The sequence below is a fragment of the Tasmannia lanceolata genome, unplaced genomic scaffold (assembly GCF_043159265.1).
Source record: "Tasmannia lanceolata isolate RefF3 unplaced genomic scaffold, GAP_Taslan_0.1 ptg000023l, whole genome shotgun sequence".
Lineage (NCBI taxonomy): Eukaryota > Viridiplantae > Streptophyta > Magnoliopsida > Canellales > Winteraceae > Tasmannia > Tasmannia lanceolata.
In genome coordinates, this window is record NW_027518700.1 from 2951031 (window position 1) to 3006675 (window position 55645).

General features: G+C 40.0%; 1 protein-coding gene and 1 long non-coding RNA gene across 3 annotated transcripts; one reads left to right on the forward strand and one right to left on the reverse strand.

Moving 5' to 3' along the window:
* Nucleotides 1-13528: 13528 nt before the first annotated feature.
* LOC143856339 (protein RICE SALT SENSITIVE 3-like) lies at nucleotides 13529-15880 on the reverse strand. Of its 2 annotated transcripts, none has more exons than XM_077366534.1 (7): nucleotides 15673-15880; nucleotides 15420-15473; nucleotides 15167-15331; nucleotides 14966-15071; nucleotides 14836-14877; nucleotides 14690-14746; nucleotides 13529-14123 (listed from the first exon to the last, which is right to left on the reverse strand). In XM_077366534.1, the coding sequence occupies exons 1-7, from the start codon at nucleotides 15807-15809 to the stop codon at nucleotides 13656-13658; spliced, it is 1029 nt and encodes a 342-aa protein (XP_077222649.1). In that variant the 5' UTR covers nucleotides 15810-15880; the 3' UTR covers nucleotides 13529-13655. The 2 variants fall into 2 exon arrangements, with proteins under 2 accessions (XP_077222649.1, XP_077222648.1); XM_077366533.1 differs by having other exon boundaries at nucleotides 15420-15476.
* A 4405-nt stretch (nucleotides 15881-20285) lies between these two features.
* On the forward strand, nucleotides 20286-27730 carry LOC143856104 (uncharacterized). The gene is made up of 3 exons (XR_013238104.1): nucleotides 20286-20352; nucleotides 20478-20560; nucleotides 27424-27730. It is a non-coding gene; the product is annotated as an uncharacterized LOC143856104 (long non-coding RNA).
* Nucleotides 27731-55645: the final 27915 nt, after the last annotated feature.

The following is a 55645-nucleotide window of genomic DNA, read 5'->3' on the forward strand; positions in this document are numbered from 1 at the left end:
AAACAACTAAAGACGCCCTCTTGGATGAGATTGCAGACGAAATTCCCCTCGAGATCTGAAAAGGTCAAACGAGAGGAAGAGCGTCTAGCATAGCCACTTGAAGAAGAAATCGAAGTTATCGATAGTGGTATCGAAATCCGAAACTCGGGAAAGATGGATTGGCAAAACGTTATCTCCCGAGGAGCGTGAGGAATTGATAAACCTATTTAGAGGGGTTCAAGGAAGTCTTGTTTGATCCTACAAGGATAAACCAGGTGAATGCTCTGGTGTGATCCAAGACAGGGCTCCACCATCTTTAGACATCAAGTTGAAAGTGAAAATTTTAGAAAGTGAAGCGTCAGACATCCTGTGGAGCTGATGAAATATTGAGAGAAGATTTTCAGAGGGAGTGGAGCACAGTGGTTGAAGTTTTGCCAGAAAACCGCCAGACTCCTCGAAAAAAATAAAAAAAATAAAAAAAAAATCAAAGTCTTTGAACCTTAAGCAAAAGAGCTTGTACATCAAATATATCAGGAGGCCATCATTGGACGTTTGAGCCTTAATAGCCAAAATCCTAACGTTTTAAAAGCCTTTTGAGAACCCTTTGGGCCAACAATTTAAAGCCAATACTTCTTTTCAAACACATTATAAACCCGGGGCATTTATGCGCCCGAACTACGTCGGACCTGATCCCCATCTCTTCAGGGGTACGTAGGCAACTTGATTAATTCAGGTTCGGTCAAACCTTGGGATAAAATCCCTTTCAAAATTTTGAAGCTAAATGCTAAACCATTCTTTGAAAAATCCCACAGCGAACTACGCGGATCTGATCCTCCATTTTTGGGGTACGTAGGTAGTCTGGCAAGACCAGATTCGGTCCAAATCGTTTGAACTTTAAATATCCCACCCCTTTTGAACCCAAGCCCACCTAGAAAGTCCTTCTGGTGAAACAAGCAAAGGTTCAAGGCAAATGAAAGCAAAAACAGAAAAAAGAACGAGAGTCTGAAGACCCACTAGGTTGAAAACCCGAAAGGGCGGCCTAAATGAAATCATGTGCTTGCTAAGTCATTAACCAAAGGGATTGGCTTATGCAAAGTAAGGGTAGCGGTCTGCTGGATTGAAATTTTGAAGAGGCAATCTAGTCAGAGGCGAAGAATTCCCATGAAGAGAAAATTGATGAGATACCGAAGGAGTTCTTCAGTTGTGCAGAATTTTCAAAGTTTGAGTAGTGACTTCTTTTGAAGAGAGAAATCAAGGAGACGGAGAAGCATTCTCAAACAAGGCAGGATCCCAGAATCCGAGTAGTGTCGGCAAGACTTGCTTTGATACTTTTCTAAACTAGGGGCATTAAGACTGAGCAATCCGAAGGGGTTAATAACCATGACGAAAATCCCGATGACGGAAGGAAGTGCCTCTTGACATAGTTTTCGAGATTACTGTAGGAGTGGCTAGCCTTACCATAAAAAAATAACATATTTTATCTAAAAGTGAATCAAAATGTAGTCGAGTCCCTTGAATAATCTATACCTTCTTTGATAGAGTCCTTGGGAGTCTATTCCTCATTCATATTTGTTTTCTTTCAAGGTTAAAAAGTTGTATGGCACTGGAAGGAAGGGGTGTATACCTTCCAAAATGAAAGATCCTGGTTTAGGTATCCTACTCTGACAGACTGAATATGTCAAGTTTCATGCAGTTGGTAGGGGAAAGAGCGAACCTCACATAGTGGTCAATGAGAGGAGAAGTCTTTGAGCTTAGCCATTATCCCATCTTTATTCCAAAGAAAGAACCCATGCAAATCCAAAATTTCTTTATCTATCCTTGTTCTACTTTCCTTGAGACTCTTGTCATGGAAGTACAATACACTAGGGGCATCTTTTATGACTTGCGTCATAAAAGATATCAAGCATACAAAGGCAATCAGTGCCAGTGTTTACAACAAGTTGAAGTAAGAGAGATGCGAGCACGTCTTGAGCCAAATCTTTGAACTCTTCAGATGAGCCCTCTTTCTTAAAAGAGTCAAGTTCTAAAGAAAATCAATTTCCCCAGCGGAATCTAGAATTTGCTCCCACAATCGTCAAACCTTAGCAGAATGCTTTTCACTTGTTAAAGAAGGGTAAACACCTGAAAGCCCCGTCAAGTACTTAAGTCCGATCCTCAGCAAGGAACTCGTACTCCCATTTTTCTTAGCAAGAGACGTTTAATCCCAGAAAAATCAATTCTCCAATCAGTAAGTCTTCTGTGTAGGTCTTATGCATTCTTGGCTCTTCGTGGTCTACCATTCAAGTATACCATGGACCCTTGCTTCCCGAGTGGCTCTTCGTGATCTGCCCTTCAAGTTGTATCATGGACCCACTATCCATACTCATTCTATCCATCTCCAGTGCTTGTCATTATCCTTGTTCATTCTTGGCTCTTCATGGTCTACCGGTCAGGTACACCATGGACCCTTGCTCTATGAGTGGCTCTTTGTTATATATCCTTTAAGGTATATCATGGACCCACTATCCATGATCATTCCATTCATTCCCATTGCTTATCTTTGTTCCTATTGGGCTCTTTGTCGCTCATCGCTGCGGACCCCGGGTTTAATGCTTGGCTCTCCACGGTTTATTGTTGGGAACCCCCGATTCCTTTCCAGCTGGGCTCTTTGTGGTTGATTACCATGGACCTCAGATTTATTGCTAGGCTCTTCATGGTTTATTACCGTGGACCCTCGATTTTTGTCATCTTGGCTCTTCGTGGCATAATGCCACGGACTTTTGATATTCCCTGTGCGGCTTTTCATGGTTATTACTCTGGGCCCTCGATTTCCAGTTTCTTTTCAATTATAAAAAAATAAAAAAAATATAAAATCCTCATTGGAATTTGGAATTCAGATTTGCAATTTTCAAAATATAGGCAGAGTTTTTGGTTTACTTGTTTAAAGGGGCCAGTGCCCGCAAGATTTCATCAAATTTCTTTGAGTTGTACTTTGGGTAAAAGTCATGTTTTCCTAATCGCTTCTAGCTATGCTATGTTTTAACTATTTTTCATCCTCTCTGACCTCTAGGAGGTTATGTTAGGAGTGATCTGACCGTCATTTTCAGAATAAAAAAATTCGAGATATCATCACCCCATCCGGTATCGAAAGTTTGAGTCTCCTCAAACATTCTTTACCCGTTTTGTAATCCGGTAAAGAAAGTTTGAGTCTTCTCAAACATTCTTTACCCGTTTTGAAATCCGGTATTGAAAATTTGAGTCTTCTCAAATATTCTCTACCCGTCTTGTATTTCGGTATTGAAGGTTTGAGTCTTCTCAAACATTCTTTACCCGTTTTGAAATCCGGTATTGAAAATTTGAGTCTTCTCAAATATTCTCTACCCGTCTTGTATTTCGGTATTGAAGGTTTGAGTCTTCTCAAACATTCTTTACCCGTTTTGAAATCCGGTATTGAAAATTTGGGTCTTCTCAAATATTCTCTACCCGTCTTGTATTCCGGTATTGAAAGTTTGAGTCTTCTCAAACATTCGTTACCCGTTTTGAAATCCGGTATTGAAAATTTGGGTCTTCTCAAATATTCTCTACCCGTCTTGTATTCCGGTATTGAAAGTTTGAGTCTTCTCAAACATTCGTTACCCGTTTTGAAATCCGGTATTGAAAATTTGGGTCTTCTCAAATATTCTCTACCCGTCTTGTATTCCGGTATTGAAAGTTTGAGTCTTCTCAAACATTCTTTACCCGTTTTGAAATCCGGTATTGAAAATTTGAGTCTTCTCAAATATTCTCTACCCGTCTTGTATTTCGGTATTGAAGGTTTGAGTCTTCTCAAACATTCTTTACCCGTTTTGAAATCCGGTATTGAAAATTTGAGTCTTCTCAAATATTCTCTACCCGTCTTGTATTTCGGTATTGAAGGTTTGAGTCTTCTCAAACATTCTTTACCCGTTTTGAAATCCGGTATTGAAAATTTGGGTCTTCTCAAATATTCTCTACCCGTCTTGTATTCCGGTATTGAAAGTTTGAGTCTTCTCAAACATTCGTTACCCGTTTTGAAATCCGGTATTGAAAATTTGGGTCTTCTCAAATATTCTCTACCCGTCTTGTATTCCGGTATTGAAAGTTTGAGTCTTCTCAAACATTTTTTACCCGTTTTGAAATCCGGTATTGAAAATTTGAGTCTTCTCAAATATTCTTTACCCGTCTTGTATTCCGGTATTGAAAGTTTGAGTCTTCTCAAACATTCTTTACCCGTTTTGAATGATCTGGCTCTCGATTCCAGGATAAAAACTCGATATATCATCATCCTTCCGGTATTGAAAGTTTGAGTCTTCTCAAACGTTCTCTACCCGTTTTGTATTCCGGTATCGAAAGTTTGAATCTTCTCAAATATTTCTTTACCCGTTTTGAATGATCTGGCTCTCGATTCCAGGATAAAAACTCGATGTATCCGGTATTGAAAATGTGAGTCTTCTCAAATATTCTCTACCCGTCTTGTAATCCGGTATTGAAAGTTTGAGTCTTCTCAAACATTCTCTACCCGTCTTGTATTCCGGTATTGATAATTTGAGTCTTCTCAAATATTTTTTACCCGTTTTAGCACCCGATAATTAGCCAAGTGATTCTTGGTTTAAATTGTCAATCAAAATCTTCATTCTTCAATGCAAGCACCGAGTTAAGAGTCAGTGAGAAGTTATCTCCCCTTTGCTTTTAGTCTTTGAGTTTCATAGTGTTACTTTGATATTTTACCTTTGTGAATACCATTTTAGAATCAAAACCCAAAAAAATTATTTTGTTTTGACAATCGGGTCGGCCAAAATGTGTTGTCTTGTCAGCTTTGCCAATCGTGTGACAAGCACACTCTGCCAAAGAGGGGCATCTGTAGACACCCCATTTTGACCGTGCCCTGCACCTCCATGTTTTGTGCTTAACTTTCCCAAATCAGTGCGTTAGGGTCCCAAATTGCACCCTGAGCTAGCTTAGGGTCCCACCAAGGTCCCTGTGAAATTTCGTCAAGATCCGACCACGTTTGCCTAGCGAACGAGCTAAGTGTAGACACCCCATTTTGACAGGACCCTAAACCCGCGTATTCGAATGAAATCCCGAGGTCAGGCGGAAAATGAATGAATGTGGGGCCCGCTGATATGGGACCCGATTGTGTGGGGCCCGCTTGTGTGGAACCCGCTTGTGTGGGGCCCGCTGATGTGGGATCCGCTCGTGTGGGGCCCGCTCGTGTGGGACCCGCTTGTGTGGGGCCCGCTTGCGTGGGGCCCGCTTGTGTGGGGCCCGCTGTTTTGGGACCCGCTTATGTGGTCAAAGAGAGAATAAGGACAGTCATCATTTTCTTGGTTTTAAAAATGGGCGTAATGAGTAATTTTGGTTTTCGTATGGCATCCGATGCCATTTGAAAATTGTTTTTTATTTTTTTATTTATTTTTTTGCAAAATTTAAGGGAATTTGGGGGGGACAAGAGGGGGACAAAAAATTCTCATTTTCTCCCATCATGATGACTCATGATGGGTCTTCTGATCTCTCTCGCGAAGAAAACCAGGGAGAAGAAACCAAAAAAAAGAAAAAGAAAAGAAGGGAGAACGAGAGAGAGGACAGTGAAAAAAACCAGAGAAAGACCAAGGAAAAGAAAAAAAAGAAAAAAAAGAAAGAGGGAGAGAAAGAGAGAATTGCAGAGGGAGAGAGCTCATCATCTCCGGCAAATCCGCCGGAGATCCAACCTTCATCTCCTCTTCCCTCAACGGCCGCCACCACCGCCTTCTCCGGCAACCTCTACACCTCCAATCCTACGGCTTCCATTTTCTCCGGCCGTGTTCTGATCGTCTTCCCCCATTTTCCTCCGGCCTTTTCTGCAAATCTGAGATTCATTTTTTCCGATCTAAGCTCCGATCTGAGATCCTTCTCTGATACTTCTCCGATCCATCTCCGATTCATTTCCGATCCAAACCTTAGCTCCGATCGTCTTCTCCGATCTTTGTAAAAGAAGGTATTTCCCTTCATAATTCTTCTCATTTTATTTTTATATACTTTCAATGCTTATGCTTAGAACTGGAAATTTAAATCATGTTTTCTCTGGATGTTAGCTTTTCCTGTGTGATTTTTTTATTTTTTTATTTTTTTTTATATACAAAGTTTATGTTTCAGTTGATTGTATTTGAGTAGATTTGAATAGGAATCTGCTTTCGTTGTTTTAATGGATGTTCCTAACAATTTGGTTAAAAAAAAAATAATAATAATAATAAGAGAAAAAAACTACTGTGAAAGGAAGTCTTCGCTGGATTTTCTGAGATTTTGATATTTCTAGTTATGAGGGCCCGTTTGTGTGGGACCCGTTTACGCTGATGTGGGACCCGCTGTGTGTGGGACCCGTTTGTGTGGGACCTGTTTATGTAGGGCCCGCTGATGTGGGACCCGCTGTGTGTGGGACCCGTTTATGTGGGACCCGCTTGCGTGGGGCCCGCTGATGTGGGACCCATTTGTGTGGGGTCCGCTGGTGTGGGACCCGCTCGTGTGGGACCCGCTAATGTGGGGCCCGCTTGTATTCAAAGAGATAAAAAGGACATCATCATTTTCTTTAGATTTTTGCATGATTTTTAAGCATTTAAATGATTTTAATTCATTATTAAATGTGTATGCTTAAAATCACGATCTGCATGAGTGTTTCAAAATCCGTTTCGTCCCAAAATTTAATACGATGTTCTACTTGAATAGAGTAAAATAACTGTCAGATCGGATCGGACATTGGATCAAAGGTTTTCAAAAATTTGAGTGAAGAGTGGTATTTTATTTAAAATAAGGGTGAGTCTTAGCCTTGCTTCCCCCTTTGCAAGGGCAATGATAAGGTTACTTGGAGCCCATTTTTGTGTGTGTTTGGGAGACCCGCCCGGTCTCATTCTCTCGTTAGTCCTCTTTGTGTGCCGTTTGGTTTTGGGGAACACCCTACTCGGCTTGGCTTCATACCCCTACCCTTATGGGTATTGGGTTGCACATTTGTTGCACCCTACGGCTAGGTAGCTGTCCGGCCCGGCTGGGTGTTTCACCTTTGCTAAATATGCACAAGGTCTCTTATTCCTTTTAGACCCGCCCGGTCTCATTCTCTTGTTAAACCTCCTCTTTGTGCGCCGTTTGGTTTTGGGAGAACATCCTACTCGGCTTGGCTTCATACCCCTACCCTTATGGGTATTGGGTTGCACATTTGTTGCACCCTAGGGCTAGGTAGCTGTCCGGCCCGGCTGGGTGTTTTACCTTTGCCAAATATGCACAGGGTCTCTTATTCATTTTTACGTCATTTGTGTCTCGGAGACAAGCCTCGTCTCATATAGAGAGTTTCCCCTTTATGAGGCTTACCTAGCCTCATGTTAGAGTGGCCTCTCCTTTTAGAGTTGAGTCTTTAACTCGGTAGTGTTATTAGAGAGTCTCTGACTCATTTGTTCCCCCCCTTTAGTGTTGTTAGTTCGGAGTTTCTCCTTTAGAGTTGTTGATTACTTCGCTCTTATTGGAGACTAACTCAGTCTTATTAGAGCTTTGCTTGCTTGGGATCTTGGATCGTTTTCTCTCTTTTTGGGACACTATCTTTCTTGTTGTGGTTCGTCTCTTTGAGGCGTTAGTTGCTTATTCGGGGTTTCCCCTTTTGGATTTAGGGCTTTGCCCTAGTTTATGGTTGTTCTTGCGTGTTCCCTTTAAGATTGAAAACATTTAAAGATTCTGAGCATTGGAAAAGCTTTAAAATCCAAAAAAACATTTGAAAACTTTAAAAATATCAAAAAAACATTTGAAAATATAAAAAACCTTAAAAAAAATCTAAAGTGTTGAGTGTTTCTTTTAGAAGCGTAGTTTGAGAGTTCGTTTCGAACTACGTTGGCTTGATCCTCTCTCACGAGGCACGTAGTGCAGCTTGGGATCCATATCCCAAGTCCAGCCAAACTTTTTTGTAAATAAATGTTTTAAACCTTCTTCAAAAACCTTTAAAATCTTGTTTTCAAAAGATCTTCCTCTAGAGTTAGGAGTTTCTCCTAGATAGAGAGTTTTAGAGTTAGGATTTTTCTTTTGATAGGTTGTTTGATTGTTTGTTTGTTGTGTGCTTGTTTTAGAGTTAGGGGTTTGTCCTAGAGTTATAGGAGCGCCTCCGTCCGGTCAGTTGGCGATTCACATCGCCGACCGATGACTAGGTCTTGGATACGTTAGCAATCCTATTGTTTTCCTTAGGGCATACAGCCTAGTTACACGTAGGTTGTAGGAACCACCTGTATTAGCCTAGGGCTAATCTGCATTTAGTTAGGGCATATAGGGTGTCCTAAAATTCACAATTCACTGGAATTTAAATAATCGTACAATAAACTTTAATAACTAGTCCGGTCTTTTAGATCGAGTCTAGGATAGAGGTCTAGGTGTCTTAGGCATCCTAGCTTAGAATAGGCGTGAAGAACTACGTTGCCTTGATTCTCGTGGAGGCGGGGATACGTAGGCTTCTTTGGATGAATACCAGACCATCCGAGGACTCGGGCTAATAATTTAGAGTCTTAGGATTTGTTGTATTGTTATTGTGTGTTTTGATGTGTTTTTCTTATTTTCTAGTACTGATCATATACCTTTTAGCTATAGCTTGCATGTGATTGCACATCAGAACTTAGACACCCATTAGGCATGTCACTCATAACCTAGCTATGCTTAGGTGCCACATCTTTCATTTTATTTTATGTGTGCTTATTATTTTATCCTCAGGAAATGCATGCTTAGGTAGACGAATCCTGAGGATTGTTCCCATTTCACATGATTTTTACCCAAACTTCTTTGGAGTTAATAATAAATGGCATAAGAGACCAGGTGCTTGCACTTGGGCGAATTGGGGGCGCCTAACCCCTTCCCCATTCGTCATCAGGCACGGACCTTTTGTATCTCTGGTTATCCATTGCAAACAGAGCATTTGTTTTGGTTCCATGGCATGTCCATGGATGGCGACTCTGAGTTATTTTTAGGTACATCTTGGTCTCGAGCCCTGGCTCCTGATCAGGATGTATCTCATTCGTTTTGTATCGCCACTCATGCTATGCTGTGAGGGTGGCACCGGTTTCGAGAGTTCCTTGGCAGAGCTCTCCTTCACATTGTGGAGATCTTAGAGGATTGCTGTGGGGACCTCGCGTCCCTCGCCGCACTCGTCCTCTCGGATCGGGGTCCACAGGTAGATCAAGCCGTGGAGGTTCTAGTGATGAATCCGATGTGAATCCCTTCGCCAATACTCGTGAAGAGGCTAGGGTGGGAAGGTTCTATCGTGATTTCGGCACCGTCAAAATTGACTTGCCGGAGTTCCATGGTCGTCTACAACCCGAAGAGTTTCTTGAATGGCTTAGTGCCATTGAGAAGTTCTTTGATTACAAGGAGACACCTGAAAGACAACGTGTGAGGCTTGTGGCTACAAGGCTTCGTGGCTACGCTTCAACATGGTAGGATAAGGTTCAAGAGATGAGAATCCACAAAGGAAAGCGTAAGATCTCTTCTTGGGAGAAAATGAAGTCAAGGCTTAAGGAGAAATTTCTTCCGTTGGATTTTTCCCAAATTATCTTTTCTCAATTCAACAACCTACGCCAAGAATCCAAGAGTGTGTTGGACTACACCGAATAATTCTACAAACTCATGGCTCGTAATGATATTCAAGAGGGTGAAGATCAACTTGTGGCAAGGTATGTTGATGGTTTGTAGTTTTCCATTCGTGATGAGGTGGAAATGCACCGATCATTGAGCGTCAATGATGCTTATCAACTAGCCTTAAAGGTGGAGGCTAAGCTTTCTCGTCATGGTGCTAAAAAGTATGTGGATGTTCGTAGTCTCTATCCTTCTTCTAAAGGTGAATCTTCACATGGTGGAGGAACAAAGTCAAGGTCCGAATATTTCAACAAAAATTCTACAAAATCAGCCCCTACACATCAAGTTGGAAATCAGCCCAATCGTCCCAACAATTCAAATGCTTACTTCAAGTGTGGTCAAGTTGGCCATCGTTTCAAAGATTGTCCAAAGCGGCAAGTAGTGGCCTTCAGTGATGAAGAAAATGATGATAATTTTGTTGATGATTCAAATCAGCCAATATATGATGAGGATCTTATTGACTATTCAAATCAACCCATATATGATGAGGAAGATGGCATACAAAATGAAAAAATCGAACCCAAAGAAGGAGAAAGTTTGGTGATCCAAAGAGCACTTGCTACACCAAAGGTTGAATCCGATGATGATTGGCTTCGTTCCGATATTTTCAAGACTCAATGCGAATCTCATAACAAGGTTTGCTCCATTGTGATCGATGGTGGGAGTTGTGAGAACATCGTATCTCATAAGATGGTGAACAAGCACAAGCTCAAAACCGAACAATATCCAAAGCCGTATCGGATTGCATGCTTCAAGAAAGGATATGAGAGTAACTTTTTTATTTCCAAGAACGAATTTGATCAAGAGACCAATGATAATGGTAAATTCAATGCTCTACTTGTTGTTGAAACTAACGAGGAGTACGAGGAACTTCAACGGCAATTCAATGAATTCATCACCAAAGAAATTGGATCCAATTGCATATTAGGTAAACCGATGGATATTGAAGTGATGGGTGAATGAAAAAATATTACATCGATTTTTTCATCCAATTACATCGATTTTTTCATCCAATTACATCGATCCATTTTTATTCGATCCTACATTGAAGCTCACAGTTGATATTTATATATTCAAACATGTTCAAAATCTAGACAAATTATCACTTCTTCATGGAGATTATGAAGCGAAGTTTGATCTTGGGAAGTTTCAATTAATGATCATTCTTCGATACTTCAAGGTTCGAGGGCGAGTTTTCTTGAACCAAAGAAGTTTAGCAAATTTCAAGATCGTGTGGAAGCCCTTTTTCAAGTGCTTAAGAAAATTGGGGATAATGCATTCAAGGTTGAGCTCCCTCCAAATATCAATACTCACTCAACTTCAATGATAAAGACTTGACAACTTATTATCATGGAGAGCTTGATGAGAACTCGTGGGCGAGTTCTTTCTCACCCGAAAATGATGATGCAGTGCCAACATGGCACCCGTGTCATGCCTAGGTGGTTTTGGTGGAGTTCCAAGGTGCAGTCCCTTATTAATGTTGCTGGCCCGTTTTGAACCTGCTTGTTGAGCTTCTAAATGGAATAATTATGGAAAGTGGTAAACTACAAAGTTGTAGGTCTCTTTGAGATCTTTCCAACAAGTATTTGTGCTTGGAAATTGACTAAGAGGGTAGAAAGTTATGACAGTTTTGGTGGACTGTGTCTGTGGGTTCCCAAAACAGTCAAAGTTAGTGAGTTCCAATGCAATTAATGTTATGTTAGTCCCTAAGCTAGCTAGTGGATGATCTTGAACGAATTTTGCTTTGGTTTTCTTTTATTTAAAGAGTTAGAAACCATCTTTAGAGGGGATTTTGGATGTTGATTAACTTATGTAATTGATGGAATATCAATTGGGTTGAGCATTGCTCCCATTTTCTTCTTCTTCTCTTGTTGTGTTCTTGATTTATATTCTTCTTCTTCTTCCCTCTTAAGCACCCGCATTATTTTACCAATATTTGCTTCATTCTTTTGATATGTTGCTTTATTAATATGCTGACTGGCATTTGCATTGTTTAAAACGTTAGTGCATGTCTGCTCCATATTATTGATTATGTTTTTTCCCCAGAAGATAACAATTTATTTATAGCTGTAATTGTGTTACAACAGTCGGGGGACAAGACATCGCACCAGTGCAATACAAATACAGTAAAAAAAAACCTGCAGTCCTCACATCCTCACCAAAAAACTATAGCTTATTAGTCCCATTGATGGTTTGGCCATGTATATAGTTTACCATGATTCCTTCGATTTATGTGGTCAAGGAACAAAAAATCCAGCTCCATAGCATATTAACTAGCATATTTATTGTATTGAATACTAGGGTATTTAAGTATTGTTTGTGACAAGATCATCAATCCAGTTACTTTCTGGGTGGATGCATAGTTCATAGTTGGATCAACAATTGGACCTTGATGAGCTATTCCCGTAAACTCTCAAAAACATTGTTCATATGCTATCACTTTGATGTTGGCTACCCTGTAGTGTTGGTAAGAAAAATAAAGTTTGAAGTTTGAAAGACGCATTCGTACCTACGAATCTGAACTTCAAAATTTAGGAATAGCTATGAATCTTGGTGCCTTACCTATCCATAAGCACAATGATCTGGTCTTTCATACTATTGCAAAATAACCCAATCAGATCCCATACTTGCATTGTAATTATTTGTAGCATTTGTTTGGTGGGATGATTTACATTGTTTTCCATTTGCAAATTTGGTAATAAAGCTTTGTCATGAATCGAAAGGCAAAATTATGGATCATGGTGTTCTAATATTCATCCGATTGTATGCAGGTGAGTGACTGTGTTAGATACAAGGCAGAACATTCGATCGATAGTATGGAGGGAGTCCTTGCACAAAGAAGTAGCAGTTTTCGATTAGCTCTTTCTAACCCAAAATAATGAAGAGGAATCCGAAGCCAGGGATATAGATAGAAGAGAATATGTCATTGTTATGTCCTAAGAGATATACATATTTTTATGTATAATTTTTGTTTCTAGCCTTTTCATTTTATTTTATTTTTAATTACCATTCAATATGGTGTCATCTTGACTTCTGGATGAATACGTATAAAGTAATGTACAATTTATGAATGTATTGTGCCATTATTATGATGAAATCTTGGATTCCTTTCATCTTGTGTTCTCTTTTACATTGTGTTCTAAAGTACTTGAAGACAAAGGGCCCAGTAGGAGTAAGGGCTCCCATTCTTTTTACCAGATAATAATAGAGAGAGGATTCAACTATTTGAGAAATTAGGGTAAAATACCAAGATAAGTTAGAAGTAAAAGATACTCTTCATGTGTGTAACGTGTTCCATAACCATGGTTTTAAATTTTGACCGAAATCCTAATTTCGGTCAAGACCGAAACTGAAATGATCCGAAACCGAAATGACCGAAATGACCGAAATTTACCAAATTTTGGAAATTTTGGTCAAAATTTCGGCCGAAATTTCATTGAAATGCTGTTTTTAAATTTTTTTTTTTACAGGATTTCGGCAGAAATTTAGGTACAAAAAAATGAAATTTAGTTTCTTATTACTGGATTTTGGCCGAAATTGGGACCGAAACCGAAATTTAAATCCATGGCCATAACACAGCTTAAAATCATTTTGTCATGCACTTAAGAACTTTGCTTGATTTGCATTTGATTGGTAAGAGTATTGAAGCCTTTTATCACATGCAGAAGTATTTAAACAGCTAATCAAAGGCTCAAAGGTCTGAATGATAGCAAGCTGATCGACTATGAACAACGCGCTGCTGTCAAAACATCAAAGAGTGTTCATTACTGGTTTTTTCCCTTCTCTAAGGCATTGCTTCTATTATTTGGTTACCTTTTTGCACCTGTATGAGAAATGTGCTTCCCTTCCCTTTATTGGGTTCGTTTAGATTTATATAGAAGTACTGAAACTGCAAAATAAATCTTAAAGATCAGACTCACTGGAGTAGAAATTATATTCATATAAGATAGACTGAAAGTGTACAAAGAGATCAAGCATTCATAATAAGGAAACACCAAATGAGATTAAAAGTAAGACATGATTTTAGAGATGATTAGGTCCATGTAAGTTGCTCAAAATCCATTGTTGGGTTTTGTTACATTGAGATGATAGGAAGACATAGAACTGCTACTCTCACCACCTACATCCATGTCTCTTCCATGCCCATACTCTTCATTTGTATCCTCCTTTGCTTTCTTCCCCATACCCATTAGCTCCAGTGGCCTCTGAGAGGATAGAAACAATGGTGATTCGTAGTAGCCGGATGAGGATGGTGTGGGTCCAACGGAAGGGAGCTTGGAGAGGAGAGCTTCAAGGCTGGTCATTGATGGAGTTATCGCCAATGGTGGGTTCAAGTGATCATGAAATTCTCTGGGAGGTGCAAAGCCGCCATGGAAAGACCAAGTGTCAGGCGGGTTGTAACTATCCATCTTGAATGGGAATGAGGATGACGATGGGTGAGGTAGAAGGACCCCGGGGATGCTTTCTAGATAGCTGAACTCCTTCCGCAGTAGAACGACATAGCTCAGATCTTCCATCACCTTGAATTGAATGATTGGAACAATAATCAGATTATAAAGAATTTGTAACAATGGTTTAAGACAAATATTACCATAGATAGACAAATATAGAGAGGGAATTGGAGGGTTTTTTAGAGAAAGCAATGGCGAAATCATCTACGTCTTCTCTGGGCCGGTTGGAATAATGGATTCTACTGAAGTAGAGGTTTTGGTGCTCTTCACTTTGGCATGAGCTTATTTAGGTCTCAAATGGAGGGCAAGCTGGAGGTAGAAGGGGATTCTTCAAATGTCATTTCTGGCAAGAGCATCGGTCTATCGGGATTAGTTAAGTTTTTGGATGAGATTAGTTCTATGATTAATGGATAATTTCCTCTCTTTTGTTCATATCATCCCTGGAAATGCCAATGATCTAGCGGATCGACCGCTAAATTCGGGGCATTAAGGGGCATGGTCTGTTCCCATTGATGTGAATCTGTTATCACTTTTATGCACTGAATATAGTTATCTTTCTTCAAAAAAATGAGAGAGAGAGAGAGAGAGAGAGAGAGAGAGAGAGAGAGAGAGAGAGAGAGAGAGAGAGAGAGAACCTTGTTCACAGCTCCTAACTGAACAACACCTTCTCTAACCGCAATTAGAGCAATAGTCTGCATGATTTGAGAGAAAAATTAGAGGAGGCTTGACCGCTTGAGACCTTTTAAAGGGAGAGAGACATAAGAGTGATGTTGGTATGGACCTTTATACCAGACTGGAACTGAGCTTCCCATGTCCTTGGATGCTGAAAATACAGTAGGCAGCCAGATTTTTCAGACATAAAGGGAAATAGAAACCATATACTTGTGTGGGTAAAGAGGAAGCTCACTTACTGAATCTGCAGGATTATTCCATGCAGACAAGAAATTTATTTCATGATCTTGGGGTTCCTTGAATACCCATTTATGACTGTGATCTGCTGCTACTTTGCCAACCAAACTGCCCACAAACCACATAAAAGTTGTTGAAAAAAATCAGTTGAAGACCTTGTGAGTTGTATCTACACTCCCTACGATACTAATATTTTTTCATACCCTTCTCCATAGTTGTAAATTTCATGTGACATCTTGAAGAAGAGCTCAGGTTGAAGGCCTTTGAGGTGCTGAAATTCACAATTGGCGTACTTGCTCGAATCGATCTCGCAGTGCTCGGCCGAAGATGCGGCGAAGTTGCAGAACCCATCTTCCCAGACCAATATCCTAGCATATAACCATTAACATACTTCTTCAAAGCAATAGAGTGGGAGAATGATCAAGTTTTTATAGTAAAAGAGAAATTAATCAATACCAGTTCCTTCTGTTTCCCCTTGACCTTTCATAAGATCCTCCTTGGATATCCCATCTGCTAAAAGAAGACAACATGAGATTAAAATAGAAAGAACACAGTCCCATCTACTAAGCAGGGAAATAATTAAACAGTAGGCATGGAATACATGCAAGCATCTATTCATCACTGCATGGGTTTTAAATTTGTGGGTTCCTTCCCTATAGTGTTTACAAAATGCTGTATAAATATTCTACTTTTACTTGTTTTTCCTCACTTGGGTGGTGGGTAGTTTCTTGGCAATATCCTCCAAAAGACAGCATAAACCCACTGTGAGTTTTCATGAATGCACAAGCTCCTCAAGGTGTGTTGAAGGAGATGAGTAACAGCTAATGGGTTGAGGTGTTCTTCCATGAACGTTTCTGATTAAACCACCCTCTCTCTTTATCCCTCTATGAAAAAAAAACCCACCACTATTGTAAGCCCACCCACAATGAAAACCATATTTATACCCATTTGACTCTCTCTCTCTCTCTCTCCCTCTGCACAGTATTTAATCATGATTTAAATTTTACCAATATGATCTCCTGAGCCCCACCTTTCTTCCCAGTTACCAACGGTCTCTTTTTCAATCCCCCCACCATTCAAAACTGTTCAGCATCCTTTTCTCCCCTTATCCCAATTATTAAATATCAGCAAGACCCACGCCTTACAATTCTACATCAAGTGTAGACCTGGCAAAAGCGACCCGTGCCCGCGGGTTGACCCGACCCACCGCAAATTTGCGGGCAAGGGTCTGAGTTTTAGTGACCCGTCAAAACTAACCCGCGGGTGACCCAACCCGCAAAAACACGGGTCGGGTCGGGTCAACCCGTGGGCACCCGCTTTTTTAAGGGTGGTGATTTTGTTATGCTAATCTAGTTAGATGGCTTTTTTTTCTAATGCCAAGGATGGTGATTTTGTCATGCTAATATATTTTTTAAGGGTTTGATGCCTGAATAGGTTATGGCTAGCACCATAGGTTGATCCCAACCCTCCGATTTGAATGTTAGAGGGTTGATCACTTGATCCTAACCCTCTATAGATCGGAGGGTTAGGATCAACCTATTGAAATGATTTTTGGGGCAACACCTATTTAGCCTATGGGCCATCTAATGGACGGTTCGGATCATCCCACGGTGCCGGCCATACCGCCCTCATCAAAATCCTGTGATAACTTTTCCAAAATAAGCAACTCTTTGAATTTGTGGGTGACCCGCGGGTTGACCCGGCCCACCCGCGGGCCACGCGGGTCACCTAAATTCTGACCCGCAAAAATGCGGGTCATTTCCTCACCAGACCCCGTGTGACCCGCACCCGCATCACCCGCGGGTTGACCCGGCCCGACCCACCCGTTTGCCAGGTCTAATCAACTGTACCTCTTATTCCTAGAGATCCATCTCTACAACCCCTATGTCTTATTTCCTTCACTTATTCTAGACAATAAGGTATTTGTACTCATTTCATTTCAAGAAGAAGGAGACCCATTTGATTATAGCTAAAAAGGGAAATTAAGTCCCAGGAAAAAAAAAACTAGGCTACTGATATTTGCACTACCATGTTTTGATATTGACACAAACCTTGTCTTTTCTTTTTTAATCCCGTTGAGAGATTTTTTGTAACTGTAATAGCTTTTGACAGCTGATTAATTGATAAAAGACAGGCTGAGTATGTGTCATTATCAAAACATGATGGTGCAAATATCAGGCACACACATGCATGCAAGCATGTAGTGTCTTTTGAAAAAGAAATGGTATTGTAAAGAAGAAAAACGAAATATCCTTTTGTACTTTTAACTTGTAGCTGATTGGTGAAACAAGGGTAGAGTGGAAGGAAGATACCATTGGGATTCTGGAAAGGGGCAGTGCCCTCTCTCTCTTATACGATTACATGATGACCAAGGGGAGCTTTCATTACTCTCCTGACAACCCAAAAAAATTGCCAGATCATTTAGTCTTTGACCATTCATCAGTAAAAAGAAGGCAAAAGGGTTTGCCTAGTAAATCAGTGAAACCCCCGTGAAGACAAATTACTTCATATTACCCAGGTTATTGCCTTAGTATCTGCTCATATAGTGACAATGACAGACGTAGCTATCTGAAATAACTTTTCTTCTTTACATAGGTCCTTAAACAGATTGAGAAGGAGAGTCTTGGGGTTTCAATACCAATACAAAGTCTATCACTCTCTCACTTGTACACATATAATAATATTGTGTGCATGAATGTATGACCCCTTGGCAGAGAGGAACAGTAGTTCGGGGACAATCTGATGTGATGATGTAAGCATAGAAGGCAGGGTGTTGGGTTGCTTGGGGTTTGGATTTATTGGGGGTTGTGGAATGGAGAAATTATATGGTTTGTTTATATTCATGCTTTATTAAATGTTTGTAATACTTTGTGAAACAATGGGATGAAATGGGGAGGTGGGTATGGGAGCAAATGATGGCAGAAGAGTTGGGTCAAGATCACAGGTGGACTCCCCCATCCTTTTCCCCCCAAAATAAAGTGGAATCTCTGCTCATCCCATCCTTCCCAAAGTCTCATAACATAATATAAAATTCAATTCGGATGATTTAGTAAAGACCAAGCAAAATTTTTAAAAGCAGTACTGTGAAGAGTTTATGAAATATAAATCATCAGACAAGGAAACATAACACCCAATATTTCGTACTCCATGGGCAGACAAATCCCACCCAACAGTTCTTTAATGGAAAATCTCATTCAGAATATTTGCTATATTTAATGGGCAGGATTGTCTTTGCTTTTCAAAACAGCTTCTATTCAGTTGAAGGGCTTGCTAGAAAAGCTAGTAAATTGGGTTTTTGGGCAAGGTTTACATATTGCCTTTGTTTTTTTTTTTTTAATAAAGTTTTATATTCAGTTAAAAAGGGTTATTAGAGAAGGGAGTAATTTGGGGTTTTGCTGGATGTCAAAGAGCCTAAATTTCAGTTTTGATTGTGTTGAAATGTCCCCCTATCTTTCAGAGGTACAAGATAAGGAAGACATAAAAAAAAGGCCTCACAAGTGTATTGGGTCATTTTACAAAGACAGATGGGCTGTTTGTAATTTTTGGTCATATGGGTCTGTTTTTTTTCCTTGACTATTTGCCTTTTACAAGCAATCTTTTGGTGGTGGGCCAGTCTCTAAAAGAGCTGGATACCATGAATCTAGCCTACCACTAACTAATGTAGGGTAAGACGACAGAGTGAAAATGGAGGTGGTTTAAAGGTACTACTGCAAATGCCCAACAGCACATATTTACATGATTAGATTTCTATGCAATCTGAAAGGAACCCAGAGAGTAAAATTAAAGGAAAATGTGGAAAAGAAGAGAAAAATGATTTTAAGTGTAAGTTGGTCAATGGTTAAAAACACTGCCAATTCCAAGTCCCCCACTGAGAAAAACTCCAAATCATCACGTGAAGGCTTTGCAAGTCACAATCTAAGTGTCCAAAAGCTTATGTACTCTCCAAAGAAAAGATGGTCACAAATTCACCACCTTTCTGCTGTAAAACAGGCCACTTCTATAGAACTAGTTCACTCCCACAGCCCCACCTTGAGCCCTTTTCTCTTCCATGGATGAATCTGATTTTAACAGGAATGACACGGTCAGACTAGTCTGATCGAAAGAACCATAGTGGAGCACACTGATCGGCTCCATAAAGTGGGGCCCTCCTCCCATGAACTCATGTCTTGTTTGGTTATGGGTGTTCTGTTATATGGCCCCTTTTGTCTTATTTTTAAGTTCAGACTAGTCTGACCATATCATTCCCTTAATTTAATTGAGTAAAGGTTGAAAAATGAGGATACCTTATAGTTTAAGATAGAGCCTTTATATATAGATATCATATTTAATAATTCTTTTAGTTAAAGATAATATTTTAATAGTTATTTTAAAGTATCCATGAAAAGATTATGAAATTTAAGCCATTTTTGGCAACCATGATTTGTTTACATGGAATATTTAGCCACTTCTCACCCTCTCGTCACTCATGCCCTCTCTTCCTCTCCTCGCCCTCCTCCCCAGTCCCCAACACTTGATAAACAAATATTCCATGGAAAAAACTTTCATGGCTGCCAAACATGGCCTTGTAGTTATAGAGTAGAGGAGTATATTAGCTATAAATCTCTCTGGGTGTCCAAAAGAAAGAAATTGATCATAATTAGAAACATCAGATTTGCAAGTTTCATTCCTTTAGGTTATTATTATTGCCCGTCAATGGTAGGTATGGTTTATACACTGAATTTTGGTGTAGCATTCACGCTTATGTGCATTTAAGAATGAGAGAAAAATATGTACAAATAATAGCAAACAATTAGATGGTCAGATTGGCTTTATTTGATTAAGTTGGACATGTTTTGACCAAAATTTAATGAGTAATTCTTGATTAGTCAATCGAAGGTTCGAGATCATGGTCGAATCCACCCTGGTTTGTTCTGCTAGTTGCGTCCTACTAACCATGCACATTGCTTGATTATTGGCTAATTATGGAAGGAAAGGAATCCTTAATCAATCTTTTTGGGTTAAGCGCACGTGTAATTTCTTGATTATGGACTAAATCTAGTTTAGAGTCTTAGATTAAGTTTTTGGGTAGCTATCATTGAATGAGGAATGATGAACTTGGGCCTTTCATTATGTGATCTTTACTCTCTGGGTTTGAAAAGGACTTGCATCATAAAGAGATGGAATAGGTATCTAAGCATTGGGTGTGGGGCCGGTACGAAAGAGAGGAAGGCAACGATAGGGATTGTGACATGTGATATATCACAAAGATTCCATTTTTCTTCTCATTTCTCAATGACAAAAGGCCTACTTTTCCCTAAAGTAACTTTCACAAGCCCTATGAAGACCCCAAGGACCAGCAAATCAATCAAGTTCTTGGCCCTCCACCAACAGTCTCTTTCCTAAGACCATGGTGACATATACTCTCTCTCTCTCTCTCTCTCTCTCTCTCTCTCTCTCTCTCTAACTTAGTCACTCTATCCTACAGCCATATTATCTCATGCCAGCACTAATCCTTGGTTTTCAACCTCTTTACAGAAGGGATGGCACATGGAAGCATGGCCTAGTAGCAGAGATATATGCTCTTGTTCTTCAACAAGATTTGGAGGCATTAATGGGGGGTAAGTCCGATCTGTCACATTTTTATACCATGCATTTGATTCATGGATATTTCATTCCCTCCAACAGTTTCATGTACACAGATTATTACACCGATGCAATTCCTATCTAATTAAGGTCGGGAGTAGTAGGTAAAGAAGGCTATCAAGTCCATCTAAATGAATCTTATACAATAGGGTATCACCCTTTTTATAACCCTTCTCACTTGAGTTTGGCATATAGAATATCTTTACCATGCATCCAATTTCTAGGCCACCCGTAGATGCTTCAAATCCTAAAAATCACACCGATCAAGACTAGACATCCTCATCATCATCATCATTATTATTATTATTATTAGTATTATGTGGGATGCTAAACTGAAGGGTGCTCTTGCAAAAACCCAGCCGCAAAAGTGTCCCATTGGATCCACATCATCCAACTGCATTTATCATTCTTTTAATAATAATAATAATAATAATAATAATAATAACTAGGGTCCATCGCAAAAGGCATTTCCCAACTGGTTTATCACAACAACAACAATAATAATAATAATAATAATAATAGGGCAGTGATAAATCAACCCCCAATTGGATAAATCGACTCCCCATGTGTCTATCTCTCTCCTCTTTCTCTCTCTAACCAAGAGGAGAGAGAAAGACACCTGGGAGTCGATTTATCAATTTGGGGAGTCGATTTATCACTCCCCTAATAATAATAATAATAATAATATTAATGGATTTTGCTAACGCCGTTAAGGTGCATTGGAAATGATATTTTCCAATCATTTTACATGTATTTTCAGACTTTACAGATATTTTAAGATCTCTTTATGAAAATGCGTGTAAAATATCATTTCCAATGCACCTTAACACCTTAACGGATGCCCTTAGGGTACGCGTTAGCAAAACCCTTCTTAAAAAGCTATCAAGGTTAATCAGAAAAGTTAGTAATAAAAGTGAGGAGTTCAAGGGAGGAGTGCAGATATCATTCCACCTAGCTAACTTATTTAGAACTTGTTGTAATTAATGCTAAAAATGCCAATACATAGATTTCTGGCAATAATGTTGCTTAGTAGGTAGGCAAGGAACAAATATGCTGAGTGAGAGCAAGTTACGAGGGTGAGTGCCCACAATCTGGCTATCAAACATTGAGACAAGAACCTCACAATGAGTTTGTACCCATTTAGGGGAGCTAGCTTTTATGATTAGGGTTTAGTAATCATTTTCGTACATCACTCAAGTTTTAGTCACTTTGTTTTAGTAGAATGATTAGGTTAGAGACTATACATCTAACAATGGTCTGCAGTCTACATTAGCCCATGTTGGCTGTCCAAGATCCTCAATACATCTGATAATGGTGTGGCAGCTGTTGAAGTATAATTGATTAAGTAACACCAACTTTAGCACCTTAAGCCTTTTGGAGTAATTGGCTGTTTCACATGGTATCAGAGCTATTGGGATGGTTTAACCGGTGCAATTATGACCATGGCACGTTCATGGTGGGAGCCTCCTGTAAATGAATTGGCATAAGCATGATGAAATGTACAAACAGAGATTGGCCAAGCATCATTATAAAACATTTCAGCTTATTCTTGAAACATTAAGCAAAGGTTAAATGAAAGCACAAAATCAATAGAGTAATTATATGAAAAAAAAATAAAAAAATACAAGAGATTTATAGCATGACTATCTGGGTTGATGACGAAGATCTGAGAGATTTCACTATAGACAAAGATTACAAAATACAAGATACCCAAAAGGTACATCTACAACCAAAGATCTCTATAGAGTCCGAAAACTTAATGCAAGTAAACATAAAACGGCCAAATAACACACCACCTCTTTCCCATTGATTTCTCTTCTAATGCACCACCTTCGTGTAATCTCCTCCAGTTATTTGGTTTCATTATTATAATGCTCAGGGCATGTTTGGCAACCACTGCCTCAAAAAAGATTTCCTTGAAAAATGATTTTCCAAGGTTTGACAAGGCCCTTTTGTTGTAAAAGCTATTTAAGGGTAAAAGTTTTCCCGCAAAAAAGATTAGAAAGTTGTACCTGAAATAATTTTACCTAAAAAAGGCTCAGCAAACATTGGAAAAATCATTTTCTGGGGAAAATTAAAGAATTCAGGAACAAATTTTCATGGTTGCCAAACATGCAATTAGTGTGCCACTTTGTTCATGCAATTAGTGTGCCATTTTGTGTATAATTTTCCTCTCACATTTTGTTGGTATGCTTACGTGACTTGTGTACAAAATCACCCTTGCATAAAAATCAACAAATGGGATCAGAGGTCTTGTCAATTTCGCATTTCCTCTTAGGTAAGATGGCAACATGCCCACTTGTAGATGGTGGATCTGTTTTCACACATAATATATTGTAAAAAGATTCGAAGCCTAACAATACAAACTAAAATGGAGGGTCCTAAAAGATGGTGCAGCCTTTGGTGAGGTGAGTGGTCATGCATTTCACAAAGATAGCTTTCACTAGCTACTTGGGAAAGTTCACTAGAATACAAGTGGAGGGGGAGGATATCTACAAATTAAAGTTCTTGTTGAAGTAAACTAAATTTCCGCATATGTCCATAAGTGGGTGCAATACATACAAACTGTTTGGGTTGATACTTTTTGAGTTGGACTGGTTTTTCTTGTAGTTATCAAGATGAAGAGAATTTCCATTGAAGTTGAGGAAATAGGTAAATAGCAAGTTGGGTTTTGTTGGAAGTGCAATTTGAGAGATTGGGAAAGGTCTATTTAGGATGACTGGTAGAAACTTTGATATATGAAAGTGGGACTTACATGAATTAAGAGGGTGGAATCATCTCTACTAGAGTAGAAAAACATCACAAACTTCTATCTAATTGATTTCTTGCTATTCATAAGCACCCATTTGGTGGTTTTTTGAAAGATATTTTGTTTTGAGTTATAAGATCAACTTGTTCTTATCCTACTGGTATTAGTAGGCAGAGTTCATCTCTATCATAGGACTGGGACTAGGACTCAACATGTTTGGGAAGTTATAGGATGTGTAACATTCTTTTTTACTTTTGTGTCTCTTCTTAGGTTTAGAATGTGTATATTTGTCTTTCAAATTAATGGGCCAATATGTCTCATCAGGGACATTTCCCCAAATATATAAGGAGATCTCTATTTTTCTTCATTTCCAACCTTGAACCTAGGGTTAAATATTTTCAGAAAGACATTGAAATCCATTACCTTAAAGATTGATGTGCATGACAGATTTTGGAAATTTTGGTTCAGAGATAACTTTTGCAGTGTACCCAATTTCTAATTATTGTTTATCACTATGGTTTGAGAGGTTTGAATGGATCCCATGAGTCCCATCGTGAGATGGAATGTGCAGATAACACCATTTTAGTTGGGATGGGATTTTTTAACTGTTTTTAAGATGATGAAGATTTTGATTTGAGTTGAAATGGTTTTGAAAAATAAGTAGAAATAAAAAGAGAACAAGTTAGGCTTTGTCGGAAGTGCAATTTCAATCGGTAAAGGTGTATGTAGAGAGGGCATGAATGAGGATAGGGTTCAAAGTTGTTAATAAACAAGGAAAAAATGAATTGTATTTTGAGTGGATTTTTTTTCCTTGTTTTTCAGGTTTTATTACCTCTCCGCACCCAATCCCTCTCAGGTCTCTTCGGCCATGTTTGGTTACCTTGAATTTTCTTTCATGGAATACCAGATTTCTAACTCCAAGTCGTAAGAGATGGATAGGGAGAGTGAGAGAGGAGAATTGAGAGGACATGAGTCATGATGAGATTGTGCCAAGTGGCTGAAAAATAAGGAAAGAAAAAACTCTATTTTGAGTATGATAAATTTAGGAGATTTCACTAATTCTTGGATGCGATTACAGTAATCAAAGGGTGCTTATGTAAAGCACTTACAAGATAAGCATAGAAGGGAAATCAAGATAATTATGGAAGGGAAGAAATCCTAATCAAATCTACCTAATTAAATCTACTTTCCTAATCTTTCTTGCTTGCCTCTTCTTATCCACTCGCCTAATTTATTTAGTCTCCTCATTTAACCAACTTACCCAATCTACCTCCAAGATTATCCAACGATGAGATCTTAACCCAATCCAACCGTTGGATCCCACATATTCTAACATGACTCCTCAAACGTATATGGATTGAAAATCTATATACGTTTGATTACAATAAAATTGCCAAATATGGAAAATAGAATTCTCAAATTTAATCAAAATCCACCAATTTGATGCACACTTCCGAAAGTTGATGGTGAAGACTGATTTTGCTGCCAATGATCACCAACGATGATTCCCGAAGAAGACGCCGCTTGTTGATGTGTCGCAAAGAGGGTTAAAAAAAAAAACCAATGGATCAATAGATCACAACCTCAATGGACTAGACAAAACTCAAGCCTTGATGGGCGAGTAAGATTAGGTCACTATGGACCGATACCGGAATGGGCAAGAATGGGCCTCGATGGGCATGACAACACGGGTTAGTTTTAAAATACCAATCTTCATGGGAATTTCAAATTGCTCTCTCAAGCATGAACCTCGAGGAGAGAGGCCACTCAACTGAGTAGAGCTCCTATTTCAGGCACGCACCTCGAAGAGGCACCTCAACTGAAATGGATCAAGGAATTAAAGAGAGAAAAAAATGGAAGTATAGAGATGGGAGACGAATAATAGCGGAAAAGCTAACAGCACATAAAAAAAAGCCAATGACTTTACGGATTTAAATGGTGCATGAATAGAGGGTGCAAATATCAAAATTTAGGAGATAGATTGAAGAGATGGGGTGCATTGAAAACAGAGAAAAAGTTAGCCGTGTCTACACCATAGGCTTATGTGTTCCGTGGGCACTCCTCATCTTCTCTTCATGATGTTGGAATTTAAGGCTTGATATTTGGACAAAACATTGAGGACTTCATTCTCTTTCCATGAGGCCGATCAAATGAACCTAAGGGGAGATGGCTGCGAGCGCAATGAAGGCATGGATGAAAACCCATGGATGGAACATGAGAAAGTAGAGATGAAAATGAGGCAAACACAAAAGAAGGGAATTCTCTCTTTTTTTTAAATGGTAGAATGAATTTATTAGATAAGGGAGCGGGCCGAGGAGGACCACTCCCGAAAGTACACGAGAAACAATAAAAATAAAGAGTTGGGATTTAGATTTGCAGGGGCTGTTTTTGCAGAGGATAAATTGGAGAGCTATGTTGGACCAGCGGACGGCCAAGTTAGCCGTCCGCCCGACCACCATCCATCGAATGCTCCGCTGCAAACCTCCATTTAGTTTTCTCCAAATCAGCAACCCTCTATTTTTTTTCCCTTTTCTTCTCAACGTTCTCATCATTTTTTTTCTCACTTGTTGCTGTCGATTCTAAGAGGCTTTTCATCAAGCACCTTCAATTTAAAAACCATCATCCAACATTGATGGCCGGCAGCCCAGTTTCCTCAACCTTTGGCAGAATGGATGCGGTGCCTTAAATCTGAACCCTTAAAATTCTCACCAGTTTCTTCTCCTCCACCATCCCTACAAATATCGGGATAATGCATGCAAAAGAGTGCATATATCAAATATAGGGGGTGTGAATATCAATTTTCAAGGTGACACATAAGAAGAGAAGATACGCTTAAATGGATTTCGAAATTTGGATTCAATATATCAATTATGGGGCATGGGAGAAACTGATAAATATTAAAATATAACATAATGGAGATATCAATCAATGGGAGCATGAACTAGAATAGGACTATGCAAATTTGACCCTCCATGTTAAATGTGAGAGAACCGACACATTTTTTTGTTTTGTTTATGGCATTAAATGCCTCTTTTGAGGTGGCACCCTAGATTGTCTCAAATGACTCTCCCCATTATCTTCTCATCTTTTCCACGATGAAAGATAATCATGGAGGAAAGAGAGCTCAACGACAGTAACATTTTGGAAACCGTATAGAGAAACAAAAAAGAAAAAGACTATGGAGTATGCAACAAAGAGGAGGAAATATCCCCAAGTGTGGTGATGGTATGGTGCGCCGTTTTGACGGAGAATGAAGATGGGCCGGCGGACGGCCGGACGGCTAGATCAGCCGTCCGCCTGAGAACTTCTCATTACAAGAGAAGTGGTCAGGCCAAATTAGGACCGTTACACTTTGATACCACGTTAAATTTAGAGAAGATTTCACTAAACTTGAATGCTTTACAATAATCTTAAGGTGTGCTTATAGAAAGCACTTACATGATAAGCATAGAAGGGAAATCAAGATAATTATGGAAGGGAAGGGAGCCTAATCAAATCTACCTAATTAAATCTACTTTCATAATCTTTCTTGCTTGCCTCTTCTAATCCACTCGTCTAATTTATCTGGTCTCCTCATTTAGCCAACTTACCCAATCTACCTCTAAGATGATCCAACGGTGAGATCTTAACCCAATCCAACCGTTGGATCCCACATATTCTAACAGAGTAGAGTTTTTCAAATTTCCTTACAAATGATCTTCACATGCAAACTGCTCATACAACTACCAAAACTTCCTACATTTGAAATTTGAAATTATAACTAAAAACTGTTGAGTTACATCCACTTTATCACTCGCACCCTCCTCACCCCTCGTTCACAACTTGTTAAACTAATATTTCATGGAAAAACTCTTAGGCTTCCAAACATGACCTCCCTCTCCCTCCCTCACCATTGGGTAAGCGAATATTCCATCGAAACAAAATTCAAGGTTGCCAAACATGGCCTTCTCTTGCAATCTTTATTTTCTCTCATGGTGGAAGATAAAGTTATATGATAATTGCTAAATATTCAATGCATAGATACGTATGTATATTTATGCCTATTATGAAGTTTTTGGACCCTTGAGCTCAAAGTTATTTGGTTTGTAGTGACATGCAGTGGGATGTACATCTTATGAATGATCTCTTCTAAAGCCTCTGTGCCCTCGTTTTCAGAAGCTCAGTGCTATTTGTAAGCTTGTTAAGTCGGTACAGAAACCTTATGTCATAACAGTAGTCTCCATGTCCTTATGTGGAACATCATGAAAATGAGATCCTTGTACTTGTTCTAATGGCAGTACGTTGGCATGTGAGGTCACGTGTATGTGTTCATGGTAAAAAACAAACACCGCATAACCATGTGCATGCGGGGGGATGTCTCCATCCTCATTCTCATGATGAATGGTGGTTACTAATGACCAAGACCAACCCATGTATTATATGTCTGCATGCATGCATGGCGATATGCGTGCCCATGCATTTAGAGAACATGTACGACATGCTAATCGGTGTAGACTGATATAAACAATATGAAAAATGCTTACAGGGAAGTCGCTTTTATCACTCCCTAAGAAAATTTGTTGGGCAAGTCCGATCCCATCATGCACAATAGAAAAGTAAAAATAAACACAAGCCACAAGATGAACACAGAGATTTCACATGGTGGTTAAACTAATATGCCTACATCCGCACGAAAGCAAAATTACAAGGATCAAAATGGATTCATCAGAAACTCACGAACTCACAACCCTTTCCCTGCCTCTCAACCAAGACTCAACCAAGACTGTACATAAAAGAAATCCAAGAGAAAAACCCCAAGAAGAAACGATAGAGAAAACTCTCTCTCTCTCTCTCTCTCTATATATATATATATATATATATATATATATATAGAGAGAGAGAGAGAGAGAGAGAGAGAAAACGGTTCCTACACATGTGTAGAGAGTTTTCTACACACTAGCTTAAAATACAGTGGGGGCCCACATTGTTTGGGTGATCCAAGCTATCCATTTTAAAGGCCCTCACATAGATAGGGTGTCTACAAAAAATCAGATCCATAGGATCGTCCCAACCCTACGATTTGTAGAGGTAAAATGGATGTCTTTAAACCTTTACAAATTAGTCCATTTTTTGCCTCCACAGTTCCAATGGTTAGGATGATCGTATAGATCTGATATTTTATGGACACCCTATCTATGTGAGGCCCTTAAAAATCAATAGTTTGGATCACCCAAATAATGTGGCCCTCACTGTATTTTAAGCTAGTGTGTAGATAACTTATCTACACTTGTGAGTAGAAACCGTTTTCTCACTTAAAATACAGTGGAGGCCCACATTGTTTGGGTGATCCAAACCATTCATTTGATTGGCCCTCATATAGATAGGGTGTCCACAAAAAATCAGCTCCATAGGATCATCCTGACCCTTCGAACCGACCTCCACTGTATTTTAAGCTAGTGTGTAGATAACTTATCTACACTTGTGTGTAGAAACCGTTTTCTTATATATATATATATATATATATAGAGAGAGAGAGAGAGAGAGAGAGAGAGAGAGAGAAGTGTAGCAACACACTCGTGTAGCTAACTTAGCTACACCGCTGGCTTAAAATACAGTGGGTCCCACATTGTTTTGGTGATGCAAACCATTCATTTGATGGGCCCTCACATAGATAGGGTGTGCCCAAAAAATCAACTCCATAGGATCATCCAAACCCTTCAAACTGTAGAGGCAAAAATGGATAGATTTGTGAAGGTTTTTACACGTCCACTTTTGCCTCTACAGTTTGAAGGGTTGGGATGATCCTATGGAGCTGATTTTTTGGGCACACCCTATCAATGTGAGGGCCTATCAAATGAATGGTTTGGATCACCCAAACAATGTAGGCCCACTGTATTTTAAGCCGGCGGTGTAGCTACGTTAGCTACACGTGTGCGCTTAAGTGGTTATAATGCCTCGTAACCGTCATACAAAGAGACTCACACCCAAGAGACGTTTTCTCTTTTATATAAAACCTAAATTTTCCAAAATCCTAATATCACTTGTTTCTAATTTAGCTTTCACCGAATCCCACAAAACTGTGGGATATAAAGGCAACTTTCCCAACACTCATCATCTAGGGTTCGACCAATCAAAGTCAAATAGTTGATTTCTCTAGCCATTTATCTTACTATAGGATGTTGGGCCACCTCATGCTGCTCAGATGCATCAACAATCTCTGTCTCATATACATGCATCCATAACTCCCTTTGATATGATCCAAACTATATAAAATATATAGTCGAAAAATCAAGGGAAATGATAAATGCGCCCCTTTTCATCACATGGGACACCCAAGAACAGTGTAAGCGGCAATCAGATCCGTTGAATTCTGACATAAAGTACATCAGCCCCTATGCGGTCATTGATACATTGTTGTTGGGTGTCCCAAGTGATGAAAAGGGGCGCATTTATCATTTCCCAAAATCAATCATTTTAATCATGTTTTAAGGCCATGTTTGGCATCCATGGAATAATCATGGTTTCAAGTGTGTGAGGGGAGGAAAATAAAAAAATAATTAAAAAATACCTACTTAATTTATTTTTATTTTTTCCTTATTTTGAGATTTTGTCTGTGTAAATGATATTTCCATTCCTGTTGTTTGCCTTTCCATAAAATAGTTGCATTTTAACCTCCTTTTGTTTGTCTTACGACTTCATTTTCCACTTCATTAGAGCAAACTCAGGGAGAACCAATCCTTAGCCGTGTTTGAGAGGATCATTGGACGTTAACCAGTCATTAGATGAAAGATTTCTCTCTCTTTTTTTATCTACGCCCTATAACTATTTATGGGTATGATAATTTAAAGGGATTTGCTAGGGTCCATCGCAAAAGGAACTTCGCAGCTGGTCTGTTGCATGTCTATAATTTAAAGGGATTTGCTAGGGTCCATCGCAAAAGGCACTTCGCGGCTGGTCTGTCGCATGTCAGACGCCACCACGTGAATGAAGACGAGGTGGCTGGTCTGATGTGTGACAGACCAACCGAGAATTGCCTTCTGCTATGGACGCTAGCAATTCCCTAATTTAAATGTCAGTTAACATAAGGTATTATTGAAGGAACAACATGACTATCATTAAGAAATTTATGACAGGAGTTACAAGGGAAGTGAGATATTCGCCCCTTTTTTTATAAGTTGGGACAACCCCTCTAGTGCATTCACGACTACCCTTGTACACTAGAGGAGATTTAGATATCGTTGTGAGAGTCTAATGATGGATAAATTCACTTGGTCAGTGTTATAACTCTGATGAGTATCCAATTCTAGTAGCCCACACAAAAATGTTAACTAGTGAAGCAGGTGAATTTTAATTTTGTAGGAAAGGGCTCACATGTAATGTGTGAAACCATAAATAGCAATTAATGAATGTTTAGTTGAAAAATAGAATCTTAATGGAAGTGAGATTGTTAGCCGAATAAAGACTCATAGTTATGACCTACAACCAGAGAACCATTGATTCCCATGGGCTGACCTCACAAGGCTACTTACTCTGATGATGTTCATTTCAATGCTTCAAAATACAGACGTGGGCCAAAACACGACCAAAGCAAATCCTAGTTGACTCAGAATGGCACAAGCGATTGCTTGGTTGATGCGGCTGAGCATTGGGTTGACACGGTCATGACTCTGGAGAGTCAAAAGGGTTTTATTTGAATTTGTAGGGCAAAAAACAGACTCGGACAAGAACTCGGACAAGGTAAAAAGGGAGTCGACTAAGGGAAGTCGATGACGACCGGAAGGGGTTTTGAAACTATAGTTCATTATCACCCTTTAGAAGCCAATAGAGAATTTGGATTCTGAATTCTAATTTTCTGCTATTTTAGTTTTTTTTTTCACAAAGTTTATTTTTCTGCTTTACTGTTTTTCTTCTTGTAGTGGGGCAACTCATTCCAATCTTTTTTTAGTACAAAGGAAAAGTCGGATATAGAATAATATGGAATTTGAGAGCTATAATCTCATATTTAAGTTTGGAAAGAATCACATAACTCACAATATTCATGAAGGATAAAGTAGACAATAATAAACTTGCAGATAACAGTCAGAACAAATCTAGTAAAAACTAAAATGTTCTGAATAATTTCAATGATAATTCAAACAATGGTAATGAAAGGAGCTTGCAAATAAATAACTAGTCGAATATATTTAGATTCACTACTGATTGGGTCCACAAAATAGGATGATCTAGAAGTTTTGGCCCTCCATGGAGATCATATCCCAAAAATCACACTGAATAGGCAATAGGCTCCAAACCAAAGAATGCATTATCCATCTTTTTAAGTTTTTTTAATACTACCGTTTTCTCAAAACACTCGTCTAAGAATGCATAATAGTTCCAGTAACTTAACTCCAGAGATAGATACGCTTTATTGCATGGAGAATCTAAGAGAAGCTTAGATTTGCTTCAAATAATCATACTATTTTGAGGACTCCATATAGTCATATCATTCTCACCAAGGTGAACGAAGAATAAAGAAGAAGAGAAGAAGAAAAAAACTATAATCTTTGAGTGCCAGACTTATCTCATTTATCAGAAACATTAAAATTTCTCCCCATAGTAGTAAGCCGTACCGACCATAAGTGCAACTGTAGCACCTTGGACGACCACGCGAGCTCTCATTAGCTTCTGACCCAACTGTGAGTTTCCTTGTCTGAAACTGATCAAACCAGCTGTAAGAACCCCCGCAGTCAAAAGTGCACCTGAAATACCGACAACCATCAAACAAACTGAAATAGGTTGTAGAAATATTGCATATGGAGAACTGGAACAATATTGCCATTGGATATCCTAGCCAACTCTTACGCTTAATTTGAAGGTTTACTTGGATAGACCAAGCCAGCCAATTCAAAGGTTCACACGTGATATGTCAGTTATTTATGTCAGTTATTTGTTTATTGTTTACTCGACTGTGCGTTATAACAAATGAAATTGAATATGGTTGAAAAATCTAGGATTGTAAACAGTTTATATTCAATGACAAAATAAAATATATAGAGAAGGGAAAATAATTCAACAAAGCACAGACATAATTTACCTCAATAAGAGAACAAGGGTAGCAATCCAAACAATGAAGAGAAAAATCTCCAGGCAATCAAAGGAACAGATGCAAAAGGTAATCCAAATTTTGATATAATTTTTTTTTCAAAGATAATGAAAGCAAGGGAAAGGTTTGCAAATCCTAGATGTATTCTCCACTCTCAAATATTAATTCTCTCTTCAGAAATAAGCCCAGGTTGCCTAGGGGCCGTTTGGATACGCGGTCTTCAGAAATAAGCCCAGGTTGCCTGGATGGAAGACAAGAGAAGAATGAGACCATCCATTTCGCTTCTCTTTAAAATCTTGGATTTTAAGAAAGAAATCCAGGTTTTAGAAATCTTTCCCCATCCTGAGATTTCTAAAACCTTGAAACATGGGATGATCTCCTACTCTCTTGCTGACGGAACGAAGGGTGAGAAATCAGAAAAGGACGGTTGGTCTCCTTCTCTCATCTCCCATCTACAATTAATCCAAGATTCTAAAATCCGCATATCCAAATGCCCCCCTAAGGTTCAAGAATTTGGAACTTAAGATTATAACCCTATATTACTCAGAGGTCATTCAATTTTTAGCCCAATTTAGAATGATATGTTCAAATCTCAGGATTAGAAATCTAGGTTTATTATATCCAGTAAAGATATAGTTGAAAATACAGATACATAGCAGATGACACTATGGCAGCTCTTATGTACATTTCATTTTCTGTATTTTAGCTTATGGGCTTCAAGTCTGGCGTGAACTAAATGATACGTATTTTAGCTTATGTTAACTTTACCATGATGTGTATGGGACATGCTGAAAAAGACTACTAAAGTCTTCACATTCCAACTTTCCTTGAAGTTCCACAATGATATGGACTTGACTCCACTAATGATGAATGTCAAAGTGAAATACATAAGCACAAAATCCACAAAGAAATATTTAAGTGAAGATCAAGATCATTTGTTGCTCTAAGAACTGATTAATGTGCCAACAGGCCAAGCACTTAAAGACAACATTAAGGATTTAAATAAGTATAATTTTTTCAACTCATATTTTAGAACTGCTAAGGTGTTGGAGATTAGGTAGGTTGGAAGAGCCATCATCCTCACCATATGACTAGAAAGAGGATATTAGGGGCTTAAGACGTAATGGCAAGATATGATGAGGTTTGAGGAGATTAGTTGGAGATAGAAATCAAGAAATCGGGGAGGCGGGAGGAGATTACTGCTTAAGAGGTTTGAGGAAGGGGTATGATCAGGAATACAAAATTCTTGCAGTAAAATATTCTGAATGGCAGATATAGACGGGATTGTCTGAATGAGTGGTGAGGATGGCTCGTCGTGGAGGATTTTAGAGTGGTGGATGCTCCTATAGTCATTTATTCCCATGGTAGAAGATGTTTCAACACCTAGATTGAGTGGTATATTGTTACATATTCTGCCCTATGATATAATGGAATGGTTAGAGAGGAAATAGCAATAGGGTTGGAAGGAATTTTTTTTTTTTTTAAATGGACAGGTAGAGTGCTGATGCTACATGCCTTCACGCCCTTACAAGAGTCTTGAAAGAGGATGAAATCAGATCTTATGATAATCCTTGAGAGTTTTATGATCAAATGAATTTTAGGATTTTTTTTACTTTTCTTGACAGGTAAGCTGGGATTGATAGCAAGGACCTAGCATGTTAAGGATCATTCTAGGTTTTTTAGAGTGCCTTCAAATGGTTTTGCGTGCACATCTCTTCATCCCAAGAAATGTGTCAAGAGATAAAAATATGGGACTATGATAATTGGTTCATTCAAAAGCCTGGTGTATCTAAGTAACAGATAAAGATGCTTGGATAAGGGTAATATATACGACTCGGATACTCATAATCTGTATCCTAAATTATATTACCTTTTTTTTCTATTTTTGAAGATTTGCCTACACCCATGTCATTTTTATCTTGCATAGGATGAGACACATTAGATCCTTTTGCCTTTAAAACAATCAAGAATATCTGTGGCTGGACGAGATAGGAAACAAATAGGTATAAGTGTAGTAAATAGGTAAAAGTGTAGTGGAATATTATGTGTCAATTGACTTGATAAATGATAATTATTTAAGCAGCAACAACGGTAAGTAATTGGCATGTCATTCTTATTTTACAGTTGAGTGGTGGGTGTTGTATAGGACAAATGCTCCAAACTTGAGGAGGATAGCCATAAAAGTGTTATCTCATACGGCATCTTCTTCTAGTTGTGAGAGGAATATTTTTTGAGTGTGACGGGAATTGGAGCATCTTCAATCACATACACTCAAGGAGGCATAACAGACTTGGATATGAAAACCTACACAATCTTGTATATGTCCATTACAATATATATAGTTGAAGATGAAGCACATATCTGCTGGTTAAAACTGGGAGTCTATTGTAGGAGACAGAAGAGCCAATGTTAGATGAGGCAGGAGGTAGGAAGTAGGAACAGTACTCTTATCCCTTCAGAGATGCAAGCAGATGAGGAAGATACCTTGATGGGTACACATGGCTCCCCTCAGTGGGCCACAATTCCGATAAAGGATAGTGATGATTGGACCATGGATTCACCAATAGGTAGTGATGGGGATGGAAATGCTGGTGTTGGACCTCCTTGTTGGGGGGGATGATAGAGGCGCTGGTGATGGGGGCAAAATGGGAGATGATCATGGGGGTAGTGTAGGAGGTGATACTCTACTCCCCTTAGCCCATTCACAGAAGAGTATGATTTTGAACATGCCACATAGGATCAAGACCATCATGCATGAACCCAGACATCATAGTCATGGACGCAAAGTATTCTTAAGAAAATGATGGAGGCTCCTGCTAAAAAACGAATGACTCCTTGGTTCCTCATCCTCATCATGGCGTTCGAAAATTTAACAGACACCTCTGAGAGTATGAACATTGGAGGTGGGAGTTTAAGTGGTATCGGTGCTGGGAGTTTCACCGGTTATTGGCCATATGGTTATGGACCTTCTGGCACTTCTTCTAAGAGTTAGTGAGGTTCGACGGTTTCATATGGGTATGTTTATAGCTATGGTTATGGGTATCCATACGGCACAGACATAGAGTCACAGAGTGAGTCATATGGGTATAGGATACCATATGGCTCACTCCATATGGGGTAGCACCGCCAACACTTGCCCACATTTGGGATAGCTCATTCAAGTTGAGTAGTATCTCTTCCATTACTATGTCCAAGAGTACCAACAATTGTACATGGGGAGGGTTCATCTCCATATGGGGTAGCCCCACCAACACTTGTCAGGCTATAACTTTGAAGAAGAGGAAATCAGGGCTTTTTGAGACCCCCTTAAATACTCTAGTATTTCTCTCTTTCCATAGCACCCAAATAATGGCTAAAAAATAAACATTCCAAAGAATTTTCCCTTTCTTTTTCCATTGAACCAGTGACCAACTCAGGAATAAATGAATGAGCTTTTCTGGGAAAACCCAATGAATACCAAATCTGCTCATAAGATTGCTCCAAACTAACCTTGCGACTTTACAATGCATTAGTAAATTGTCCACAGATTCTCCCGCTTCAATACATAGGGGACAATAGTCTATAATGAGAATCTTCCTTTTCCGAAGGAAATCCACCATTTGAATCCTTTCCCGCAAGGGCGCCCAGCCAAAGGTGCAAACTCTAAGGAGAGCCTGGATTGTCCATACTCAAGCAACATATTTAGGTCTTTTGTTGTTATCTATTACAATGCCCCATAATAGTCATTGGGATCTGGTGAATGGGTGAATGGAAAACAAGTTGTCTCCTCACAATAAGTGCCTCATTTCTTTGGGGGTCAAAACGTGCTCATAAAATCTACTCTTGCTATTATACTTCATGTCGCTCTTCTATATCCCCACCAACATGATTAATAGGTTGGAGAAGCTACAAATGTCTCCACAAAAGAAGTGCCTCATTTCTTTTGGGGGTCAAAACGTGCTCATAAAATCTACTCTTGCTATTATACTTCATGTCGCTCTTCTATAACCCCACTGGCATGATTAATAGGTTGGAGAAGCTACAAAGGAATTTCCTCCGGACTGACAAGGAGGAATGTAGGAAGAATCACCTGGTTAACATGGAAGTGGTTTGCAAACCAAAGAAGGAAAGAGGATTGGGCTTTAAGAGTCTCAGAGTGATGAACTCAACTTTACTCAGCAAGAGGATTTCATTTTTTGGTGAAGAGAGGGACCATCTTTGGAGGGCTGATCAAGTGGTTTGCAAACCAAAGAAGGAAGGATGATTGGGCTTTAAGAGTCTCAGAGTGATGAACTCAACTTTACTCAGCAAGTGGATTTCATTTTTTGGTGAAGAGAGGAACCATCTTTGGAGGGCTGTGATCATGAAGAAGTATGGTCATAAGCATGGTTTTAAATTCCGGTTTCGGTATGCGTTTCAGCCCTAGCCGAAACTGAAATTTTGGCTTTAGGGGAAAATGCTATATAATTAATAAATTTGAGATTTTTGGGATGAATTTCTCGAAATTTTGGACGAAATATAAAAAACCGATATTTTGGCCGAAATCCGGTACCATTTTGGGTTTTGCCAATTTCAGTTTCGGTGTCGACCGAAATCCAAAATTTCGGTCGAAATTTAAACCCATGGTCATAGGTGAGGTGGGTGACTCTCTAGCGACTCATTTCAATCTGTATAAAGAGATATCATGAGTCGCAATTCCATAGTGAGTGCAGATATTGGCGATTTTGTTCGCTTGTCGAATGACCCTTGATGTGTTCCATAGAGACTGGAAGCATGGTTGGTGATTGTGTTCGTTTTTCGAATGACCCTTGATGTGGGGAGCATCCTCTTAGGGAGGATTTGGCATTCCTTCAAATGACAACCTGCTGGACAGCATGTCTCAACAAGATCCTCGTGGTTGACCATTTGCGGAATTGAAACCGCCTCATCATTAACAGGTGCATCTTGTGTAGCATGGCTGAGGAGACCATGGACCATATTCTCATCCATTGTAGTCCATCTTCTCCTTGTTTGAGGTGCGGTGAGTTCTTCCATAGCATATCGACGAGTTGATTGGGTCATGGAATTTTGCCCTATGGGGCCCAAAAGTTTTCTTTCGAATCTGGCAATGGTTGCGTTCTTGTAAATGGTTTAGGAGAGAGAGAGGGAGGAGGAGGAGGATTTTTAAAGACATGCTATTTCTCCATTTTGGTGATATGCACAGAGGGGATGAAAGAGTTCAAGGGTGTGTCGGAATCCTCTCATCGCTCAATTTGGGATGTTATCAGTGAGAGCTCTACCATGAAGGATTGTGCATCCCCTCAGTAATCTGTCCGTCCCTTGGGTTTCCTCTTAAGCTATGCTTTGATGGGTCTAGCTTCGATAACCTTGGCCCCGCTAGGGTTGGCAGGATTCTCAGGGGCCATGATAGTAAAGTGAGATGTGTGTTTTCTGGGCCTATAGGAGCGGCTGATTCTAACTTGACAGAAGCGCTTGGGCTTAGGAAAGTTATCTTTCTTTTCAATTGTGCTGCTCTTCACGAGTTGATTGTTGAAGGTGACTCGCTTAACATCATTTAGAGTCATGCATCTTGCTTTGAGAATACCTATAAGTCGGATAACGAGGAGGCCGATGACCTGGTCCGTGGTGGAATGTCCAAATGGGATCTTATCGGTCGTGGCCATTATCCTCTTGGAGACCTTCCTTGAGTTTCTTTTTCCTATATGTCTGTTGTTTATTATTTTTCAGTTTTGATTATCTTGATCTTTCTGTTCGTTTTGCATTAATTTAAACAAATCACTTTTACAATTCAACAATGACATATTGTTTTATTTGTTTTTCTGTTTAGATAATCAAATGTTATAGTCCTTCCTTTTATAGGTAATATTTTAGCAATATTAGTCATACTTGTTTTTGGTAGTTAAGCTAGGATTGAACCTCCGACCTCAAGGTTGAAGAACAAAGCCTTGACCAATTGAGCTAGAGGCTCAATCCCATAGATATTACTTGTGCTTGATTATGTTAATTCAATATTGCTCAATGAATTTAATTAGTTTTTCATCATTTTCATTATAATTAGAGATTAAATTTTGAAATTGGCAACAACAAATTAATTCGGTATTAGAAATGTATCCATGTATCCTAATTTTAAAGGTCCTTATCCTATGCAACAACAGCATATCAGAACCTTGTTGTACCTATATCCAAAGATTTTGGGATTTAGATTATCCATGTAGCCGATTCTCCATTTGTCCGTATACAAGTAATAGAGATATGGGGTGGTGTCTTTATTGCTAAGAATGTGTTTATTCTAGGCTTATTGCTCATTCGGGAAGATAAAGAGAGAATGCACTGTGTTTATTTTTGGCTTATTGCTCATTTCAAAAGCTAAAAAGACAGTATATGACAAAGCATGAGTTTAAATCTCCACTGAAACAGACATGAAACAACCAAAATATTTATGTTTCCATCCCTAGTAAAATGCATACTGAAAAAATTGTAAGGGTATTAATAATATACTATACTAGTATGTGTTTTATAATTATATGTATCGGTGTTTAAAAACGCAAATGCGGCGCAGAACATGGCTGAAGAAAATCCTAATCGACTCGGCACGACGCAGTGAGTACTGAGACGCTTTCATAATTCCAGAGACTCAAAGGAGTTTTTATTGACTCGGTAGGGCAAAACAAGGAACATGATGGCAAAACTCAGAACAAGGCCGAGGTAAAAAGGAGTCAACTTGGGGGAGTCCACGACGACGCGGGGGAGTTTTAAAACTATTTTATGTATATAGTAAGTGAAGTGTGGTGTATGTATTATGCATAAATATTTACGTGAATTACATGTGAAATGTGGCATGTTCTGAATTATCATGCATGCACAACAATGCATGTGACTAGGTGTTTGATTTTATGAAAACATTATTGGTAATTTTTTTTACTTATAATTTTTTAGTGTGTATTTGAGCTTATTTTAATACATCCTAAAGCTTCATCTTAAATATCCATCATTTGCATATGTTTTCATATGTTTCCGTGACTTTACATATGTTTCCGTGACTTTACAGGATTTCCACCGAAATCTTCATTTGAAACATAAGTGTTTCCATTTTTTGTCATGAGCAAAACCGAAACTTAAAATCTTGTGACCAAGTGCATTGGAGTTTCCATGATATTTTGTATGGAAGAAGGGGGTTTCAAAATAGACGGAGGAGATGGATGAAGGCATGCACTTGTTTTGACTCATTTCGAATAGTTTGTCAATGAGGTTTTTCTCTATCTCTAGAGGATTGCCAGAAGTAGAACGTCTCTCTTTTCTCTTCGCTATAGTGGAAGTGTGGAACCGAGTCTCACGAGATTCATTTTGAGGAAGGAAGCTTCTGAGCACTCAAAAGGAATAAATCAAGACTCTTATGATCTCATCTCCCATTCACCAATTTGCAAAAAAAAACCCCTTTTTTTGTGATGCCTCCTTTGCTCAAGCTAGAAAGCTCGATGCATAATGCATTCTAGGGTGCTTAAAAGCAATTGCCAATCTTCAAGTCAACTTAGAAGAAAGTTCCACTTGTTTAAGTTGCATGTAATGCATTCTTGATTGTTTCTTGGGGTGGATAAGTCCCACCACAGAGAAGTTTCCTATTTACTACCTTGGATTAGGCGCAATTTTGGCCAAGTGGAAGCAGACATATTTCAGTTTGGACAGGCGCTTGGGCCCCGAAAAGCATCTCTCTCCAGTTACTTTTATGTTTTTATTAGAAATCCCTTCTCAAGGGCAGATAAGGTAGTGAAAGTTTGCAAGGATTTCTTGTGACAAGGTAGAAGACAAAGGTATAAGTTCCAATTCAAGTGGAAACACAATACAAAAGAATAATAAGTCATAGATAGATGTTCAGCTAATCAGGAAGGATTCAACTCAGAGGAGATGGAGAAAATAATGAAGACAGAGAGAGCAGTGAGACAATGAAAACCGCTCAGCTTTTTTGGGAAATGGGGGAGATGACCACCGCTGCAAATAGATCGGGTTCATAACACTTCCGGCCCTCCGCCTCATCTCCGATTGCGTGGCTCCGCGGCCTCCATTAGTCCGCCTCATCTCCGGCTCCGCCGCCTCTCCACCGCTCTGTTTTCCTCCTCCCTCATCCAAAATATTCTTGTCTTTGAGAAGAGGGTTTAGAGCTCAAAAGGGGGAAAATGATGTATTAGGGTTTTCCGTGGGTACATCAAAAGAAATTACATATCTTGGTGAGCACAAGATGTGGATCTGAGGATCGGACACCCATCTTGAGCCATCCTGCCTCATGAATTTCTTGTTGGTGGCAGAGCTTGATCCCCACCCACCTTGAGCCACCATCACTACCACCGCCAATTTTTATTTTTATTTTTTTCACCACCACCGATCACCACCACCACTGCAATTTCTGCGCCTCGAACCGACGACCACCTCCACCGCCTCATCTTCATCTCTACCTCCACCGACCGGCCACCTCATCATCACCATCATCTTACCTCTTCTTCCCCTCCTTTTTGCAGCCACCATTAAATCCGACCTCCCTACCCAAATCAACCACCCTTACCACCACAAAACCCATTTCATTTTAACCTCTCCCATTTTTGATCTTTTATAAACCCATTTCACCACCTACCTCCACCCTCAGCCACCTCTGCAGATTTCCTTCTTCCCCTTCTCAGCCGTTCCACCTCCTACCACCATCTTTTTCAACCTTCATTGTTTCCCTCTATTCTAGGCCATAAAACCCATTCCCTCCATTGTGCTGCGGAAGAAAAAAGGGGGGAGAAGAGAATGGTGGTTCCTTGGGCGAAGCAGAAGAATCGCAGGGAGAAGAGAATAGATAGAATAGGAAAGAAGAGAGTGGAACAGCTGAGGGGAGACTGGCAGTGCTGCAAGTGCGGGTTCTACAATTTCAAGAGAAGGGTTGAGTGTTGGCAATGCGGGAAGATCTGGTCGTCGTATGACTGCAATGTCGATACGAGTCCGACAAAACCAAAGACCAACGCATTGAATGCATCAAGTAGTGGGAGTATCGAAGGGATTGATAAGCCTGAGTCTGGCAGTAGGAAAACTCCTTTGAATATTGTCTTTGGCGAGCCGGACAATGGAGCGGTTCTTCCATTGGTCTCTTTGAAAGGAACAGAACGTAGTTTGTGGGGCAAAATCGGGGAAGGATGGTCTGGCAATGTTCAGGCTTTGGAAGCTTGGTTGTTTGAAAGGAAAGTTGCAGAAGGGGCTGTTAAAGTTTACAAAATAGATGAAAGGGAAGTTATGATTGTTTTAAAGGCAGAATCTGCTCTTGAGCAATCGAAGATAGCCTGGTTTACTGCTAGAAATTCGCCATTTGTTGAATTGAGCTCTTGGTCGAAGAAGTTTGAGAATCTGACAAGGGTGGAGTGGTGGTTCATTTCTGGAATTCCACCTCAAGCTTGGTGTGTGGAGAATTTCAGAAACATCGGGAAGAGGATTGGTAGGGTAATTGAGATGGATGATTCCTGCAAAGCTGCTAGAGGATATCAGTGGGCCAAAGTTCGGATTGCCACAAGCTCTGGCTGCCCAGTCGTGGTGGCTTTTCCGGTAGGCATCGACGGAGCAACAATGTGGGTGAAATGCGAAATGGAGTCGGCGCGCAAAAAGGTGGATGGGGGGAAGACATATTCCACTCAATTCAGCTCGGATGATGATGAGGATGGGTTTGGGGCTGATGGATGTTCGGAAAAACAGTCTGGTAGTGGGGAGGAGGAGCAGGTTAGCATGGATTGGGCTGGAAGGAATAGGGTGGTGCACGATAGCGGGGAGGCACACGATAGCAGGGGGGCGCACGATAGCGCAGAATTTGCAAATCAAATTTCCCAAATTTGTGGTGAGGAAAGAGTGGAAGGGAGTGGGCTGGAGTTTCTGGAAGGTCAGACGTCTGGTGTTGACAGAGGTAGGGGGGTTGACTTGATTGACACTAGGATGGTGGGCTTGCCAGATGATCAAATCAGTGGACATATTAATGGGCTTAGAAGACATTTGAACCTGCTGGTGGAGAATATTATTGGACTGGTGGAGAACAACTCAGGGAGAGGTTGTGGGCCTGTTACACCTTTAAGACAAATGCCAATTACTAGGAAATTTTGCAACATTGCTGATGGCCCGCCCTTGATTGACATGTCACCAGATCAAGGGAGCATAAACTTTGGGGCAGATTTGCATGGTGTTGCTGGCAATGAAATTAGCCTGGAAGAATGGAGGGCTGATTCAAGAGCAGTGGATAGTGTCTCTTCAAGTGACGCTGAATTAAGGCGAACATCGGTGAGTCGTAGGGAAGATTCTAACATTGCTTTGAGGGGAGGGTGTGAGGAATACTCTCGGAGGATTATCCCTTCAGAATTGGTTTTTCGGAGAATTAATGATGGGTTGGGTAACTCAGAGCACTCTGTACAGTTCAGCCTGGACCGAGCGGGAGAGAAAAGCACCACAAGTGCCGTAGAAGATCCTATCTTACCAGGTATTGGTGGGTTAATGAAAATATTTCAAGTCAATCAATCACAACTGGAATGCGATGGTTGTAGTCTTGGCTTCAACTCCCCCAAAGGTATCAACTCTTTGTTTTCATTTCGTGGCAATGAGGTGTCTTTTCCTTATCCAAATATGCAGGGCACAAAAATGGGTTTCTATGTAGAGGACGAAATCAGTGAGTCTTTGGGTATGGATGTCCCAAACCATTGCTTGCTATCCTCTCCTATTCCTTCTTGTTATGCGCATCTTGATAAGAGGGCTTTGTTGGGCCGGGAAAATTCCAATAGTCCCGAGGAGATAGAGGGGGTTGAGGGGTCTGAGGGTAACATGGAGCTACTGGAGAGGGCAGTGGATAAGGTGATAGATGTTAGTGGGAAGGTGGGGTTAAGATACCTCGGACCATTACCGGAGTTTCGTGGTATGATTCGGTCGATTGAATTAAGGGATATGGTTGGGGGAGAGGTTAACAAGTCTCACAGGGGTGATTCTTCGAAGAAGTCACTCCGAGAGTTGGCTAGATTGAAATCGGGTGTTAATTATGGGGATAAGAAGAGTGAGGGAGGTAAGAAGAGTGAGGGAGGTGAGAAGAGTTCTCCATTGAGGAGTGTCAAGTCAGGGAGAAAGGGGAGAAAGTACGTGAAAATTGTTTCCTTATGAAGACGTTATCATGGAATGTAAATGGATTGGGTTCTTTGGCGAAGAGAGCTCAAGTGAAGGAAATGGTTAAAAGATGTAAACCGAGTCTTGTATGTCTACAAGAAACCAAATTAGAGGTTATTGATAAGGTTACTGTTCAGAGTATTGGTCTCACAGGTCAGTGGAGCTTCTCTTTTGTGGGTTCAATTGGCCTTTCTGGGGGGATTTTGGTTGCTTGGGAGGAGTCTTATTGGAATGTGGTCGAGGAATGGAAGGGTAGGTTCTCCTTGTCTGTTGTTCTGGAAAGGGTGGAAGACACGGTGAGGGTTGTTTTCTCTGGGATCTATGGGCCTTCTCAAAGGGTGGAGAAAAGGTTGTTATGGGGGGAGTTAGATGGGATTAGGGCGCGATGGTCCCATCCTTGGTGTTTAGGTGGAGACTTTAATGAAATTAGATTTGCGTGTGAAAGGGTGGATTGCACGAGGTCTAATAGAAATATGGTCTTGTTCGCTGATTTCATTTCTAAGCATGAGTTAATCGATCTTCCATTATCTGGGGCTCGTTTCACGTGGAATAGAGGGGAGAGTCATAGTAGGATTGATCGCTTCCTTGTATGTCCACTGTGGATGTGCTTGACTCCTGAGGTGATACAAAAATCCCTGGTTCATTCGGTTTCAGATCACTGTCCTATTCTTCTGGATCCGAGGTTAGAATCTTGGGGGCCCCCACCTTTTCGATTTGAGATTGCATGGCTCCAGGATCCGAATATGGAAGAAAGGATGGGAAAATGGTGGGCCTCTGAAAATTTTGAGGGGCCTGCAGACGTTAGAATAGGGAGAAAATTGAGATTTGTTAAGAAGATGTTGAAGGAATGGATTAAGGAGAAAAGAGGGTCTGACTCTTGCAGAAAGAATTGGTTGGAAAGTAGGATTGTAGATCTAGGAGATTTAGAGGAAGAGGGATTGGGGAACATTGTTTCTAGGGAGGAATTGGGGCGTCTTCGTGAAGAACATAAAAGTATTCTTCTACATGAAGAGATATCCTGGAGGCAAAAGTCGAGGGTCAAGTGGCTGAAGGAAGGTGATAAAAATACAGCTTACTTTCATGCTATGGCTAGTGCTAGAAGAAGGGGTAATAGGATTGTCTCATTGATGGTGGACGGGGCGGTGGTTTCCGGAAAGGAAGATATTTCGAGTGCTATATTGAGCTTTTATAATGCCTTATATACATCAGATGGTATATTGAAGCCTATTCCGGAGGGGGTGGATTTTAATCATTTAGAATGTGATCAGAGTAGGAAATTGGAGGATCCGTTTGAGGTCGACGAGATTGAGAGGGCTGTTTTCTCTTTGAGTAGAGATAAGGCTCCCGGGCCGGATGGCTTTTGTTTGGCATTTTTCCAATCTTGTTGGGAATATGTCAAGGGTGACCTAGTGGTATTTTTTCATGAGTTCCATCAAGGAATGGAGTTGGATAGAGGTTCGGGGGCTACTTTCATTACTCTAATTCCTAAGGTGGAAGGTGCTAGCAGGATATCAGAGTTTAGGCCTATCAGTCTTGTGGGATGCCTTTATAAGGTTTTGGCTAAAGTTTTAGCGGATCGATTAAAAATGGTACTTCCATCAATCATATCGGATTATCAATGTGCTTTCGTAGAAAAAAGACAAATTTTAGATTGCTCCTTGATTGCAAATGAGGCTATTGACTCATATCGCAAACTTCGTAAGCAAGGCATCTTGTGTAAGTTGGACATGGAGAAAGCTTATGATAGAGTGGATTGGGGATGTATGGATTACTCTCTTCAGCGTATGGGATTCGGATGTCTATGGCGTTCGTGGATGAAGAATTGTGTGTCATCTGCTTGGTTTTCTATTCTCATTAATGGATCTCCAAAGGGTTTCTTCAAGTCGTCTAGAGGGCTTAGACAAGGGGATCCTTTATCCCCTTTCTTGTTTATCATTGTGGCGGAAACCCTTAGTAGGTTACTGGCGAAGGGAAGCGGTCTTGATCTTTTTAGAGGATTCAGGATCGGCTTGGAGGAGGTGGAGGTCTCCCACTTGCAATTTGCTGATGATACATTATTATTTTGTGAGCCGGAGATTGGGCAAGTGAGAAACTTAAAAGCCATTTTGAGATGCTATGAGCTTATTTCAGGCCAAAAATCTAATTTCCACAAGTCTAAAATTTTTGCTTTGAATATTCCTGAGGAGAGGGCTCTGGAAATTGCTGTGATTCTGGGATGTCAGCTGGACACATTGCCTTCCTCATATTTGGGCCTTCCTTTAGGGGTTGGTAGACCGAATAAAGACATGTGGGTTCCTATAGTTGAGAGGATCGAGAGAAGATTAGGTTCATGGAAAAGGAATCTTGTTTCTCGTGGTGGTAGGCTTGTGCTGGTTAAGGCAGTATTGTCCAATATACCTATATACTTCATGTCTTTATTTAAATGCCCTGTTAGTGTCTCCCTCAGGATTGAACAGATTCAGAGGAGATTTTTGTGGGGTGGGAATGAGGATAAGAGAGGAATTGCTTTGGTCAAATGGGAGGAGGTTTGTATACCCATCAAGTTGGGTGGTTTGGGTATCAGGAGAATTAGAGATTTTAATCATGCGCTCTTGGGTAAATGGTTATGGAGATTTGGGGATGAGCATGATCGTTGGTGGGTCAAGGTCATTAGAAGTAAGTATGGATGTGATATGGGGAGATGGGAATCCTTGGACTTGTTTGAAAAAAAAGGGTTGTCGGTTTGGAGAGACATTCTAAAAATCTCTTCTCTTTTCAAGTTAAAGGTTAGATTTAGAGTGTATAGGGGTGATAGAATATCTTTCTGGCAGGATGTGTGGTGTGGGGATGTGTCCTTTAAGTGTCGATTTCCGAGATTATTCAATATGGCTTCAAATAGGGAGGCCTTTGTTAGCGATTGCTTTGAGTGGAATGAGGGTGTTCTTGTGTGGAACCCTGGGTTTAGAAGATCATTTTTTGAGTGGGAGGTGGAATTGGTCTCTAGCCTGCGGGCCCTTCTTGCGGGTTGTTACATTAAAAGGAATGGGGAGGATAAAAGGCTTTGGATTGAGGAACCTTCTGGGACTTTCTCAGTTAAATCTTTCTATAAAAGTATTATGCCCATTTCTAACCCTTCATGTTCGGCAAAGGTATGGAAATTTAATTGCCCACCTAGAGTTTGTATCTTTGGTTGGGCGGTTTGTCGTGATAGAATACAAACTATCAATTTTCTGAGAAACCGTGGTATGTGGCTTATTGATCATTGCCCACTATGTCTGCATGATGGGGAATCTGTGGATCACTTGTTTATGCATTGTTCGTTCACTAGGCTCATATGGCATTTCATCTTCATGCGATTTGGGATTTGTTGGGTTTTTCCAAAATCTATTCCGTCGCTATTGCACCAATGGGGAGGGGTTCCTTGGAAGGAAAAAGGAAAAACCTTGTGGAATTTTTGTTTACTTGCTACGTGGTGGTCTATATGGAAGGAGAGGAACTCTAGAGTCTTTGAGGGGAAAGCCATGAATCCTCATTGGATTTACTTGAAGATCATCACCTTGGTTATATCTTGGGTGAGATGCCTCCCATCCTTTCGGTTTGTATCGGCTTTTGATCTTTGGGAAGGTTGGCGGGAGGTGTGCTTTAGTGTTGAGCGCAGAGATCTTATTTTGCATAGGTGGAAGCCCCCTGCTCAAAACATGTATAAGGTTAATTTCGATGGTGCAAGTTCCGGCAATCCGGGTCCGGCAGGAGTGGGAGGGGTTTGTCACAATGATAAGGGGGATGTTATGTGGGCATACTACGGCTCTATTGGTGTGTCTGATTCCTCAGATGCGGAAGTAAGGGCGGCACATTGTGGCATTTTGAATATTGATAGAAGGTTGATGGATCAGACCATTGTTGAGGGTGATTCGCTAAATGTGATTCGTTGGCTGAAAGGTGATGTGGCTCCTCCGTGGAGATTTCTTTCCATTTTTGATGAGATTGAGGACTTAACTGCGGGGTCCGCTATCGGCTTTCAACATGTTAGAAGATCAGCAAATGAAAAAGCGGATGCGCTAGCTAAGCGTGGTGTCTCCGGTGGTTCTATTCTGTGGTTCGACCACCTTCCTCCCTGATAAGGGTTTTCTCTGTATTTTGTTTTTTCTTCGTTCCTGTGTCTTTCTTGCTTCCTATTGTAGATATGGGTGGTCCATCTCGGCCTCCTAAATTTGCTATATATTATTATTGCCATTTCAAAAAAAAAAAAAATAAGTCATAGATGAAAAGAAGAATTACCCATTATAATCAATTTTCCTGAAGCTATTGTATACAAATCAAAGCCAATGAAAATGAGAAATAAGAACAGAAAACAAATGAAAACATAAAACCCAACTGAGAGAAACGATTAAACTACGCAAAACTAGAACCATTTCAAGAGAATTGAATCAATTTATATTGAACCCAACTGATCAACCCATGTGTATGAGAAGGGTTTTTACCGATTGGGACGAGAGGGTTCCTGACGCGCTTCTTATCGCCAAATAGGTCTTCCAGCTCAGAATCCGCATTGCCCATCTTCTCCATTAACAGAAACCTAGAAAAAGAAACTCCCCAGAAAGAGAAAAATTAACCCTCTTCTTTGTATGGTACATCTTTTTACCCTATAAGCCAAGGGGGTGTCCTGGGGAAGAAAGGGCAGTGGTAAATATATCATCTTGGTCATGTCGGCCCATGGGCCATGGTCCATGCCTATTAGGCCCTGTTTGGAGTGCAAGTAGGGGTGTAAACGAGCCGAGCTTGGGCAGGCTCGGCTCAGCTCGTTAAGCTCAAAAGGTCGGCTCGGCTCGGCTAGGCTCGGCCAGGCTCGCGAGCCTTACCGAGCTCAGGTTATATTATGTTCACACCCCTCATCTTCCCTGGACAGCCCTACCAGTGTAATTTGACTACTTTTTTTACACTATGGGGGGTGGTCCTAGTAACAAATGGGGTTCCAAAAATAAAGTGACATATTTTGCCCCCCCTTTCACTCCCTGGACAACCCTTTTAATATATAAATTAATATATAATATATATATTTAAATATATTAAATTCTTAACGAGCCGAGCCGAGCCGAGCCTGGCCTAAATTAGGCTCGGCTCGTTAAGCTTAACGAGCCTGGTGAGCCGGCTCGGCTCGGCTCGTTAAGGATTCGAGCCGAGCTCGAGCGAGCCGAGCTCGAGCGAGCCTCGGGCTCCAAAATTGACACCCTTAAGTGCAAGCATTTTCGAGAAAAGTTTGGAAAGGAAAAGCTTTTACATAATTTCCTAATTTTCCATTGGTTGAATACACGTGGAAAATAATAATAGCTTGGACCAATGCTGAGGAAGCTTCAATTTAAGATGAAGCTTCATGGGAAGGAAAAGTTTTCCAAAGATAACATTTTCTCCCTTTAGTATTTTTCCTGCAATTCAAATAAGAAAATTTCACTCCCCCCCCCCCCCCAAAACAACAGTTACAACACACATGTTATTCATTAGGTTTTAAAGGCAAAGAAAAAAGTTAAAGGGGGGTGAATTTATCATCAAGCAGTGAACCATTCTCACGAAAAACATTAAGGCCTTGTTCGTTTGAAATTGTGAAACCATATATTGTGAGCCCCTCGACTGATTAGTGGAGTGAAAATTACATTAATTTCGAGTCCAATAATCAGCTGGGAAGCTCACAATCGGTTGTCACAATCTCAAACGAACAGGGCCTAAGGGCGAGGGGTTGGGGAATATCATCTCCAAAATTATTTTTGCGTATAAATAATTTACTCTTGAATTGATTTTTGTTATGCCAATGTCAGCTAAAATAAGGGGATCCCAACACCTTATTGATGTTAAGGGTGAAGATCTGCGCAGAGAACCTAGAGTTTTGTAGGGATTCAACAAGAGGGGAGAGATCTTAAAGGGAGATCACTAGTCCAAACCCTCAGGGTGCGATCCAATCCTTACATCTCGTCCGGTGACTGGTGAAATCAATACTGATGTGAGCAAAGTAAAATGAATGGAGATTCGATAAATGCACGTACCTACAAGTGTTCATCTGGTTGTGCTGCGCTGCTCAGAGGATGCGGCCGTTTGAATCCCATGACAGGATGTGACTACCATCACCGAGCTCCCAAATGGACGGACTCCATCTCCTCCATTTTCTCTGAGGGTTAAGGGGTACCGCCCATGGTGGCCATGGTTGACATATTGCACGAACGTAAACAAACCAGAACCACCCTTGGATTTATCAAGTGAGAAGCTAATTGTCTGTTTCTGTAGATTTTCCTATGGTATATGAAATGATGAGTTTCTGGTCATTTTATATACTTGCATGTGTCTTTTCTGTTTGAATTACACATTTTGTAGTACACCTGATCAGATCGGGATAAAATTTGGCCGTCAGCTCGCGCTCAATTTATAAAATCAATCCTATAGAAAAGCCGACCCCAACTAGTTTGGGACAAAGGCTTAGTTGAGTTGAGCTCGTGCTCAATCACCACTCTATAGTCCAGATCATGGTTTTAAATTTCGACCGAAATCCGAAATTACCCACACCGAAATCAGTGATACCCGAAATGGTATTTTATTTCGGCCGAAATTCACTCAAAAATCTGTTTTTTTTAAATTAAATTAATATTTTACCAAAACTTCGGCCGAAACGTCGAAATTTTATATCAAATAAAATAGTCTTTTATGGTTTCGCCGGATTTTGGCCGAAATTTCTGTGGGGTTCGAAACCGGTACCGAAACCTAAATTTTAAACCATGGTCCAGATCAATCCTGAAGTGATTGTTGGTCTTAGTAAAATCCGCATCCTCCCCACAACTGTTAAATCACGATTGATCGCCAATTTGCGGCTCAGATCGCATCCGATTGGTTTGTGATCATTGATATGTGAGTAATTATGATCCAACGGCTTTGCAAGCACTCAATCGGCACCGACCGTTACCGTGTGATCCTACGCTCCAGGTCACATCCGATCAAGCATTAACTGTTGGAGCTCATCCGAGCGCAATCTTACAGTCCAGATCTCAGCCGCTCGAGATCATCCACTACACAATGGCACCGATCGATTAAGATCATGATCAACGACTAAAATTCAATCAAAAAAGTTTCAGTGCTCCGATAACTCCTCATGTACATGCAAAGTGCAAAAAAGTACCACTAGCACGCTACAACCCACGGCCCATGCCACGGTGCATTGCGTATTCTCAGTGAGTTGTCGGCCAGAAATCTCTGTGGCCGGATGCAACTAAGTTCCAAGTCTGAATGGCGAGAAGTCCATCTACTGTTGACAACCATATATAAAATCTAATCTAAGGAAAACACTTTGAAAACAGGATTCCGTGTAGAAAATAAAAAGGGGATGGACATCACCGTTGATTTAACCATTTTAAAGGTGTATTTATTGCTTTTATGGGAATTTGAACTCCCTTCTTTTGTCTTTTAGTGGACGTGGCTCCATTGATTGATGCCCCTTTTTTTTTCCCAAAACGGATTCCCGTTTTCCTAGCAGTGCTCTAATCTAATCATTGGCTGGACAAAAAGGGCAGGTAGACATTTGTCATATGCGGCAGCTGGACACGGCATTCCCTTGAATATTTAAAGGGACTTGCTAGTTAAAACCCTTAAATAAGGTTATTTTGTAGGGGTGTAAATGGATCCAGACGGTCTGATGGACCATCCGAATCCGAACTTTAATGAACGGGATATAAGCATATCAAGAGGGTCCATGGGCATATTTCGGATTCCAAATCATATGATCCGAAAATTTTCGGATCGGATCCAGGCATGCTGTGAAAGTCCTTAGGGACAGTCACGATCCGAAATCATCTTACAGAAATACCCTCAAAATCATTACAACATCAATGTTAAGTGGGGGTATTCTCGTCAAAATAGGCATATTCTTTTAGTAGTTATCGGTTTCCATCTTTATTGAACGAAATCTCCTTTTCCTTTTCGAAATAAACCTTCTCTTCCTTCCCGTGTAAGTAACCCTTCCCCATTTATGGAACGAACATCTCATCTTCCTATCGGTAACCCTAACCCATCTACCCCATTGACATTAATGTTTTGTCCCTAGTCATTGCTCTCACCCTCTGGTCATTGCTCTCACCTTCGCCATCGCCCCAACCTTGCCTTCCTAGCATCCAAGCAGTAAGCACGGAAAACTTATGCTAAGTTTTTGGTTTCTATTATCTTCTCAGAATATTAGGTAGTAGATACATATTTTTTCCCTGTTTTTAGTCACTTCTTTGAAGTCGATCACTGCTTTCCATTATGGTGGACTGACATTCTAACTCTTTTTAAACAAAAATTAATTGTGTACTCCGTTTGCTAGGACATAATAGGACACTCCGATGGACGGTCCGATTTAAAATGGATCGTGAACGTGACACGGAAAGTAGGATCCGAAGAACAATCCGAATCCGATCCGACCGATAAGGAATTTGAATGGATCATGACTGTGACATAGGTGGATCCGATCCGAAGTGGATCCGTTGACACCCGTATTATTTTGTTACTTAAAACCCTTAAATAAGGTTATTTTGGTTCCATTTAAAAAAAAGAGGTTATTTTGGTTATTATATAATCATAGTATGTAGTTCCTATTTCTAGAACGGAGCAGGTTGTTTTGAAGCCTATAAAAAAAGAGTAATGCTAGGGAAACCGAGAGGAACGGAGCACGTTGTTTCGAAGCCTTTAACACATGGCATTTTCTCATTGCAGGTCCCATTGTAGGTCCTACTCTAGGTCATTTTCCATAAATAAATAAAAAGGAGACAAGATTTAGCATTTGAAGAACGTAAAGTCCAAGAAGTTGTTCATCGTTAGGGACATCCCACCAAAGATCAACTCGTTTAGGTCCTGATAAAAAACTTATCAACTCGTTTAGGTCCTGTTACCATGTGATCCTACGCTCCAGATCACATCCGATCAAGCACTAACTGTTGGAGCACATCCGAGCGGAATCTTAATGGCCAGATCTCAGCCGCTCGAGATCATACACTATACAATGGCACCGATCGATTAAGATCATGATCAACGAAAAAGTTTCAGTGCTCCAATTACTCCTCATGTACATGCAAAGTGCAAAAAAGTACCACTAGCACCCTACAACCCACAGCCCATGCCACGGTGCATTGTGTATTCTCAGTGAGTCGTCGGCCAAAAATCTCTGTGGCCGGATGCAACTAACTAGAAAGTATGAATGGCGAGAAGTCCATCTACTGTTGAAAACCATTTATAAAATCTAATCTAAGGAAAACACTTTGAAAACATGATTCCGTGTTGAAAATAAAAACGGGATGGACATCACCGGTGATTTAACCATTTTAAAGGTGTATTTATTGCTTTTATGGGAATTTGAAGTCTCTTCTTTTGTCTTTTAGTGGACGTGGCTCCATTTATTGATGCCCGTTTTTTTTTTCCCAAAACGGATTCCCGTTTTCCTAGCAGTGCTCCTAATCTAATCATTGGCTGGACAAAAAGGGCAGGTCAACATTTGTCATATGCGGCAGCTGGACACGGCATTCCCTTGAATATTTAAAGGGATTGCTAGTTAAAACCCTTAAGTAAGGTTATTTTGTAGGGGTGTAAATGGATCCAGACGGTCCGATGGACCATCCGAATCCGAACTTTAATGAACGGGATATAAGCATATCAAGAGGGTCCATGGGCATATTTCGGATTCCAAATCATATGATCCGAAAATTTTCGGATCGGATCCAGGCATGCTGCGAAAGTCCTTAGGGACAGTCACGATCCGAAATCATCTTACAGAAATACCCCCAAAATCATTACAACATCAATGTTAAGTGGGGGTATTCTCATCAAAATAGCCATATTCTTTTAGTAGTTATCTGTTTCCATCTTTATTGAACGAAATCTCATTTTTCCTTTTCGAAATAAATCTTCTCTTCCTTCCCGTGTAAGTAACCCTTCCCCATTTGTGGAACGAACATCTCATCTTCCTATCGTAAACCTAACCCATCTACCCCATTGACATTAATGTTTTGTCCCTAGTCATTGCTCTCACCCTCTAGTCATTGCTCTCACCCTCGCCATCACCCCAAACTTGCCTTCCTAGCATCCAAGCAGTGAGCACGGAAAACTCCTGCTTAGTTTTTTGTTTCTATTATCTTCTCAGAATATTGGGTAGTGGATACATATTTTTTCCCTGTTTTTAGTCACTTCTTTGAAGTCGATCACTGCTTTTCATTATGGTGGACTGACATTTTAATTCTTTTTTAAAAAAATTTAATTGTGTACTCCGTTTGCTAGGACATAATAGGACACTCCGATGGACGGTCCGATTTAAAATGGATCGTGATCGTGACACGGAAAGTAGGATCCGAAGAACAATCCGAATCCGATCCGACCGATAAGGAATTTGAATGGATCGTGACTGTGACATAGGTGGATCCGATCCGAAGTGGATCCGATGACACCCCTATTATTTTGTTACTTAAAACCCTTAAATAAGGTTATTTTGGTTATTATATAATCGTAGTACGTAGTTCCTATTTCTAGAACGGAGCACGTTGTTTTGAAGCCTATAAAAAAAAGTAATGCTAGGGAAACCAAGAGGAACGGAGCGGGTTGTTTTGAAGCCTTTAACACATGGCATTTTCTTACTGCGGGTCCCATTTTAGGTCCTACTCTAGGTCATTTTCCATTAAAAAAAAAAGGAGACAAGATTTAGCATCTCAAGAACGTAAAGTCCAAGAAGTTGTTCATTGATAGAGGCATCCCACCAAAGCTCAACTCGTTTATGTCATGATAAAGAACTCACACCAAAGATCAACTCTTGTAGGTCTTGATAAAGAACTTATCAAAACATTACTATCTTTCAATATAATAAGGTCCATAGGTTAACTCCTCCTGTGGGCGAGTTTCCTTTGTTGGGTTGTCTCTCTCAACTTGACATACAGCTAGGCACGTTACCCATATGAAGTTCTCTTTATCTGTCAGTGTTTGTATGGAAGATCCTTGAGATCTAACAACTATTTGTAAAAGAAATTTTCTTAGACTCCTCTCCATAAAGCACGTTTCTCTATATTCTGACTATATATTTTCAACAATGTGATTAGTATAACATCTCTTCACGATATTTTTCAATGTGATATTAGTACGGATTACAGTGACATTATCCACATCCTGTTTTAGATCTTATCTCTTCACTATAAATTATTATTCAACCTTCGAGAAATAATATTTTTCAAAGAAGACATGTTGGGGAAGTGATATTTACGCCCCTTTTGATTACTAAGGACACCCAGCGCCAGTGTATCAATGACTGAAGGGAGGCTAATGTACTTGACGTCAGAAGAATCCGGTGGGTTTGATTGCCACGTACACTGGCGCTGGGTGTCCCTTGTAATCAAAAGGGGAGTAAATATGGGATATGATATTTCCATTCAACTTCAAACATTTCCACCACTTTTACCTAAAAACTAAGTCATTGTTAAGAAAAGGCAAACAAAAAGGGGGTTGAAAATATAATTTCCCGTATAATTTTCATCATGAATGTTGATTTTTAGTTTTGTACATTACAAATAAAAGTCAGTGATTTATTTCTTTCTAGGGATAAGTACACCCCGACATTTTGTTTCTTACTTTCATGTTCAACTTTGGCATGCGGAAAGCGACACTTTGTCAAAAGAATAAAATTGAAGGAAATGACCTTTTCAACGTGCTTTCCACGTTCGGGCAAAGATGCATTGTGCGAAATAATTAATTAAGAAACCCTAACTAAATTTCTAGTGATTATTTTTTATAGGCCCCCTCTAGGAACTATTCATATGGGAAATGTAGGAACTATTCATATGGGAAATGTTTTCTGCACGATACCACAGATGAGTTATCTGAGCAAGAGCTCAAAAAAAAAATATGGGCCCACATTGTTTGGATGATCCAAAGCATTCATTTGGATAGTCCAAAGATAGATAGAGTGTGCACAAAAAATCTGGTCCATATGATTATCCTAACCCTTCGATTTGTGGAGGTTAAAGTGGATATGTATAAACCTCCACAAATCTGTCCATTTTAAACCTCCAAAAATTGAAGGGTTAAGATGATCCTATGGAGCTGATTTTTTGGGCACACCCTATCTATGTAAGGGCCTATCAAATGAATGCTTTG

Bases quoted from the DNA above. Each gene is read 5' to 3' on its own strand.
- LOC143856339 (XM_077366533.1), bottom strand. From the start codon at position 15,809: ATGGAAGAACACCTCAACCCATTAGCTGTTACTCATCTCCTTCAACAC. The intron at 15,332-15,419 runs GTATTGATTAAT...GTTATATGCTAG, and splicing joins AGGGGAAACAGAAGGAACTG to GATATTGGTCTGGGAAGATG. The intron at 14,878-14,965 runs GTAAGTGAGCTT...CTGTATTTTCAG, and splicing joins GGAATAATCCTGCAGATTCA to CATCCAAGGACATGGGAAGC.